We start from the raw sequence: 69,883 nt of genomic DNA, 5'->3' as shown, positions 1-69,883 counted from the left end.
AGAAAAGATGTGGACCAGAGTACTAAAGACATTAATCGGTATATTTGTGCAGTGCTCTGCTCGGAAAAAATATGTACGGCATATATTTTAAGTTAAATCAAGTAATGCTGCAATAATGAAGCAAACGGACAATACAGTCCAAAAAATGGACACTAGAATTCGAAATGGGACACTACCGTGGGAAATTGGACACTAGTGTCTAAAATTTGACACGTTTTCCTTAAATCGGATACTGTTGTCTAAAATCGGACGGTAATGTCCAAAATCGTACACCAGTGGCTAAAATAGGACACCAGTTGTAAAATGTTACACTGGCATTGTTGGGCACTAGTGTCTAAAATCGGACACCAGTGTCCTAAGTAAAACGCTGCCGTCTAAAATTATACACTTGTGTCTAAAATGGGAAACTAGTGTCTAAAATAGGACACCAGTGTCCGATTTTACTCCCTATTGTCCGATCTTAGACACTAGTGTCCAACTCAGGGGCGGATCAAGGGGGAGGGTGCAGGGGGTACGCACCCCCCCTCCTGAGATGACCTGCGGCTTTCTAATACAAGTGGTATTCTGCAAAAAAAAAAAAAACAAAACTATGTGGTTTATTGGTTTTGAAGACCAAGAGACGAGGTTGAAGAATTTATGTTAAACGTCGTAAATATTCTCAGCAGTTCATATTTAACAAATGGTAAACACCACAGCGTACACTATTGAGTTATGGTTGCACGCGGGAGGTTGCTAAGCACGAAAGAAGCGTAAGAGTCGCTCGAGGCGATAGCCGAGAGCGACTCTAGCTTCTTGAGTGCTTAGCAAACCTCCCAAGTGCATCCATAACTCAATAGTGTACGCTGTGGTGTTTACCATTTGTTTTATAACATAACATTGATACATTGTAGCTAAAGAGTTCCCTTTTATTTAAAAAATCTTACGTGACCAGAAAAAACAAGCAAGCGCGGAAAAATAGTCTTTGCATTTGCTCACGTCAGCAGCGTACACCCATGGGCAAATGGGGGACGCTAAATTGACCAATCAGAGCGCGCGCTTTACCTTGGTTATGTTATAATATGTTATTGCCTATTAGGCAAGAGCCTTCTTCGTATTCGCTATTACAATTTGTTTACGTCCGGTCACCAGTCAGTTACGCCATTCTTTTGTGGTGCACCCCCTCCTCAAAAAAATCCTGGATCCGCCTCTGCAACTGATAGACACGTGTATTCGATCTTGAACCCTAATGTTGGATTTTGAACAGGCACGTGACGGTGATGCATTGTTATTGATTATTTCCCTTAGCACCGACTTTACCTATTTGAATATTTGGGTCATGAATCAACAGAAGTGGTACGATCTTTTATCGCTTGGTTTGTTTTAGAGCTTTTTCCTGGTCTTAAATTAAAGAATTGTTATCTGAGTTCTTTCTAAAAAAAAAAAGGGCCCAAATCAAAATTGAATTTTTTTTAAGACTGAGAAATAAAAATGTCCAAATTAAAAGTCTGAATTTTTATTTCTTTCTCGTCCTCTCAAAAGATAAATGTTGGTTGCTCAAGTTGGACGTTGAGGCCTTAAGCTGATCGTAAAGGAAACTAAAACAAAGTTTGAGAGCTAAAATTAAAGAACGTTGCGTGCTCATAATTATTTTAGGCATGGATTGAACGCAATAGAAACGTGTCGAGCGCGATTCATTATTTCATGAGCGACTGTCGGAAGTCAAGCTAGAAGGGCAAGGGGAACGAATCTGTGAACTTCTAATAGAGAAACCATTAGTTTCTCTCGAAGTTTAATGTCATATTGATTGTTGTTTTGAAGCGTTCAACATTTTAGTGTTGTTGAAAGCGTTTTGTATATTTTCTGAACGTTCTCATCTTTAATGAATAGGTAAAATGGAGTTGAAAACAAGTAATTAGCAATTATTCCACGAACGTGCGTTGGATATGAGATGATAGATAGCCAACTCGGCGCTACGCGCCTCGTTGGCTATAATCACCTCATATCCAACAAGCGCGAGTAGAATAATTGTTTTATTAAAAACGTTAAATTAAATTATTAAATTTTATTAAATTTTTAGCTCTCTTTTAATTTCAAGCTGACACGTAGCTTACCATATTTGTAGATTATGGTATATTGGCTGATATACCATAATGGCTAAGCCAATAAAAAGTCTTGAATTGCATTATCCAATGATCTAGTTTTTAATAATATAGATTATTTCTGCGAATCATGTCAACCTATGGCATTAATGGGTCTGAAACTTCAAAAATTTGTCATTATTCAAAATTGCACAGCTCTGACCAATCAAGAATCTAATTCCCCTCAAACAGTGGCTCGAAAGTGAAAAACTGACCGTCAAAAATGTGTTTGAACTGTGTTATTTGTAACACAATTTCCTGCTCGAATCTTTGTTGTCTGGAGAGGAAGTTTAAATTTATCTCCAGTGGCAGGACAAGGCCAAAACAGATTAGCACGATACCTTATCTAACATCTTTTATTGTCCTTTATATTCTACGATTGGCGATGTAAATATCAACTATGACATCACACTGTCTTGCGTTAATGAACGCGTGGGCTGATATAATGTAAGGTTCGATATTGTATTGAATTTCAGAGGCATCGATCATTCGTATTTAGCATATCAGAGAAGGTGTATTCTACAGACTTTGACCTTAATTGGTAAGTTCTAAGGTTTTCTTCTTCGTTCACTTGTAACTTTTCCTTAAAATTGTTCAGGCAGCTACGACTCGAGGACAGCTTTCTAGGTCAGAGGGTTTTATTTTGTTAGGTCTTTCAACTACTTCCGCTGCTACAGACTCTAGATCTACTCATGCCGAGTTCGAAACGACTTCAAAAAGTGTACGTCGGCGTGGGTGTAATTAGCTAGTGGAATTTTCTGAAAATGGAAAAAACGTAAGCCGGTAGCGATGTTCATTTTCAAAAAAAAAAAATTCTGAATTCAATCATATTCAGCTTAAGCTGGTAGCAGTGTTCATTTAAAAAAAAAATATTATGATTTCAATCATATTTTAGCTAGTAGCGATGTTTATTTTCAAGCATATTCCTCCAAGCTGTCTACTTAAGCTCTTGTATAAAACAAATTATATTGCTTTTCTACTCGAAAGGGAGTCGGTAAGTCTCGTTCAATTTCCTTAGAAAGCCATTTAAAAAATGTTGCTCATTCGTTTCAATATATATCTTGCTATTTTCGCTTTATTTTAGAGTCGAAGAAATGTACTCTGTATACTGTTTACTTTTCTTTTCATCTTTTTATTATTTTCATTTCCTATTCCAGAATCCTCTATTTTTCCATCTAATAGAAGTTAAGTCCGTTCTAACTTTAAAAAGATTTCGTATTTGTGCGTAATGCTTTACACAAGCTCTAAAGAACACATTAAATCTACCCACTAATGGATACGATCTTTTATCTAATCTTTTTTAGTATTTACCATCCTTTCCTCAGGAAGGAAACAGGAAGTGGGAAAAAAGACCAGGCTTGCTCAAATTCCTTATAATTAGTACTGCTGAAAAACCTGGTATGTCTCGTACAGCGTCATTAGTTCTTGAAGCCACAGATCTCCCGGTTTCCTGAAATCTGTGACGAATCTTCCTATATTTAAAAATATAAATTTGTTCTTAGAAAAATTAAGCCATATTGGCTCCTTCTTTCTCGTTTTCTTTGAACGATACTTCGGTAATTGATGATGGATAAGATAAATTTCACCGACAGGACACTTAAACTGGTTTATAAACAACAACAATAAAGCGAGAAAAAAACCCGTTTATTGAGGCGCACGCGAGAGGAAAACTTCGATGGTATTGTAAAGTCAATATTGTCAAATCTGGGGGTAATTTATACGCGATGGTAAATGGCTTTGAGTTTTTTGTTTGCAATTGTTCAATTATAGACAGCTTGACGAAACTTTTCAATTTTTTTCTTCTCGGCGAATGACATTTACCTACCTTCGAAAAACAATAAGTTCAATTTCCCTCCGATAAAAGACAAGTTTCAAAGAATCCGAAACAAAACAGAGGAAAAAAAAAAAAAAAAGAATTCGACCATTGCGACGAAGCTTGTTCTCTCTAATTGAAAGTACGACCTTTTTCCAAGGAAACAGGGACATTATGTCTAATACACCTGTATTTTTTTTCCTCGTTCTTTTGTTTACTTCGTTTTAAGAACCTGCCGTCATTCTAGTATACCTTGAACGTCATGGCTTTGAAGCTGTATAAATCCCCCTCAGTTCTAAAACAAGACTGTTTCTAACCATCAAAAACGTAGAACATAGATTATCTTAATCGACGATTAAGTGATCACCCAAGAGATTGGCATGTCGTTATAACGAATACGTTCGTGACCTGAATACAAAAAAGTTCATTATTGCTACCGCTTCATAACTTAAGCGACGATTGTTTGAAGGCCGTCAAAAACCATAAGTTGTTAAGTGAAAATATATTTCTCTGTCAAACAGATAAAAACAGCGAACTATGAATATTTGATTTTTTTTTTGGGCGGTCTTGAATTCATCCTCAGCTACGGAAATGAAAGGGTTTACATTTTTGAGAAACAGTTAATAGTGTCTTGTCACTGTTATTTCTCATATTGATAATAGTTCGGTTTATATCACTGGATTCTCTTCAAAGAGTTCAGCTTCTATTCGATTTCTGCATATCAGCCTGACATTTTACAACATTTTCTTTTTCTGAGAAAGATCTTACATGTAATCAGAGACAGGAAAAGGCAATTTTGGAGAAACGATTATATCGAGAAGGTGAAACAATTCCAATTAAAAAGCCTTGGTCGGCTGATTATTATAGTAAATTGTTTGCCGGCTTGGACAACAGTCGCACTGATCATTAATTATACCTCACTATTTGAATGCAAATGAATCATGCATCCTTGGGTGTTTTAAAGATCAAAACATTTACATTTACATATATCACCTTGCAACATCTATAGCAGACATATTTGCAAGCTATGTATATGAAAAAAAAAAAATCGACTATAAGCAGGTTTTGGTGACAAGATATTTACAAAAGCAAAGCCCATCCCACGCAGTTTACCCATTTTGCAGCGGATCATTTCTCGTAACCTAGGTTTTTTGTTTAACAACGATGCATCTGTACCATTAATCACTTTCAATTGTGGCTGACGACAACAAATCGATTTCACGGTTCCAGAAAATCTGTGGATGGGCTTTAAACCTGCCAGGAGTCAGGAAATATTTAAAGGTATTTATTGCAAGTTATGTATTAGCTAATAAAGGCTTGCAAGATAGTTGGATATCATGATAAAGCGAGGATTTTGTTTCAACGTTCATGTAGCATAACATTTTCACTAGCTCGACAAGCAAGAAAGTGGAGAAAAAAAAAACCGAAAAAACGGTCGAATCTGCTCAAAATCTTCATTTTCTGGTGCGCAAATTTAACCTGGGAGAAATGGTTTTTTCTTCTGTGATACTGGATATTCGGTTTTATTGCATGAGTTGGAGTGAACAGGCACAGCCCTTTCAGCAAAATTGATAGTTTTAGATGGTTTAGCTCTAGATCTTAATGACAGTCTTACAGCCCCAAAAGCGGGAAAAAGGCAACTTCAAATCGAATTTTCTCGTAAAAAACAAAAAGTGAACAAAATTAAAATGAATATCGACACTTTAGCTTACTCCTCTAAAGCTGACTAGAAATGAATGCAAACATTATGCCAATTTTAGGCTTCAGTTCCCCTTTAAATACAGCTCATAAAATCACACATTTTAGATAAGTTGCTGACTGACATAGGTTTACCTCTCAACGTTCTGTTCAAAATCTAAACTATTCAAACTGAATCGTTTTCGAATGACAGTTCTGTTAATGTTTTTTTGGTTATTCCCTTTTCACGTCAGGGAAGGCTCATATTTTATTTACATTTGCTAAGGGAGAAATGTTTTTTTTGTTTTTCGTGATATTAGATATTCGGTTTTATTGCATGAGTTGGAGTGAACAGGCATAGCCCTTTTAGCAAAATTGATAGTTTAGATAGTTTTGCTAAAGATCCTAAAGACAGCTTATAAAATCACACATTCTAGATAAGTTCCTGGACTGACATAGGTTTACCTCTTAACGTTCTGTTCAAAATCTAAATTATTCAAACTGGATCGTTTTCGAATGACAGTTCCGTTAATTTGTTTGGTTATTCCCTTTTCACCTCAGGAAAGGCTCAAATTTTGTTTACATACGCTAAGGAGCTAAGGGAGGGCTTTTCGAGTTCCATCCCTACATATTCTTTAAAAAAGGCGAATCGAAAATTGAACTTCACACCGATAAAGTTTTCTAATGTAGACAGTTTTTGCGGTAGGAGCAACATGATATCACTGAACAAGGCTGAGGTCGGGGTTGGTTTTCACCACAACGGATTAATTACATCGACTCCCTAAAAAAGAAAAGAAAATTCAGTGAAAATTATCCTCTGGTGAATACAACAACAGACGGCTGTGTACTTGCATCGAACTGAAACAAGGTTTGCAGCTTTATTTCACATGTGTTCCGCTCTTTTTACATATAAATTGTAAAATTGTTTTCACAGCGATGACTGCTTGACGCCATTTAAGAGAGCGAGATGTAAATTCGTGTTTCAAAAGGTCCATAGATCGCCATGGCGTCGCTGTTGATATCGAGTAAAATTGTCATAATTCGTTCAGTCTGACTGACTAGGAAAGCTGTAATTGAGAATAGAGCGTAAGGAACATCCTCATCCCTAGACTCTGGACTAATTCTCTGTTTTCTTCGGTTAGTTACTAAAATGAGCTCGAGGGATTAACAATGCAATGCGTGTACCTTAGTGCCAACCGATTTCTAATTGCCTAGAAAAATGAAAATCAAATTTCATTTTCGTTTTTGGTTTTCGTATGGAATTTGGAAAACGGATTGCAAGTCAAGTCAAGTCACGTATGATGCATGATCCTCGCAGTAGAGAGCGCTATTTATGCAATAGCGAAAATAAGACCTGAAAAAAATCAGGCCTGTACGGGATTCGAACCACTGACCTCTGCGATACTAGTGCAGCGCTCTACCAATTGAGCTAGCAAGCCAACTGGGAGCAGGCCATTAAGTTGACTCGTAATAAACCCGTGATGATAAATCAGATACAATGTATATATGAAGTTCATATATTTTGAACTGCGGTATTAGATACGTATGATGCATGATCCTTGCAGTAAAGAGCGCTATTTATGCGATAGCGAAAATCAGACCTGAAAAAAATTAGGCCTGTACGGGATTCGAACCACTGACCTCTGCGATACTGGTGTAGCGCTCTACCAATTGAGCTAACAAGCCAACTGGGAGCAGGCCGTTAAGTTGATTCGTAAGAAACCCGTGTGATACCGCAGCTCAAAATATATGAAGTTCATATATACATTGTATCTGATTATCATCACGGGTTTATTACGAATCAACTTAACGGCCTGTTCCCAGTTGGCTTGTTAGCTCAATTGGTAGAGCGCTGCACTAGTATCGCAGAGGTCAGTGGTTCGAATCCCATACATACATACCTGATTTTTTTCAGGTCTGATTTTCGCTATTGCATAAATAGCGCTCTCTACTGCGAGGATCGTGCATCATACGTATATAAAACCGCAGTTCAAAATATATGAACTTCATATATACATTGTAACTACGAACTTTGTTACCCGAATAGATAACGGATTTTTCTTAATTCATCAGACTCGTGGTGTTATAAATGTCTTCTCGTGCATTATAATCATCGATAAATTCATCTACACACAGTTGTAACGTGCTGAAATATAGGGAATGAGAATGGAATTCAGAGAAGGGGGGAACGTAAAAATGGAGAACGAAAATTGCGCGACGGAATGTGAAGAACTAAAATTAGGGAACGGAAGATAGGAAACGAGAAATGAGGAACGGAAAATTAGCAACGGAGGATGAGGAACGGTGGTGAATTTATTTTTAAGGTTAATTAGCTCAAAATTTCAAATCTTTTGCTACGATAGTTGCATTCCAAATCAGATACCACGACGAATTTAAATTTCACCGTGGATTTAATACGTCGCGGTACATAATGCACTTCCAAGGAAATAAGTCTAGTCAGTCGATATTTTATTTATATTAATATAAAAAGAAAATGGGGCACAACCTATTGCGCGAGCACAAATAGGAATGTTAATCAGCGCGGGCTCGTAGCATCTTTGTTTTTTTGGACAGCGGCATAAACTCAATCTTTATGTTATGTTACAGTTTCAGTGAGTCATTTAGACAAATTCCAGTTTGTGCCTCTCTCATTACTGTAAGTATGGCGTGGATAGAAACGTTAATTACCTAAGTAATTTAGAAAAGAAAAATTTAAAGGGATCTTTTTCCGTTATGAGTTAAATGTCGTAACAATGTTATTAAGGATGAAACATGACTTGGGTATAAAATGGGAAGTGGTTAAAAATAGGAATGCCGGTCGTTTCGCCAACACGTGTCAGTTCGCCAACAAACAATTCGCCAGTTAGCGAACTGACACTAGACGCTGGCGAACTGTTTGTTGGCGAGCTGACATGTTGGCGAGACGACCGGTTAGCAAAAATAGAAGGCAGCACTTATTTCCCGCGTTAAGTATATTTCATATGACAGCGGAATGGAGTGAGAAATTGAAATTTTTAATTACCGGCGTTTTTCAAGTACCAGATACTTGATATCAGCTGGGAGCAACAAGTCAAACTCCACGAAGCTGTACCATCTGTATGAAGATGCAAAATTAAGTGTAGTTAATGACTCTGTAGCTATTATCAGGAATGCGCGCTCGATAAGATAGCAAGGAGCAATACTTTTTAGTTAATATTGGTAATTTCACATTTTTCCGCATGTCAAGAGTTTGACGTCGACGTCTAGTCATTAATACCAAATTGAAAATTATGTGGGTTTCTGTATTAACTTGCCTTCAAAAAACAAACAAGTATGTAAGAATTTTATTAGACTTACCAATAACAGGGAGCAATTAGCGATCGAAGTAAAGCATTGTTCAAATAGTCTAATTCTCGTCAATCCAAAATAATATTGCACTTCGTTTTAATAAAATTGTCAGTCCTACAGGTGTTTGCTTTAATTATTGGAAATGTCACCCAGTTCGTTTGACATCCATCATTACAAAGACAGTGCAATAAATATAATGGCTTGATGTTTTAAAACGCTTTCATTTCAAACCCTATTTCAAAATACAACTATCAGTTTTTGAGCAACAAAGATATACTGTTAAATCTTACCGGATAACCAGGATGTCTTCTTATCTGAATGTAACCGACCAGCCGACCAACTTGACAAACCTAAAGTAAGAATTGTTTTGCAAGCATGGTCCCATTCTCGTTATTTTTCATCTTTTTAGTATAATTTTCGAATCAGCGCAACCAGACTGAAAAAGTGGTTTACTGCTTTTGTTTTCCGTTTGTCTAGCTTAAAGGCTTCATCATCTCTCACTCCCGTCTAACGAAACCTTAGTCTCGGCGATTTTTCGAACCAAAGCATTTTTTTCAGTAATTATCTGATGAAAATTTGAGGCTGATTTGATGAGACGCTAAAATATTTTATTACTGGCGACTTTCTTCGATCAACTGAGCTTCATGCTAATTCAGTTTCCTTTTTGTTTGCCATGCGGTTGAATAATGAGTTTTTAATTCAGTTTCTTACACATATCAAATTCTTCAATTTACGGAAAGCAGAGAACTCACCAAATTTTCCTTTCTTCCCAAGTGGGTTCAGGATGACAGACTACTCGGCGAGGCCTCAATGGTATACTGTCCTGGGCTGGCTTCTGTCCGCCATCGCTTTCACAGGCAACATCTTCATCATCGTTTTGATTGCCTCGAAAACACGGCTTCAGTGTAATACCAACTGGTTTCTTTTGTCTCTGTCCGTGGCAGATCTTGGGGTCAGCTTGAGTTTATACCCTGGCATATACTTCTGTTTTCCTAACATTGAGAACGGTTGCCAATACATTTTGCTTGCCATCTTTCAGTGGGTATTCCTGTACGCCTCTGTAACCAATCTATGCGTGTTGGTATTGGACCGCTACATAGCTATAGTCAAACCATTTGTTTATGGCAGGATCATGTCTAAAAACTGGGTTTTGGCATTCATAAGCATGGCATGGATAGTACCGTCTGCAGCTGGTTTTGCGCCGTTAACTTTTACACATTTAAAACACGGCATCCGGTACTTCACTTATGTAGTAGCGATCGTTTTTGAGTTAATTCCTTGGGTAAGCTTGTTGCTAGCCACGTCACATTTGCTTTTTATCGCCAGAAAACATGTTCGCGAGCGCGTCACAGTCGCGGAACAGTTACGCTACAATGAGTCCATTACAACAGCATCTGAAAACACGCCGCCCTCGCGTCAGGGAAATAGGGTTCGAAACTCCATTGCTTTCATCATTTTTGTGGTAACGTTTTACATTCTTTGTTATTCCTTAACTGCTGTAAAGAGCGTGTGCCATGTTGTGACGTTTTGTCCAGAACCTAAGCCTAAAGTGGAACTGGCGCAGCAATTACTGCTGATTGCAAACTCTGCGTTCAACCCACTTGTCTATGGCTTACTCAAAAAGGACATAAAGCGGGAAATAAGGAAGATTGTAGGTTGTTGCTGCTTTACGAGACAGCTCCCTTCCTTTCAAATGGAACAGAGATGCTGATATCTTCAGAAATACACTGCAGAGGCCAGATAATAACTGAAATTTTCCATGATACAGATCGGAGAGCTTTCTTACTCATTACAACATTGCCCGTACATTTCAAACCCTTACGGAGAAAAAAAATTGCAATAAAAGGTAGATCAGTCTAAAAAAAGTTAAAATTTATTCATTTTTCTCTTAGTTTCCTTGATATTTATGTCAGTAATTGTTCTGTGATAAAAGTTTCACCAATCTTTGATAATGCCGAAAAATTTATAAATGAGTAAGATCCATCTTCCCGTCCTTGTTGTAAATATTGCAATATTTCGGCAGTATATTATGGACTATGTAAATCAGTGATAATTGAACACTTATCCTTGTTTTGAAACGGGTGTAGACTCAGAGTTCTTACCAGATCTCTCGCTCTAGGAGCTTTACTTATTTCATTGTTGGAAATATTTTGAGAAGACTGTGAAATTAAATGAACTAGAAACATATGTGAATTCTTTTATTTTCCCCTCTGGCGTTTTCCATTCAATTCCCCTGCTAATGATTCACGCCTATAAGAGGAATAAAGGCGGCGTTCAGAAGTTGTTTTTGATTTTTCTAAACCTAAAAGCATTCTGACACTCCAGGAAACAAACTTCTACTTTGACAGAGGAGGAAATTGGAAAATTACACCAAGTCAGAGGTAACCGCTTAAGATATAAAAATTCTTTCTTTTTCACCCATTTCAATTCAAAATTGGCATTGCCGTCCAAGAACACTCGCAGCCGAGTGCCTTCTCATACACTTAGTGATACACTTAGTGATGTTGTTCAACTCGGATTCACCCAACGACTTCTAAGTCTCCCTTTGTAGTCACGGCGCCTCACCTTCGTTTTGCATTCACGTCCTTTGTACATTGTTTTCCGTTTTCAGTGTATATTTGTTATTTTATTAGGTTTGCCAGTCATTTTGGTTACGTCACATTTCATATTTTCGTGTTCATTTTTTATGTATTGTTTCTATTGTTTGGTATAGCTTCTTCTGCCGTAGTTTTCTTGTCGCCGTTGTCATTATGTTTTAGTCGTCGTAGTCGCCACATAATCTTCGAATCGCTAGTAAAAGTGCGAATCTCGTTTGGTTGTGGATTTCGACTACACCCTTTCCTAAGTTATTCAACGAAAGTTATTTTGCAGAACTAAGTAAATCTCCGCCTGATCCCAGCCGAAAGATATTTACTCTAAGAGAATTGGTTACTGATATTTCCCGGGCGTTTAAACAAAATCGAAAGAAGTGGAATGATAAAACGGATGCTTTTCTAGTGTCAACTAAACTGGAATTTTTTTTTTAATGTTTTCTCTAGCCTCGTAAATGTCACCCACAAATAAAATTAAACTTCTGACCGATGACAAACATTTTCACGTGAAACATCTCAACCAGTCCTTTACGCGGAAATATTTTAAAAGTAAAGGCATCAACGTTAAAGTTTTTTTGTTTTTGTTTTTTTGCAAGATCAACTGAAATTTCCAATTAAGGTCCCAGAAATATTAAAGTGCTACTGAAGCGAAATTTTCGTATCTGAAATATTTGCTCTAACCTGTAGTTTTGAATATGCTGATCATCATGAGATAATTTGCTTTGGCTAAAAAGAAGCGAAAGATATCTTTTTTAACCGTTCAAATCAAAAATTTTACACAAGACCATGTCCGGGCCCTGGTACCGAGCGAAATGGATTGATGACGTAACTGGTTGTGTTCACTCCGATAACGTGGTTTATTTCACTCACTGTTTGTCTGTATTCGTGGGCGAAGGAGATGGCAGATATTGAAGTTTTGTCAAGTGAATCTTCTTCTGAACGAAGCGAAGTTGTCTCCAGTAGCGTAGAGGAAGATGGTGACGTAAAATGGGGTTGACAGGCCTACACGACTCCCAAGCGTGTGTTTAGAGTAGCCTATTCAAAGTTTAGCCCTCACGAGTATGTCTTTGAGCGACCGCCCTCTTTTGTAAGATACGAGCGGCGGATTTTTGTATAGTTCGCTCAGTAGTGGTTGTGTTTCTATTAAATGCCAGTTTTTCATGAGAATTTGCTTCATGTGTGGCACTGAGTACGCACATCAGGGATTGCGTCTTTTTCGAATCGTTCGCCTTTGTAGATGTACAGCTATTTTTTTGACTGTCTCGATCGTTAAGTTGTCTTGATTGCTTTCAGCTTGCGTCACGCGCGCTGATTCGATCGTACTACAGTTCTTAGTGTTCAGCGTTCCAGCCGTATTGGCTCGTTTTCTTTTCTTTATTTCGGTATTAAAACGACCGATTTCACGTTCATAGAAGCACATGATCGCCTTTACTGTTTCTTGCTCCGCGTTGTTAAGGATTTGCTTTATCTCATTTTTGAAATCCTCGTCTGCTCTTATTTTGGCCCTCACCCTATATTGTAGGGATTCTGGGCATGTTCTGCGAGGCATTTGGTACAGAGGGATTTGTTCGTTATCCTTAGACTTGCCGAGTAGATCATCTTAAGTGGCGGTGTCGTATGAGGCTTCCATGTTTTCTTCATTCTCTGAATGGCATTGCTTTGGCCCGGGGCCTTTAGTAGCCCATCTACCGTTATAATGTCTTTCTACATTTTCTGTAGATGGTCAAGCAAGACCGCGGTTTCGATCCTAATCTTGTGGATCTCGTCAATTTCCGATTAACTAAATAGACTGGTAGAGATTCGTTCTCGGTATCAGTCGGGAATTTTGCTCCCTATCCAGGCGAACCTCTCGCAGATAGCCAGGATGCCGATGTGGCCGCCGATGAATAAGACGAGGATGGCATTTTGCCCGAAATCCTGTTTTTCGGCCTCCTAACATGCAAGCCACATACCATGCCTTTACCCTTCTTTCACAGAAGTACACAACCAGTGACGTCACAGGGCTGTTTTGGCCGCGCCAAGATGGCCGCCAATTTTGATCTCAGCCGGTCAACTTCGAATGGTTAAAAATGTACTTTCCGCTATGCTTTGGCCCAAAAAAAGTACACAGCGTTTGCAAAGAACATTTAACCTCTATAATATTGCAAAAAATCTCGGATATGAAAATTACGTTTCAGTAGCACTTTTTAAAAATTAAAATCAGTTGTCCTCGTTTAGAAGAAGGAAAAAGGAAATCGGAACTGATCAAAATTTCCAGTCGAGAACATTTGCTTCGAAGGTCCCACTGGTGAGGGTGTGTTGTTCGACCCTCAGCCTTTCGGCTACAGGTAAACGCCTGCATTTTTGTTAAAATAAATAAATCAATCAAATTAGTGACGGAATTCCTAGTTATATCACCGACAAAAATGTTAATTACGTAAGCAGTAAGAGTGAAGGTAACAAATCGTCTGATTTGTTTCCCTACATAACCGAAGTTTCGCCTCAAAAGAACTTTTTCTTACATCGTGAAAAGATTTCTTTGTATTTTACTCCATTGCCGGGCATTTTCCCCGTTTCATACACCGGCAGATACAGTATGACCCCATTCTGTCTTTTTTTAGGCGAAATACGCCAGGAATTCGTCGGGTGCGTTACAATGACACGTACAAACCCACACGTAATCTGAGCAAGGTCAAGAGAGGCCTTTATAGATATATATATATATATATATACGCACTGATAATTATCTTTCCAGAGGAGAATATAGCGTGTATCATTTTCGTGAACATTTCATCGCGGATCGATTTCCGGTTCACGGACATGACATGTCCTGTTTGAGTCACTTGCGTGAACACAGCGGCCTTAAAGCTTCCCCAAAGCCAAAACCTAAAAGGAAATTCAGAACTAAGACAGCCGTACAAGTAAAGAAAAGTAACCAGATAAAGAAATAAATTTGGTGCAAAATCGCTTTTAGCGACATCCACGTTGATAGACTTGATGCGTGACGTAAACTTGGTGATAATTCAATTATGCGGCCTGTCCAAAACTGGCTGCTAGCCTCCCCTGCTACGACGTCTGTAGACTAATCTTTTAGTATTACTGAGTATTATACTTTATCCAGATTGCACAATCACACAACGTTTCGAAAGCAAGTCAAGGTTGGACCAGTTTCTAGGCTCACTTCAACTGACCAAAAGCCTTCCTAATTGTGGATAGGTTAGCAACTTGTGTTAGTGACGTTGATTCCAAAATAGCGATTTTGTTTTTTTTTTTGATGGCACATTCATTTCAACATTTTTATCTTAATGATAAAAGCATTTTTGTTATTTTTTTTTTATCTCCGCGGAAACTGAAAATTACCGGTGGATGTCAATGGAAACAAAAATGTTTGTTTGAGAGGAGTTGCAACATCGCTTTCCGGAAAGCTCAGTGTAGAGTTTTTGTGAAGTTAATGCATTTGTACCGTCATTCAAAAAATTTTTCTTATGCTGGATTTTTAAGATTTAATTCATTCCTCTGTTCTTGACTTCTGCCTCAATGCCAAATGTTCTTATGAGCTTCTCTGGCTACGAAAACAGAGAACAAAGCACCTTTAAAAACACATTAAAGACCGGCCATGGACACGGCTTTTCAAATTAGTTCAAAGATGCTTTGGTACCTCAATAAACAATCACTCCCTTAAATTATCTTTTTTTCCTACAAAAACAGAGATAGAAATCAGAAACAATCTCATTTAAAACGCTTCAGAAAGCATCCTGTGGTAGCAAATTCCTTTACTAAAGGAAATAACTCAACTTAAAAAATTTCAAGAGTTAAGGATCTGCATTACATCGGTTGGTCTATCTTATTTAAGTCCACCGGCTGGTCAAAAAGAAATATGCGTTTCTAAAATTTTTCCACGTAAGGCCATCTCTTAAAATAAGAACGAGACAAAATTCCACAACAGGTAATTACATCTGAAGAAATTTTGCCTCACGAAGTAGAAAAAAACGTCCAAAATTTTGCTTCTAAAACAGTTACGGGTCGTGGTGATTAAGGCCACTCGTGGCATCGTTTCAAGAAAGGAAAAATTATTTTGCACCTTTTTGAGTAGCAGTGGGTTACGCATTTTTGTGGTGTTACTAAGGACATGTTTGTTTTCTTTGTTTGTTTTAATGTTTTCATCATTGCGAAATGTTTTCAGTAATTATTATGATGACGTTTCCTGACCTGGTAGATTCACACGCCCTCGAGATATCATCCACAATATTTTGATAAGGCGTTATTTACCGCTCTCGGTTAACAACCCTGTCATTGTTACCTACGTGGAAATGGTATAAAAATGCGCTCGCGAAGCAATATAAGGTCACAGTTTCCAGTTGGTTTGAAAAAGCTGTGAGCAAGTGGAAAGCAAGCTAAACTGAACCTAAAGAAGAAGATGGCCGTTTTATTGTTCCTGTTGATATCCGTCTGTTCGGTGACTTCTTCCTTCGCTTGTTTCTGTATGCCGGAACATCCTCAAAAACAATTCTGTAACGCTGGTGGATTCGGTAAGTTCGTCATGTTACAACTTGGGCCTCCGCTCTTTTTCGCTTTTTAGTTTGTTCAAAAATGCCACATTTCAAGTAATTTGGGTTTATTTGGCCTGGCCATCTACTCGCTTCGTTTCTTCTCGCAAATTCCGTGGCTCTGATAGTTGATAGAGGGACACGATTCGAATACTCGAAATTTATATCCTTGATAACATACAAGTAATCCATCGAAAATTATTTGAAAACGTTTTAGCTGTAAACTCTTTATAAACATGACAACAGCAACGGTTTTAAATCTATGTCTGCCTTTGTTTAATCAGGCAAGATCTAAAACATTCCATTCCAACATTTGTTCAAAGTTCACGCACAGGGATTCGTCAGAACATTCTGTTTTTAGATTAAATGAAAAAAAAGTATTTGTTTTCTTACAAGAGGATCTGATGAAAATGTACCCCATTGTATATTTGACACCCTCTGTGTTACATGAATGGGTATTTCTTTTCTCTGTTTTCCCGCAAATGTCGAAAGATTGGAATATGGACCCGCATCTATGTGATATCCATGGATGACCTATGTTTCGAGATGTTCATATGAGCGGTTCTAATTACAAGTGTTTTTAAATCTAGTTCTAAAACTTCCGACCGTATATGCCAGAAATGGCTCCTATTACCGCAATCCTATAACAGTTTCTTTTCTTGAGTAGGGCAGAGCAAAGAAAAGATTTTGCCTTAAACAGGGTCTCGGTTTGCATGCATCAGCATAATGCCCCCTCCCACACTTCCGCTGAGAGCCACTCCGGAACTTTACGCTTTAGTGACAATGACAAGAATTGCAGTCAGGCTCCTTTATAATATTTTACCGTAACGTGAAAGTGTATCTCTCACCGTCGTATATCTAAAAAAAAAAATTTATTCCAGCCAGAGGAGTTTAAATATTCCTGGTCACTTTATGCTTCAGCAATCAGGATAAGCTTCGGCTGAATTTCCACATTGGTCGGAATGCAAAGTTTACTTACTTTCTTACCATCTCTCACAAGTGTTGTTTTTTAATCCCTCAGTTTTACGCGCCAAGGTCGTGGGTCCACCCATAAGAGCTGCCATGCCAAATAGAGGCGGAAATTATCAAGTCTACTGGTTAAGAATTACCTCTATCTTTAAAGGCCATGCAAACGTGCAAAGCAAGTCATTGACCAAGCTCTACACACCTTCTCAAATCTCGTCGTGTAGGGTACGGCTGCAGCCTTCTACCGAATACCTCCTCTTCGGAAAGATTTTGGGCGGGAATCTGTACACCAGCTTCTGCAACTTCCATCAGAAGTGGACCGCGGTAACTCCTGAACAGAGAACCGGTGTGGAAATGCAGTATAGCCAAGGATGTAAGTGTAAGATCGGATTTTGCTTCGCCAACTGCGGCGGCCTTTTATCTGGCTGTGATGGGTATGATCCCCACTGGAGGTGTAGAGCCAAATACCATCGGTGCGACAGTTATCGTGATCGAAACGGAGTAGAAAAATGTGGCTGGCGAGGAAGAGGACAAGGACTTTTCCAACAGTGTGCCCGCCAGGGATACGGTTTTCCATGAGTAACTAAACAGTTTTCAAAAACCTTTTTTTTTTTTTTTTTACCTTCCAACTCAAACACGTTCTGCGATCAGACAAGAATGTACCACGTGCTATGGATCCAAAATCACTAACTCATTCGGGAAACAAAAACTTGAACTTTCGACCCACACGTGATCAAGTCATGCACCCTGAAATCGCGCCAAATCTGTGTGCCTGCCCGACTCAAGAGACTGAATACAGCAAAAGAAAAATAATGTAAAAGTTATTTTATGCTCGTATTTGTAAGCCCTTTTCTCTATTTTGTTAGGTAACTGTGACGAATTAGGTCATCTTACATGCAATGTTTCTCGTTTAAATGTATATGTACCCGGATTCGAGCAGATGATCATTTAATTAAAATATCTTTAACTTCGAGTTGAACTTAGCAAGCTAAGTGGATCCTTGGAATCGTTTAAGCAAACGAGGAAAGAAAAATCCGACTCGCACACAATTTAAAGTAGCACGAAACATCTATTGTTCAAAAGTCGTTGTCCCCTTAACGAGGCAATGAAATACCCTCTAGATGAATCATTCGTTGAGAGAGGATCGACCTAAATTTATTGGAGAAGGTTTATAGCGCTTTTAATTTTATCGGTAATCACTGCATATTGTTCAACCGATATTTACATTGGTAAGAACGCTTTTTATGTCTCGGACATTTTTTTGGGGGGGGGGGGTGGGGAGGGGGTACAAATAGTCTTTTTTAGCTGACTTGTTTGGCTTGACCAGATCTGCATGACCGCGGTTTTATTTGGTTTGGCAAAGAGATTATGGGTTAATGTTCTTTTGTTTGAAACAACTAAGACGTTCCAACCGGTAAGTCTAACATTGCACTGCGAAATGTAAAAATTAACTAGATTGGGGTTTTTTTCGTGGTTCTCTCCCAGTAGGAGGAAGAAAATGCTTTATTGGAACTGGCTAATTGTGAACGCTAAATAAATGTCTAATGAAGAACAGCTGGCATGGGAAAACTGCGCGTGTTTCAGCATGCCGAATCTAATTTCCTTTAATTTGGGACTGGAAGAGACCGCAAAATAAAAAAAAATCCATCTTACTATCTTCATTAGTTAAATACTCCTTAGTTCCGATGGAGCGTGCTCCTTTCCAATCCCACGATCTAAATGTCAACTCTCGGGTCGGAGAATTTGGTGTCCTATCGAAGAATTTCAAACAGTTGATATATTTTTTTCTACACCGCCTTTCTGACAGAAATTTTATCAATGCTGTAAGGAGAAATTCATTTTTGGTCCTTTTTGGGAATGAGAGGGCTAATCTTCTCAGCAGCAGTTGTTAGTGACGAAAACCACCACCAGGGACTACACGAAGTTATAGTTAACAAAGAGTTCGAATTTGCCTCGGCAATCCCGAGAAATACTATAAACATATAAATATAATGGCTACAAATCAGTGGCAGGAAGTCGATGAAGCTCATCTAATGCCCGCTTGACTTCCTCGATATCTGTCACAGAAGGAAAGGAAAGAAATCTGGTTAAACTCGCACATAGAAGAATCACCAAGCAGAATATCTAGGTGTGCATTCTCAAAGTTACGCAGTACCACTTTGAAAGTATATAGAGGAAATTTAGAGAAGAATCAAAGGGTCTAGAGAGAAAGGAAAGGGGCAGAAGGGGGTGGGGTGGGGTTTTAATGACAGTTTTATACTCTAAGGGGGAGACAGCGTTCCCTAGATTTTCCAATAAAGGTAAGAAATAAAGTTCGTTTATGAGAAATGTTCAGCAAGCAACCGTGGACGATAATCCTACTCTTGTACGTTGGATCAGCAGTGATCTAATCGGCCCAAAATAACGAATATAAATATAAAGGCAAAACTGATACAACGTAGATAAGTTTTAAAACGGAGTACTATATTTCGGCTGGCCAAACCAGCCTTCTTCAGGTGCAGTGGGAATTGACATAGAATTAAGGTGGTACTCAGATAGCTGTATGATGTAATAGCGGAAATACTTAAAACTAATTTGATTGACAATGAGATAATAATTAAAAATAGAAATAGTAAATAAAAATAGAAGTAAAGTGGGGTAAATTGAATAAATTAAATAACTAGAAGAAAGAATAGTCGAGTTTTTTCATGAAGTTTTTCTGGTACCCATTTACACTCCTGGTGGAGATGGGTGATTTGACCGGATTATTTTTTCCTCAAGAAGACTACAAAAATGACCTTAAAGTGCGACACATCATTTCTACAAAGTACAAACCTCGGTCCCGCTGTTCAGGAGACCTTGTTTCTTCAGGTTCGACGTCTGACGGGAGAGCTGTTGATAAGGAACCTAACAGACAGGAAAATTTTTTCCTTGTAAATAGTTTGTAAGCCGGAACAGATGCCCGTAATCAAGCAGCTAACCTTGTATCTCCACGCTGTTTCGCCTCCGTTCGTTATGTTCAATGTCTACAGGTGGAGTTGATGTTTCTGAACATACTGAAAATGAATACAGCAGTATATTTCCTTTTAACTTTTAATTTGTAAGACAGCATTTTTAGGTTGATGCAGGCTCTAGCCGCGGTCAAATGAGCACTGTCTGTTCGTTTTCGTCTGAGTGAAAAACGCCTGCTGCAGGCAGTACTTGATATGCGCGAGATTCAGCGAGGCGAATATATTCGGCCGCCATATTGGACGGGCGGAAGATCTGGGGGCGAGTGACAAGGCGAGGGAGAGGGGGGATGGGGAGGAAGCCAATGTCACTCTTCCCGGATCTTTCGCCCGTCCAAATTGGTGACCGAATATGTTCGCTGCGCTGAATCTCGCGCATACCAACTACCACCTTAAGCAGGCTAGAGCCAAAACTAAGCCAGTCATATGCCACCAAATTATTTTTTATTTACGCGCCTTTAACAGTGCGTTCACATTCGAAAACGTCTACTCCCTGATTCGTTTTCTCCAATTGTCCACAGTTAAGGCCCGAAACCACTGATAGAGTATTTTGCCACCGTGTTTCCAAGTCTTCCTTGGCTAAGCAGTGGAATGATTTCACTATTCACCTCATTAGGAATATCTGGTAACGAAATTACCCCGATATGTCAAAATAACATACCCGGACGTTCAACACAGTTTTCAAACCGCTGACTGGTACGTATTGGTTTAATCTCCTCTCGTGGAGTTGCTGCTGTTACAGTTAGCAGTGGACCTTGAAGATCAAAAGTATCGTTGAACATCAAACTTCCATTGTAAAATAAGACGAACATATAAGTAATCGTTTCTAGTACTGCTACATTGACTGTCCGTGGAACTCTCTTCATAATTAGGAAGACAAATTTTTCTCCCATTGCAAGCAGAATGTCTGAATTCTTTGATTTCGCTTGTTCGTGGCCGTTTGACAGCCATTTTGTTGTCCAAAGCTGTGTATTTATCCCCAAACAAATTAACTAAGGGTCACGTTTAGTTCACGCAATTTCGTTGCGTTTTGCATCATACCTTCATTGGAGTCTTTTGAACTCATAGACGCTGTAGCCACCAGCAGAGGAACCAAAATACAGGAACCAAAGGTTGCTGGGAAGGAAACGCGCAGATATTCACCAACTGATCTGGTTTACGAGAAATAATAGTAAACATGTTAATGATGAAACTACCGTACCTAATTTTACATTTCCATCTGGGAACTTGCTCACCTGTCTCTATTTCCAGGATAACATATCTGGACCGCAAGCACAATCCCTCCAAGAAGAATTCTTTCCGTGCATTCAAAAACGAGAGAAACCAAAGTAACCGCTCCCTGAAAAGAAATGGATCAGGTAGAAGTTCAGCCTGCAGTTTCTAAAGTTCGCCGTTTAAACTGCTTTAAACCAAATTTGTTTTAATCTTTGCTTTTGAAACGTCTCTGTTTTATATCTCCCCCCTCTCAGTTACTTTGCCGAATAATTTCAACACTGCATCTTTTCTTGATAGGTGCACCAACGTCCCTTTTCTGATTGGCTCCCTTACCTTACTATTCCCAGCAATGCTTTGTTGAAGTGTCGGCGTAACCATAGTGATAACCGAAGACATTCCTGCAAAAATGATCGTGGGCACATAAACAGGAGAGATTCTTGATGCTGACTGTATGAAAAACCACATGCAGGTACCAAATATAGCAAACGTTGTGCACAAGATTACAACCTGTAAAAAAATGAAAGTAATTCGAAGAAAACTAAGAGGCCGTTGATAAAGAAAAGGTCTTGCTCTATGCAAATTACTGATTTAAAAAAAAGTGTATGTTGTGTCACTGATTTCTTTTAAACATACTCGCCTCCACGTAAATTAATGATATTTTATGCCTTGATTCTGACTCATGATTCTATTGCACGCACAAGCTTCTTCAGCCATAAGAAGTTCATGCTACTGATCCATAAGTTACTAAAAGTCCTATTCTTGATCGCACACCATAGTGTGAGGTGCGACAAAACCTGAGAGCTTGTGGTGCGAAATTGCGCTCTTAGCAAAAAGCACTGACTCGTCCGATAATTATGGTATGCTTACGCCGTAATAAGAAATTGTTAATTAACATTTACCCTCGGTTTTGTGGTCAGTCTATCTGCGAAGCTTCTACAAGTTAGTTCGGTGGCAATACGACTAATCACAATGATCAGGGGAAAAAATGCCACAGATTCCTACAACAAAGAAACGTAGCCGGAAACAAATGTATGAGTAAAAGAGATTTTCATTGACATCAGCGAACCTAGTGCGAGATTCTTAATTTGAGGCCTTGATTCAATCTTTCATTTACGAACAGAGGAAACTGTTGGCTGTCATTAAAGGCTGATACTGGCTTGTATCCGTAATTATTTATCAGCTAATGAAGTTGAATCCTTTTCCTCTTGCCTCCAAAGCAAACATAACATCACAATTATGTCACACGGTGTGCACGTGTTAGAATCTAACGTCACATGTTTCGTCCTGAGTACCTTTATCTTGTAGAATATTGCAGCAAATGACAATGTAATGTGCGTTTAAATTAGAGCGCTTTACGATGTAAAAACGAAACTAACGACCAATCAGAAAAAAGGGGGAAAAACCCTGAAGAACCAATGAGTATTCAAAGTAAAAACCACCAAACCGCCTGAAGCGCGGGAAAACGCGGCCGACCAATGCAAGTTGTGATTGGACGGAGTTAGTTTTGCATCTGATTGGTTTCGAGAGTGGCGCGAGTTCTCTGGACCAATCACAGAACAAAATAACGCAAAAACAATGAAATCCAGGATTACTTTCGACGCACAATCGAGAATTACTCTACAGCGTTTAAAACTTAATTGTTACAACACGTTTTGCTTACTTTTCGTAAGTTTAGCGTTTCGAGGACATACAACGGAAGGTATGATTGTACGATCCGAAATGTGATGTTTGAAAAAACCACGATACACCCAACCTAAAATGAAGGAAAAGAGAAAAAGCGATAATCAAATAGTTAACGAAATGAAGGAAATCTAATGAAAAGACTGAAACCTCCTGATGATTTTATTGACGCGTTTCATAAATATTAATAAGTAAGCAGGCAAGGTAACTAATACCTTAATTTAGACACGATAAATAAAGACTTCATCGCAAAGCTTGTGCGGTCGTGTGAGTAAGGATACAGGTTGAAGTAAAACAAATAAATTAGGATAAATCTTGTGTAAAAATTTCATGTAAAGTTGAGTACAATGTAGTTAAAACTAAGATGAATATAGAATTTGGACATCATTATTCGAGTCCCCTTAAATGAGACATTTTCAAGGTGCTGAGTCGCTTTAGCAGAGTAATTTCAACCACAGAATAAATGGATCCAGATAATTAGGAAATTCATTCTTTGGATTGAAAAATCATTTTATGTGGGAATATGTCATAACCAATGAGAACACTGAATTGTGAAGGGATATTCCAGATTTTAACTTACCTTATGTAATGAAGGTTCTTTCAGCCATTCGAACCATTTTAATTTTGGTCTCTCTGCTATTCCTGTTAGTTCGTGGTTCACCATCGTTGCTGGAGAAGTTACGTCTGCAGTTGATCTCCCACAGTTTTTCTCTACATTGAAAAGACAACAACGAATCAATAAACAAACAAACAAAAAACAGATAAATTAACAAACTGACGAGTTTAGGGCGTTACAATAGGGTAAAAAAAAAAACAGTTATTATACACCTTTGCCATAATGGCGGAAAATCCGATGGAGGTCTGAGACTGGTTATGAATAATTTCACGAAAGCGAGGCCACCCGGGCAACACATTGCGACGCGAATACAAACTCTCACAATTCCTCGAGCTTTTTAACCGAAAATGATATTCCTGGAGCTTCCTTAGGAGATAGAAATCTCTCACAATTCAAGACTGAGGACTTGAGACTATGGCTGAAGGGCAGAGGTGACCCAGCGAAAGGTTTAAAGACAAAAGCAGAGCTTATGAAAAGGCTAGTTTCAAGATGCGTACTTCGAGGTGTTTTCATTGCTTGAGAAAATTGTCAATTGTGATTACTTACACTTAAATTGACCTAATTTCTTATACTTTAATACATCAAGAGCGGAAAGGATAAAAACATCACTGATCCTGATCCCAATAATCTTTATTCTAAACGAAAACAACTGCGCTCGGCAAACAACACAAGTTCACACTCCGCCGCTAAACGACATGTTCCCGTCAAATTCTCTGAATCTAGTATGTGGAGCTACTCACTTCAGAAGATGCCTCTGTTTACCAGAGCGGAATAAAACAATCATATAACACGTTCTGGGGTCTAGATAATTGTAGATTTCTATTAAACCAGCGTTGTTAGGAAACGAAGTGTAGCAGGACACAGCAGAATTGTCGGCGCGAAATCTTTCAATAGAAAAAAGTCTACTATTTAAACATTCATTCTTCTTTGAAATGCTTTCGATTTCTCTTTAGAGCTCTTCTATTCTCATTTCATACTGTTTCACAAGCGCGACAACACTCTGATCACTCTGAATGCATGCATACTTCGACTCGACCAAATCGGTCTGAGTTTCGACATCTTTTCTCTTTGCCTAATTTTCGACATTCTTTTCATTAGATTCTACAGTTGTAATCTGACTCTTTAGCTGTTCATTCGATTTATCATTTACGCTGCTTTCCAAGTGTGCACACCATGAATAAAGCCCTGGATGATTGATGAGTAGTTGCTTTACTAGTGAATCTTTGAGGTGGAGGCTTCTTTTGCGCGGCGAAGTACGCCACTGAAATACCGAAGGACAGCATTGGTTTGAAGGCATATTTTGCCCGCAATACTTTTCTTCAAGTCTTCCATTTTAAAATGGTGCGAGCAGTTGAGTCCAAGACTTTGAAGCTTTTTCCTTCCTCTCGATGGATTGCATGAAGCCATTGCTTTCTCGCGAGTTTTTCTTTGGGAAACTTGAAGTAGGATATTTATTAACCGTTTACGTCGCGATATCCCCTAGTAGTCCATGAAGGAACACAGCAGTGGCATGGCATTGTACATATTAACTTGAGCCTTAGCTATATTAGTAGTCGATTCTTTGAGAAATAAAGCTTTTTGGATTAATAAATTGTGCCAGAAACTTTTTGACAAGCGCTCACAAGTGCACAAATCCATGCCCGGGTGGCCTCGTCCCCATGCACTAGTTTTAGTCTTCACTCGGCCACCGCCATTATGGCAAAGGTGTATTAACCAGTGTTAGTTGTGCGTATAAAAAATCCGTAAAAAGCTCACAAGGAATTTAAGTTCACAAAAAATCTCGAAGTTTCAAACTCATTCGTGCACTCATGATTGCAATCATGTTTGCAATCACGTTTGCAATCATGTTTGCAGTAGTAATGGTCAGTAGAATTGACAGCCGTTTTTCTGCCATAAATGGACTGTTCTTCATTGGTAATGAGATTTGCACAGAGCCTTTTGTAAAGTTCGAATATTGAAGGGGGTTAGAAAAGATTAGCCTCCTAGTCAAAGGGAATAACAATATAGTTGTTATGCCCGGACGTGCGCGTTGAGGGCCTGCCAACCGATGCATTCCGTGTTCCAGACCGCCCAGTAAGAGTTCTGTAGCTTATTATTTAGTAGATAATGTGCAAGTACCTTCGTCAGGCTTTCCTTCGTCTGCTCGAGGCCTTGGCTCAAGAACTGTTAAATGGAAGGCGAAGACGAATACAAAGCCAACCGGAAGTAGAATAATTGCAAAAAGCTAAAGAATTAAATGAATTCATATCATATAGATTTTGCTTAAGATACTGAGGGAACCAACCTCTTATCATTATCGAAATCTTATAAGTGTCTCGCTGAAAAAGCCTGAAATCAAGTTTTCGCTTAGTTATCAGAGTAATACTTACCGTAAATTGTTCGCTAACGTTTGAATTCATTTTACTTTCCGTGCTCTCTTGAAGCAGGACCCACAGCAAGATATAGAGACACACCTTGCAAACGCGGACGATGGATCTGTGAAAATGCAATTTGAAATTATTACAGTTTAAATAAACTGGGTTCAAAGAAATTTGAAACGTTACAGCCCCTTCAATGCTACGCCGGATAACTTTGAAAAGGAGTCTTCACTTTGAAAATGCAAACAAAGTACTCCGTCCTGTGATATATGGAAATCCAGACACGAGATCAGTTACAAACCTCTAGTTCTTTGTAGTTCTTTATTATCCTCGATTCAGCGCTTCACAAGCGGAATACTCAGCCTATACTTACGCGACTCAAACAACCGTGCCACCGCAACAGTTAAGCTCGAAAAACCTTAAATCAACTCCACAAAAGGACGAGAAAACGAAAGGCAAAGTAAAGCAAAGCAAAGCAAAGCTAAACTTAAAATTTCGTGACTGACTGCGAAAACTAAAAAACCACGTGACCAAAGAAAACGATGAAATACATTAAAATAATTACTGCAGTAAATGGTTTGAACCCGGGGGTAACATGTGAAGGTGTAGTATGATCGTCCGGGTGAGTGTAGTCCTGAGAAGGACTGTTGTCGGTGGCAGTGACTGACGTTTCGACAACCTGTGCGGAAGTCATCATCAGAGTCAAGTGAATGATTGTTGTCAGTAGAATGTTCTTATTCCAGTTCGTGTGAAATGATCGGTTGGTTTTGCCGTGATGTTATTGGCTGTAAGACTCAAGTGACGTAAGTCGGTCGTGATTGGTCTGTTTCGGTCTGTCGGTAAAGCTAGGTTGTTCTTTTTCGGTCGTTTGTGATGTTTATGTCGTGAATGAGTCGTTTGTATGGGGCGGGTAGTTGTTGACATCTGTTTAGGGGAGTCTGTTCTAAGTTAGTAAACCAGCTTTCCAGAGTCAGTCGTTGAAAATAGTCAGAGCTGTAGGTTAGGCATTGCGCAGAGTCTCAGTCAATGTTGTGGTTGGTAAGTCGATGGTGTTCAGCAATGTGATTGCTGACATCACCTTTCCTCGTCGCCCGTCTGTGTTCAGTCAGTCTTGTTGTGAGGTTTCTGCCAGTCTCACCGATGTAGGAGGCTTGGCAGTCGGAACAATTGATCTTATAAATCGTTCCCTGTCTGTTCCTCGGTTCGTCTTTGTCTTTAACGTTGGTTAGTAACTGACGTAGTGTGACATCACTGCCACCGACAACAGTCCTTCTCAGGACTACACTCACCCGGACGATCATACTACACCTTCACAAAAATAATTACTATTGGCGGGAAAAGACACGACACGTCCGCTGGCCACACTCGAAAGTATTTGTCCACACTACACCGATTATTTGATGCAGAAACGTTTAGATGAATCTCTGAGTAGGCACCATATTTTCCCCGTCAAAAGATTCACCAGTTAAGTGATCGTTTCAAAAAGCTCCGGTTTCCGTGGACAACTCATTGTGTTTAGCATGGACGGGAATGGTCGGGCGGCTTGAATAGAACATGCGCAGACAAGATGTATTTTGTTTTACGAGTGATACAAAAGAATCATATTAGTCCTGTAGATGTTTCTGGATAACATAAATGAGTTTACAATTGTTTATTGTAATCATGTGTTGATAATGGGATTTAACTGATGAGGAAAAAACTTAAGGAAAATCGAACGAGGATGTTTTGACATGCTGCCTTAGCAATTAGATCACTGCGTTTTATTCACCAGGCTGAAGTCAGTGAAATTTGAATTTCAAGCTACAGCCGAGCGATTCAGTCAACAATTAAAACATTACGATAAACTGATACATAGTGATGTTTAATTTCAACAGCGTGAGTTATTTTAGACGCCTGCGTCGGAAGTATATTTGAAAGAAAATTTTCTGAAAAATAATATTCATTAACCCGATAATTTGTCACCAACATACCTTGAAGCTTCGGTATCTTTGCCGTTTTCTTCGCGTATTTCTGTCATAAGTGAATAGTAACTGTCTTCAGCTAGTGGCCAAGAGATCGAAAACAAAGCCACAGAAAGGAGATAGTAAGCCCCCAAAGTAACATTCGAGCTATGATCTTCACAAAACAAGCAAGGTATAAAGATGAAAGGCCACGAGAATAACACGCCGGCTGATCCAATAATATGCCATGCTTTTCGCCTTCCGTAAGGGGAAAATGGCTTCCATAAGCGCTTGTCGTGGCCCAAAGTAATCACCAGCGAACTTCCCGCCATTAAAGTTTGAGAAATAAAGAAAATGATGCCAGCGCTGACAGCGGACATACCAACAACGTGTTGAAAATAGAGCAGTGCATAGCTGTACCATAGGCTCGACGTAAGGTTGTTCAGTATATGACCTGTCTTACAGGCTATACGGTTTCTTATCGACGCTAAATCGGCATCAGCCGATGGATAAGTTTCCTCAATGATGTCACCTGCGCCATTGTTGCTCGACGCGGCTGTAAGATCACGAGAACTTTCCATATTTCATAGTGCTGGGTTTCTTCGGCTTTATGACGGCAAAATTATCAGATTTATAACTCTCGTTTTACCAAGCAAAATCGGTTATGTGTTCAACCGTTCAACAGAAAAGCAAAATCATTTTATCTTTGTGGCTCGGCCGCGCAGTCGAAAAACTGTTCATAATATCTTGGTAGGATCACAACAGTTCGCAACAACTATCAGCTCTCCACTGACGGATTTACTGACGTAAGTTGCAGTCGCCAAGGGAAGTTCAAAGATAGTTTCTCGAATTTCGTCGCGGAATTTCAAGATTATGACCACTACACTGGGTTAGCTATGACCAGAACTTGTTACGATTTTCTTGTTGGACAAAAACAAGTCTGTGAGAAAGTGCCATGTTTTTGAAATTGAAAACCGCACTAGACAGAAAAAATATCAAATAAACTCCTTCATCTTTTTGCAAGTGGTTAAAGAACCACTCAATCAATTTGTTCCGAGAGCTCTGCGGTTTGTAAAATATTTATTTCGCCAACGTTAATTAAGTTATTTTCGATAAGTTGTTTTGGTAAGCTGTATATTTTTTTTTTCGCAATATTATTCGAGCTTGGCCAGTTTCATTACAGTTTTAATTTTCTCTCTGTTATGGGCATTTTTCATATTATGTTCAAGCAAAATTTTGTAGAATGTTATAATTTTAGCATATTTATTCACCCCATCATGAAAACTAAAGCAAATATATCGTATAGTCGGGTGACCATATCTAACGGAACGAAACGAAGCCATTCAGTTGGAGGACTTGATCGTGTCGAAGCAAAATAAAAAGCAAAAATGAGAGAGAGGGGAAGAGAGAGGGAGAAAGAGAGAGAAAGAAAAAATCAAATTAATTGGAATGTAACCGTAGCCTACCACGACATCTTTTGAGTGTTTTTCTGTTCAATAATCCCGTTATTTGAAAAAATTTATTTCTTAATTTGGCATCATAATTCTCTTTATATTTACTAACAAACTTTAATCTGGTTAACATTTCAGTTCCAGAAAGTTCGATGCAATCGTTAGTTTAAATCATCGGTATTTCAGTCTCTCGGAACTAGCAAAAAAAATTTTCTTAAAGCATTTTCCTATTATAACGTTTTTTTTTTCTTTCAATACTCGCTCCGTGACTGAATTATTGCCCTTGTTTTGCATTAATTAAAAAGTATTTTAAAATGCATACAGCGGACTTTGAAAATAAATGATTAATTCTGATTTAAAAGGTTTAAAGGAAGTTCTTAATTTGCCCTAGAGCATTCTAACATCAAACTTTCATAAATAGCGAGTTAAGATGGTGCCTCACATCAACTCTACCTGCAAGAGTGCTTTTTATCACTTAAGGAACATTGCACGAATTAGGAGATTTATCTCTCTGAAGACTACTGAAACTCTGGTTCATGCTTTTGTTAATTCAAAGCTGGACTACTGCAACTCCCTAGCGTATGGCTTTCCTAAATATCTTCTACAAAAGCTTCAGTATGTTCAAAACGCCGCTGCGCGCCTTATTACTGGAATACGGAAACACGACCACATAACCCCTATCCTGATGGATCTGCCGGCTGGCTCCCTGTTGAAGAACGCATTCAATTCAAGATTCTTCTTTTGACATTTACATCTCTAAACGCCTTGCCCCTGTCTACATTGATGAAATGATCCAACGTTATGTACCAAATAGAAAGCTTCGTTCGTCTTCTGCATTTCTTTTAAAACAAAACAAATGGAACCTTAACCCTTATCGTGCGGCTCCCGGAATATTCCGGGCGCACGTGTTCGTCCATGTGGACGGGTCCCGGAATATTCCGGGTTTCCGAACATCATCTTTTTATTGGCGGAGAAGTTCGGAATATGTTGGGCTTATATTGGTTTATGGTCATGGGCCAACCCAAGGGACATAAATTAAGCATCCGACAGAGTTCCGAAGACCCGAGTAGAATAAAAGAGTTAATTAGCATGAAATACATTTTGTTGCGCGGTAACACTGAGAAACAAAGATGGCGGCCAATATTGTATTTGTTGATGAAGGAACTATTGATGAAGTTGTCGGCGGAGAGGATAGCGATTTAGATGAAAATACGGATAATTCTGAAAGCAGTGAAGAAGAAGATGACAGAAGAGAAGAAGACAGTGATGGCGAGGCGGACAGCGAAGAAGAAACCGAAGAAGACAACTGGGTCCTTGGCGATCGCATCCCGCGAAGGCTTGACTTCACAGCTGATCGAGGGTTGAATGTGGAGCTTCCTAACAATCCATCATTCTCTGACTACTTTCATCTCCTCTTCCCCGAAAACCTATTCAACGAGATTGCATCCCAAACAAATAAATATGCTACGGAAACAATCGCATCTTTACAGCGAAGAGGTCGTTTACCTCAGCACTCGAGATTTAGAAATTGGCCTGAGGATGGTGTGACAGCTGGTGAGATAAAAGCTTTTCTTGCCATGATTATTGCAATGGGCCTGGTGAATCAAGAGAATATCCAGGATTACTGGTCCATCGACGAGGTTTTATCAACTCCCTTTTTCCCTCAAATTATGTCAAGAGACAAATTTATGAACATTTTAACATTTTTTCACTTGTGTGATAATGATGATTATGTTCCTCGAGGACAGGAAGGGTATGACCCAATAAAAAAGCTTGGCACTATATACAGCGTTGTCACTGGGAAATTTTCAGATGTCTGGAAGCCAGGCAAAAATATTTGCATTGATGAGGGAATGATTCCATTCAGAGGAAAGGTGCATTTCAAAGTGTATAATCCTGACAAGCCAGATAAGTATGGTGTTAAGTCATACCAGTTGTGTGACTCAAGTAATGGATATTGCTGTAGGTTTGAAATTTACACTGGTGTAAACCCAGAACCACCCAGTGCTAAAGGGAAGACATATGACTTAGTCATGAGGCTCATGCAACCTTATTTGAATGCGGGTAGGTGTTTGTATGTTGACAACTACTACACATCACCTACTTTATTTGCTGAGCTCTATAGGCAGAACACTGGGGCCTGTGGAACAGCCAGATACAGGAAAGGTATCCCCCAGCAATTTAAAAGGGCACAAGTGAAAAAAAAAGGTGACAAGTATGTTATGAACAATGGAACTTTGCTGGCAGTTAAATTTAAGGACCGCAGAGTTTTCCAGATGCTGTCATCAGTTCATTCTGTTGTGGATGTAGAAGTTGGCCGAAATCACCCTGGAACTGGCCAGCCAATAACTAAACCTGAGATTATCCATGACTACAACAAGTTCATGGGAGCAGTTGACAGATGTGATCAGATGGTGGCCTATTCTTGCTTCAGGCGACGCACCATGAAATGGTGGAAGAAAGTGTTCTTCCACCTGTTTTCCTTAAGCATCCTAAATGCTTACATCCTGTACAAGCAAAGAACCCGGTCACCTGTGCTGCAAAGGACTTTTAGAAGGGAGCTTGTGAAGGAGCTTGTTAGGAATTCTGGCATCTCCCATTCTCTCACTCCGAGAGGCCGCCCAAGGAGGTCAGCTGAAGGCTTAACCCGTCTTCAAGTTGGAGGTCACTTCCCAGAGAAAATATTGGGCACTGGGAAGAAGTCCAACATCACCCGGGCATGTGCGGTTTGCTTTCCTGCCCAAAAGAAGATCCTAAAAAGGGCAGGAGAGAAAAGGAAGAGGCCAGGAAAAGAGTCTAGCTTTCAGTGCAGTGTCTGTAAAGTAGCCCTCTGTATACAGGACTGCTTCCAGTTGTTCCACACTGTTCAGGACTATGTTGCTGCCTACATTCGAAGACACGATGCCAATAATGACAATGAGGATGCTGAAACTAACTGATACTAACCATTATTCATCTTTTGTTTGGTTTTGTTAGGTTTTGAAGTCAATTCAAACACAGAAATAGATAAATTTACAACATAGACCCCAACAACTGAGCTGACTGTTTTGAACTAATTCAAAACCAAGCAATGTACATAAATTCCTAATTTTGATTATGTGTTGACTTGACAAGTATGCAGTCTTGCTACTGTATTGAGAAAAACAAATGTTGTCACAGACACAGGAATTGTTTTATTAAGCTGGTGGACTAGGGCTTAACTCTGATTGCCATTTTAGGCTTGTACAGATAATTTTTGGAAGAAATTAATATCATTTGTTTTTTATTAATGTATAATTTTTGTCAAGTTTTTCCAAAAGCATGATTTCATAGCTAAAATTTTAAAAGCAAAATAGGTTAAAAGTTTATTGTAATAGAATAATCAGAAAGGCAATTTCCTAAGCTTTAATTTGATATATAGGTTGTTGGGATTTGATGAAATGTAAAGCTTGCACTGCTGATGAAAGGATCAACTGTCATGTATAAGTGTGTTACTAAAAATAAAGTCAGTTTAGGGGATTGTAACCTGAACTCGAACTCAGCATGATAAGGGTTAAGTCTTATGGTTTTAGATCTTTTACAGTAGCTGCTCCCTTTTTATGGAACTCCTTACCTTTAGAAATCAAGTCTTCGCCCAGTTTAGATATTTTTAAATCTAAACTGAAAACACACGTTTTTAAATGCGTTTTTATATTTCTAAGTCATACTGTAATACAATGGATGTAAAGCGCTTAGAACGCGTGCGAATAAGCGCTATATTGTTATTATTAAGATTAAAGCTCTTTTTCCTCAAAGCGAAAAGCATGCAAATAATAATTATCAATGGAACTTTTTTATTGCCGAAGTCTCTTCCCAAAGCTCTGAAAACATACTTCAGTGGAAGAGTTTGAAACTGTTTACCTCTCTTGGGTCAAAATGTAACTGAGAGAGAGCTTAATGATTAAGTTCTTCCAAATAATCATTGTGCAACTGAGTTCGAATATCTACCCAATAGGATTCCAGTGAACATGTTACAACGTCACTCACAGAAAAGCAGAAAACTCAAGATGTTTGTGTGGAAAAAAATTTTCAAGCAAATTCCACTGTCGTAATGACAGCGCTATCGCTCCATTCCCACTCAGGAAGCCCAAGTGAAGGCCGCTGTATGGCCTCTTGTATATAAGTTATAACTGGACAAGCCCCTGGCTTTATATCTTTCAAGGGGACATAACCGAGCCAAAACAGAAAGGAAATAGAGAAGCGAATTTTTGTAATAATTGCTATGTTGGGCCTAAATACATGTGAAAAATATCTGCAAGAAAATACGTACACAAATTTAAAATGCGCGTACAGAGAAATTGTTCCGTAAATTTATTCTCTTCCTGAACAACAATCGTTGCTTTCGCTGTCGAGCTTTGCTTGACTCCCTTCGTATCACTTTCGAAGGAGGTATTATGCCAGTTGACCGTACAATTAATTGAATTTGCTCTAAAGTCGTTACTCTCTTAGTGGCAAAAATACTTGAGAGAAATTTCGATACGCTACTTTGCCCAAAACAGGTCAAAACAAATCAAACGAGCCTCTTTTTCTCCCTGCACCGAGGTTATTACACAAGTCAGCTGGTTTTCATTTGTTTTCCGTCACACCCAAGGTTTTTCTTTCAAAAATTAGCCAAAATTAAAGGAATCCGTGAGCGGGCCATACTATAATATGCTTTTGTGTACTTTTAAGTGGGCAAAAAAAATCGATATTTTTTTTGAAACGTGTAAGCGTGTATGGTGCCTGCTGAGTAACGAATAACTTGCCCTCTAATCAACCAATTAAATGATGTGATCGCTAATCGTGATGACGTCACGGTATCGTCACGAAAAGAAACACGGTAGTTTTCGAGAGAACTTCAAATGATTGTTGATTTTTCAAAGGTTTTGAACGAAAATTTAAGTCGTTTGTTTTGCTCTTTTTACCTCTTCTTGATGTATATAATCAATCTAACCCATCAAAAGATTGTTGCCTTGACAACAACTGCCCATACGGGAGTTATAATGGTTGATTTAATTATTCAAATAAGGTTTTGTCTTAAAAGGTTTCATTGCATCTACTTTAATAAGTTTTATTCACAGGCCTAGCGATGATGTGGCATGCGATTTGTATCACGTTCAAATTATATTAAGGCTTTTTACTGATATTAACCAATTTGAAAATGGTTGCGTGAGCAGGCAATAAATTAATCTAGTTCCGTGCTGTTTTTTTTGAAACGAAAATGAATTCTTTTGAAAATGAACGCATTAGCGTAGGTGGAAACTGGAGAATAACGTGTAGTTTGTGCACGTTCCAAATCTACTCTCTAACCACTCAAATTAACATGATTTAATGGTTATTTTTCATGACGCCGCGGTCTCGTAGCAAAAAAATTATCACCGAATTTTTTTGGAGAAGGCTGCAGTGGATTTGTGATGTTCCTCTGACTGAAAAATGGAGTAAAGTCGTATGTATAGTCTTCACTGAGTTAATCATTTCTTAGTCAGAAACAGATCGTTGTCTTGACAACGAAGACCGTTGTTAGAACTGGAGCTATAGCCGAGACGACTCATGTGATTCAAAATTAGTTTTCCTTTCCGTGATTTGTTTTGAAGTACAAATGTAATAATTTTTGTTAAAAAATAGGTATATTGTTTCAGATGTATAACTTTCATAGATGAAAAGTGTAGATCGAGTTCCATATTTTATTATACACGAAAAGGAGATTTTTGTAAGTTAAAAAAAATTGTTGAGATACTTGTGGTCAGCTCTACTTAAACAGACCTAGCCGAATAAATGGGGAGAAAATGATAATAAATAAAATGCAAAACTGGGGTAAAGAATATGGAATCGGTACAGTCTACTTCCTCTGTGCAAAATAAAAGAAATAAAAAAAACAAAAAAAAAAATATTTGAAAATAATTACCTTCGTTATCTTTATTCAAAGAACGTAATATAAGTAAGTGAACATTAAAAACATCCAATAGAGATAAGTATCTTCTATCAAATTTCATGTTTTAAATTTTGTCTATAACTAATACTGCCATCCTGATTCATCAGTTAAGACGTGTTACAGTCAAGTTCTCTAGAACAAGTCAGGTAAATTAACAAGCTCAAGTGAACAAGCTCGGCTTTCAAGTCTCACTAAGCAGATATTATGAGAAACAGCCTTTCGCACAACTAACTCCGTCAAACAGTGAAAGTTTGTGCTCTTTTTCCATAGAACAAGACAGCGGAAATGGCTTCAATTCTGTCTTTTATGACAGTGATTTTGTGCGCCGTGGCCCTAAGCGAGGGGTGCAGTTGCGTTACCACAGACCATTGGGAGATTTTATGCAGAGATGAATTCGGTGAGGAGCTACCCCGATGATTCAAAAGTTTTGATTTCATTTTCACTCAGTCATTAATTTCTGTTTTTATTCTTGTTTACCTGCTCTTGAACCCCTAAACTCGCAAAAGTGATTAACCTGTATCTTCTAGCTATGATATAACATCCACTATCCAGCAAACAGGTGATGAGAATACTCAAACTGATCACATTTAAACTGTTATCTTGACCCAACACGTGCACCAAATTCTCGTATTTAATTTACAATGAAACGTGTAGCAGCGAAAGGGGGAGCCCAATTCTCTGTTAATTCCCACTGCACCTGAAGAAGGCTGGTTTGGCCAGCCGAAATATAGTGCTCCGTCTTAAAATTTACTTATCTACGTTGTATCGGTCTTGCCTCTATATTTATATTTTATATTCGTTATTTTGGGCCGATCAGATCATTGCTGATCCAACGTACAAGAGTAGGAGTATCATCCACGGTTGCCTGCTGAACATTTCACAGTTACTTGGGAATAACCCATTTCCGAATTGCCTTTAGCCTCATTTTCAAAGCGAGTCCTGGTGTTCATCTTTTCGTATTGTAATAAGTTTTCATTCATATGCAAATTAAACTCATTTTCATACGTATGGTTGAGCACCAGGCCTCGTTTTAAAAAAGAGGCCAAACGTAATTCGGAAATGGCCTATTTATGAATAAAGGGTCCAGGTCAACCACGCTTCTGTTTATACATCCGGGAAACCACACGAAACTCTGCGCGACTGAATTGACATAAGTAAACTAGACTAGGTTCGATATGTTTGAATCCCTGGCCAGAAAATACAGTAGAACCACATCGCTTAAAATGAAAGAGAAATGAGGAAGTAAGTCTCCTTTTGTGGTTTGACTTTAATTTTCTATAACCCTCCCTATTCTTTGTATAATTTCCTACCTGAAGCATTTTAAATTTTTATGACTTTATTTGTAATGAAGGACTTCGTAGAAAGAGAAGTTTAAAAGTATGAGTCTGTCGTTACACAAAGTTTCCTCTGGCATGGCAACGGCAATTTTCTTGTAAGCCTCGACTTCGTGAACCATTAAATCGAGGAGCTGATCATGTTAAGAGGTAATCACGACACTTGAAGTCCGAAGATAAGTAGAAATTTGAAGGATCACGCAGAAGTCTTTTTACCGCTCTTAAAGAAAAAGGTAATACAAATGGAGAACTCCTTGGTATATCACTCAATGGATTATTAGGCAAAATGTTTTTGTACACTAAAGGAAATCGGTCTTCATAATTCAGCTGTCATTTTCGGAATGTTTAGGAAATTGCCATCGAGATAATTTTTTCCCAACATTTTAACACGGCACTTTTCTCTTTATTCAACAGCCGTCCAAGCTGAGGTTCGTAAGAGAATAGGTGAAAAAGGTAATACAAATGGAGAACTCCTTGGTATATCACTCAATGGATTATTCTGCAAAATATTTTTGGACACCAAATGAAATCGGTCATCATAATTCAGCTGTTATTTTGCGGAATGTTTAGAAAATTGCCATCGAGACAGTTTCTTTTCCAACAGTTTAACACCGCGCTTTTCTCTGTATTTCACAGCCATCAAAGCTGAGGCTCGTGGTCTTACAGATCCGGACAGCGAGAAAGAATACGAAGTTACCATTTGGAAAAAATTCAAAGGAAGCGACCGAATAGTGACGAGGCCGTTTCGGAGCGGTCGAAACCCAGATGTTCATATTGAAGATCGAACTAATGTCTTGACAAGGATAGGTGGTTGTGGAATAGACCTTCAAAAAGGTGAATATTACCTCTTGACCGGTAAAATAGACGGTGAAAGCCTCTACATCAACCGGTGTGGCTGGAATGTGCCATGGGCATCTTTGTCCGCCGAGGACCTCATTGCACTTGCCGGATTTTCCACCGCGAACAACTGCTCGTCATCATAGATCCCATGTATTCCACGTAAGAAAAAATGAAAGATGCTTCGTTCGAGAAAGAACGGCGATATGAATAAAGAATGATTATAAAATACTTTGATATTGTCTTCAGTTGTTTTCTTTCTGGAGGAGATTATACGTCACACCGCACATAAAATTACAAATGATATAGATAATTTTGGATCCTTCCTACCAATAAACGAATTCCGATAACTAATTGGCTCCTCCACAGCCCCGCGCTAAGTATTCAAAAATAGTGCCTGATTTTGACTAGAATCGCATAATTGAATAAAATCGCATTCTGATTGGTTAACGAAGCCAGGTATTAAGCAGGGTATTGCAAAGTGAAAACGAGGCCAAGTGATACTGCTTCGCATCTCTTGTTTCGCGAACAGGATAAACACTGCTTTTCCCCTTTTCCCTTATTTTTATTCAATTATGTGATTCAAGGAAAATCCATTACCTGACTCGTGAATTCCGCGTTAAATTGCACTTGAAACCGATATCGCACTAATCACTTCGCGATTTGTGCGATATCGGTTTTTGCGTGCAATTTAACACAAAATTCCCTCCTCAGGTTATGAAAGATTCTATAAAATTATGAATTCATGGATCAAACACAAATGCTTCGTTCTTATCTCATTAAAAGAGTTTCCTTATTTTAATTTCCAAGCAAATTATTCAGATTTATTTGGTCACAAAGAATCTTTATTACACCGGCCAAAATATTTGTAGGAGAAGATTGGAACCTCATACGCTTCGACCACTTCTCATGGTACCTCGCACCAACCAGAGCGGTAATCTGAGTCAGAATACCATTCAGGCTTGTGGTCCCACCCGTAGCAATGGCACGTACCCCCTCCGGACTCTACCCGAGACGAGAAAGCAGTACAGTTAGGCCACCTTTCGAAGTTTGGCCCACCCTCTTTTGCGTCCTCGCACGCCTGATGGCACTTGTGTCTACAATCTCTTTTCCTTTGTTCCTCATACCCAATAGGCACAGAGCCTGTTCACTTCCATTTGTGGCCGCTAGCCGTTTTACCGGGTGCGAGTTGCACTTGGGTATTGCCTGAACTACATGGTGCTGGGTTACCACTCTGTTCTGGAAGAGGCAAATTCGAACACAAGAATTGTATCCTTTTTGTTTGCAACCACCACTCTGTGAGCTGTGTATTGGTGGTTGGAATAAGTCTCCTTTATATATCTCCCTCCAAAATTAATGCAAAAGAGACTTGATGAGAATCAGATGGCTAAGCTTTCCGCGCTAGGACCTAACCCCTCCCCATCGCCACTAGAACCTAGTCCTCTCGCGGTCTCCAAATGAGGTTTAGGATAAGTGAAAGATTTGAGACAAATTAGGGTTCTTGACTGTTTGCAGACAACTTCACAAGTCATTGAAGATCGTTTTTCAAAAGAGACGAGCAGCAGAAAGGCAAATGCAGGTAGGAAAAGAATAGAATAAAACGTTTGAAACAGGAGCTCATGGTTCATAGGTTCTTTCAAAAAGTTCTACTGCGGCAAAAACAGGCAATTGTCTCAACTTGCCAGTTTATTTCAAATGACACGATTTCCCTTTTTGCGGTTGCATTAACAAAAAAACACGATTAACTTACAAGTTAGTTGTAATTGAAATTGACTCTCAGAACTCAAACGCAAATGAAAAAAGATGAACTACTCAAACTTATACAAGCGATCGCAAAATTATATGGACAAAAAGTAGCAGAATGTAAATCACGATAAAGGAAAAAAATTTAGAACAAGAGGAAAAATGTCCATACATAACAGAAATGAGATAAGTAAATGATAAATCTTAAAGTGATTTTTTTGGGGGCAACCAGCTATGATAAGTCTGGTTTCAAGGACAATTGAAGAAGTATGAGGGTTATAACGTAAACGCGCCCCCCCCCACCCACCCCCCTCCCCGGTGAAATAAACTTGTACTGATGCCTACTCATTTTTACGTACATAGAAACAAACAATGGATGGGCTAAGGGTTACACATCGAAATATGAAGCAAAGAACTGTAAATAATAATAAAAAATAATGATAATGATAAAAAAGACAACGATACAACAAGAGCACAATTCTAAATGCTTTTATAGTATTGTTTTTGATTCTGCCTCTTAAGTTTTTGATTCCAAGGAATTCAGTTCGAAGTGATAAAACATGTAACTCGAAAAGAAGACCTCAGTGCCCTTACCTTTAAATCTCTGAAGAGTTCTTTAGCTCTGAACTGAAGCTGCTAAAGCTGTGATTAAATGCTCTGTTGATAAGACCAAACTTTTATAAAGAAGTTATAAATTATTTAACCAACAAGTGAACGCCTGACAAAGTTTTAACCTTACCTGTAAAGGAGCAATAGTTGTCAAAGGTTCAATAAGTGTCCTAACTGGTGTTTGTACTAACTGGTGTAACCAATTTATAATGATTAAAATATTTCCACAATCTCCAACTTGGGAAGAGATGAAATTGCTGGTGTAAGGAGCTAATCGTTTTAAAAGGGTAACAATCAATCGTTACATGGCCAGAAAGTTTAAAATGGTCAACTCTTAAACCAGAAGATTAAATGAATATTAGATCAAAGAATTGAGTAATGTCAATTTCGATTCTTGATCGATTTCTGCATTTTGATATGTTAACATAATCTAACAACATTGTCGAAAACGTGCAAAATCTGTACTCACGAAATATTCGCTTGATTCAATTTTGCTATTACACTTCAGTTAAATCCCACTCACGACTCTCACGAAAACACACACCACGTCTCATTGTAAGCACGTGGAACAGCGCCATATATGGGGCGATAAAACACGTGCTGCATACATGCTGTTTGGTTAAGTAATAAACAAACGAAATCACTTATGATGTCACCAATTTTAAGACTAATAAATGTAACGTACAGTTTTTAACAACATGAAGTATTCTATCAATATTGGTTTTTCAATGTTAACCTGAAGATTGTCAGGGTTACACATCCAAATATGAAGCACAGAACTGTCACAGAAAAAAATAATGCTAATGAGAAAACCATCGATACAACAGGAGCAAAATAACTCTTTTTTGTTTGTCCTTGATTCCGCCTCTTAACTTTTAGATTCCAAGGAAGTGACAAAACATGTAACTCAAGGAGACTTCAAGGCCCTTACCTTGAAATTTCTGAGGAGTTCTTTAGCTGTGAACTGAAGCTGCTAAACCACAGATCAAATACTCTGTTAGTTAGATCATTCTGATTATGAAGGAATTCTACTTTATCAAACCGGCAGGTGCACGCCTGACATAGTTTTAACAGCACCTGTAAAGGGCAAAAGGTGTACTAACTGGTGTTCACAATTTATACGTTGAAACATTTCAGTCTACAATTTCCACCATGAGGAGAGAGGAAATTGGCAATTGTAATGAGCTAGTCGTTTTCGGAAGATAGCCGTCAATCGTCAAATGGCTCATGGCCAACCCTTACCAACCCTTAATCGAGTTAAGCAGATTAAAAAAACTCATTGAGCTAACAGACCTGTCATCAGTTTGATTAGATCCAGATACTGCCGCCCCCTCCCCCCCCCCCCCCTTTGTTAACTGATTCCTAGTGTTATGCAACAGAGATATGAAAAACAGCTTTCCCCGTTTCGTAACATTTTCTCCTTTGGGCGTCATGTAGTTTTCAACATTGCCAACAGGTTAATATCGTCAAAGCCATCAAAAATGCATTTCCTACGTTTTTACATCCAAGTTAAGCATGAATTTCGCGCTCAATCGATAAACCGCCGATGAGCCTCAAGGATTTTTATTGAATTAAGGGATTAACACCTCAATGTTTAACGGCCGTATTTGGATCGGGCCTATTGTTTTATACCTACTTCTTATACGGACCATTACTTAAAGAATTGTTTGATAATTTAGAATCAATTGGAATGAAAACACATTCAAGGAACGGGTGATGTATTTTTGAGATAGTTTCTACGTTTTGGGAACAAAATGCAAAAAAATGATTCCTTTTTCGAAAAGAAGAAAGTGATCAATCAGTATTTGTAATTCATTGATTAATCTTAGATCTTCGAGGGTACACAACGAAATCTAAAGCACGGAACAGTAAAAAAATTCAGAGATGTTCATGAAAATCAAAACAATAAAAAATAAAGCGACCCAACTCTCAAAGGTTTAAGTTTTTAGTTTTTTTCCTGACCCGCCTCCCAAAATTTAGATTCCAAGGAAATAATAAATAATATAATTGTGGAAAACCTAAAGGCACTTACCTTAAAATTTCTGAAGAGTTCTTTAGCTCTGAACTGAAGCTACTAAGCCTGAGATTAAATGCTTTGTTAATGAGGCCAAACTGTTTATAATGAAGTTTTAAATTATTGAATCCAGTAGTGTACACCTGACATAGTTTTAAGCGCACCTGTAAAGGCTAATGGGTGCACTAACCACATAATCGTACCGAGCCTGCGAGGTGACTCTCAGCGGCAAACTGTAGTGATGACAGGGACAGGTGGCTGTGCAGTGGATCTCCGTACGTAAACCTTCCCCTAAACCCCTCACGGTTTACGTATGGTGGACTATTGTGAGAAACTCATGAGGTCTCGTATGACTTGGCTCGACTCGTGTAATCTGGTTCAGCTTCGACTCTGGCCATCGTTGAACGAATCTGTTCGGTTTCATTTTAGTTTTGTTCGGGTTTAGTTCGATGTTTGTTCAGGATCTCACCTCTGCATTTCGACTTGTTATCGATTTGAACTTAAGAGCTACGTCATCAAACGTTGTCAATGTGCGTTTTATTCTGAACATTTCTAACATATCCCTAAGAGGATAACGTAAATTGAAAGGAAAGAAATGAATAGAGAAAAGGGAAGAAAAAGAAAGGCAAAAAAATATATATATCACGAAATAGGTCACCCATTTGACAAACATCTTCAGACTTAAAAATAAATATTTTAACCAATACAATGAAGTCACAGGCAAACAAAAGTGCTGCATTCTTATTCCTTTTAATGAGTTTATCTCGTAGGCCAGGCAAATAAAATAGGTTTGATATCATATCGCATCATAAAATATTTATTACACTGGCCGAAAGCCTTGTAGGGGGGAATCGGATACTCGTACGTTTTGACAGTTATTATTGTTCCTCGCACCGACCAGAGCGATACCTTGATCTGATACACCATTCGGGCTTGTGGTCCCATCCATAGCAATCGCACGTACCCCCTCCAGAGTATAGACAGGAAAAGAAAGCTACGTAACTGGGCCAGCTGTTGAAGCTCGGTCTACCCTCACTCTCTTACACCCAGATTTGTTCGCATCTATTTCTGCAATCTTGTTTTCTTACTTCCTCGTTCAGATTATTTGACACAGAGCCCACGTATTCCCATTTGTTACCGTCGGCCGTTCTGTCGTTCTCAGAGGGGAGGACTCGGGCATTGTGTGCACTACGTGGTGCTGAGGAACCACTCTGCCCTGGAAGAAAGGAATTTTAACACCAGAAATATATGCTGTTTTTTTATATATGCTTTTTATATGCTTTTTTTTCGTGATTCGTGCGACATCGGTTTTCGCGTGCAATTTAACGCGGAATTCCCTCGTCAGGTAAGGAATTTTCCTATAGAAATTTAAAAAATCATCTATTTATTAAAAGCAACACAACTCTATCTCTCAGTTTGCATCTGATTCTGCCTTTTAATGTTTAGATTCCAAGGAAGTAATAAAACTTGTAACTTGAGTAGTTCAAGGCCATTACCTTAAATTCTCTGTAAATTCTTAGGCTCTGAACTGAAGCTGCTAAACCTTCGATCGAATGTTCTGTTACAAGGCCCGAACTGTTTGTAGAGTAGTTATAAATTATGTTGGTGATAGTTACACGCTTGATATACCTTTAACACCTGTAACAGGAAGTTGGTGCACTGCTTGGTGAACATAATTTATACAATATGAACTTTCTACAACGACCACCTTGAGGAGAAAGAAAAGTGTCTGTTGTATAGAGGGCTGGTAGTTTTAGAGAGGTAACAGTTCATATCATTGAATGCTCTGGAATTAACCAAGAAAAATATAACAATAAAGAGTAAAATGCAGATACTTTTGAATATTTTATCATCATAAAAAAAAATCTCCAAAAAATTATTATTTGAGACTTTGGAGGCCCCATTTGGGGGGGTCTTAATATCCCGTATCCCTGTAATTATTTGACCAAATATCCCGTACCCCATAAATTCCGGTTACAAATATCCCGGAAATTAAAGTATCGCGATTTTTCATATGTTACTTGCTACGATATATTTTATAATATTCGTTCACTGGCATTAAAACGTAAACTGGAAAAGTATCGTTTTCAAGTAGCTTGGAGAAGAGGTCTGACAACTTCGAACTGATCTTGACTATCAATTGCAAATATTCGTCCCTTCGGAAACTCAGCCTCGGGCACATTTCGCTTGTACTGAATGAAGTTTTACTTTGAAGTCAAAAATTCCGAGCTCCTTCGTTCGCTTCACCAGGCCGGATGACACTTTTAAACGTTCAACAAGTTTACCCTTTTGCTGCTCTTCAAGTTTTGTCTGAAAGGACCATTTGGAGACTGGTTTGTCGCAGTTGATTTTATAAATACACGCCGTAACGTCATGAATGACTTTGACCTGCGCGATTACAGAGGTCTTGCCTCGATCAGGTGGCGCTGCCTCGATCGAGTGCTGGCGCGGTATTTTTAGTACTTCACGTTACCCTTACATAGTGTCCATGATGAGCCGATGACTGGTCAAGAAAATGAAAAACGGTTTGTTTTACACTTATATATTTTTCATTTATATCTAATCATCAACAAAAGTACAGAAAAAGGGATGTATTTTTAGTAATCCAAGAACGTTTCTCATCAAACATCTGATAAGATAGAATAAATATATGAAAATCATATATTTTGAACTGCGGTATTTGATACGTATGATGGACGATCCTCGCAGTAGATAGCGCTATTTGAGCAATAGCGAAATTCAGACCTGAAAAAAATCAGGCCTGTACGGGACTCGAACCACTGACCTCTGCGATACCACTGACCTCTGCGATACCATCATACGTATCAAATACCGCAGTTCAAAATATATGATTTTCATATATTTATTCTATCTCATTCATCACTTTCACGGGTTCATTACGAATCAACTTAACGGCCTGCTCTCAGTTGGCTTGTTAGCTCAATTGGTTAGAGCGCTGCACTAGTATCGCAGAGGTCAGTGGTTCGAGTCCCGTACAGGCCTGATTTTTTCAGGTCTGAATTTCGCTATTGCTCAAATAGCGCTATCTACTGCGAGGATCGTCCATCATACGTAAACATCTGATAGTTACAATTTTTTGCGAATATCCCGTTTCCCTGAAACTACTTCTCAATATCCTGTATCCGAATAACTTTTTCCTCAAATATCCCTTATCCCGGTAACTTTTTTCCGCGAATATCCCGTATCCCGAAAACCCCTAACAGGGCCTCACTTTGCTTAACATCGCTGCTCAACAACTTTTTCTGAAAATTCAAAACTTTAATTGTTACATCGATTGGCTGTTTCCTGGAACTAGCATTAATGATAGTAAATACATTTGCAAGTGTGTTGATCACTTTATCGTCTTGGTTATTCCAGGTTAACAGTCGTCTTTCTTAATGTTTTTCAAGATTAAATATTTCATAAATGGCGGTTAGATTAGACAGTCGCCGGGAAGAAATAAAGCTGTTTGTTGTTGTTGTTGTTGTTGTTGTTCTTGTTGTTGTGTACTGAAGTTGTTCACTTAAAGCTGCCTGGTCTGGTTACTGGATTGACCATTTTAAACTAGACTCACGCTTTGTTGATTCCTGCCAATGGCTAGCGACCAGCTCTCGCTTGAAACACATGTTGAAAACTTCACTAAAGTACAATGACGTTGTTGATTTGGCAGCTGCCAGGAAACTATGTCATTGGGGACCTTAAGAAACCACGACGGCGACGGCAACGAGGACGTGGAAAAACAAGAGATCTAATTGGCAGAACAATAGCTCAGCACGTGCGTTTTGAAACTTTGTACATTTCTTAGCCGTCCTATGCAAAACAACAACGTGAAATCGCCAAAATTTGCGTCATCTGCGAACCGAAACCGTGACGACAAATTATTTTAATTTCCATTTGGAACTCAACGGCTATTTTATGCGTCACGCTGAAGTTGAGCTGTGGCGCTGTATGAAACAGTAAGCTCCTGCAGCCATTTTTGAAATTCTAACTAAGAGTAGAAATTCATTTTTAATCGAAGTCTTCCTTGGCGTCGCCGTCGGGGTTTCTTACGGTCCCTAAAAAAAAAATTGTTGGTTAATACGGCACCTTGATTTTTAAACGCGATTAAGTGAATCATCGGTCCTGATACACAAGGTGTTTGTCACTTAATATGGATTAGGATACCCTGCTTTTACCGCTTATCAAGTAGGTTGGGATTTCCTCGTTATATAGCCTTAATTATATAAATTTATCTTTCCATTGGATGGTTTAGGTAGACATCTGCAATACTCAATTCCTACAGAAGCCTCTTTATCAATTGCCGTAATGATTTGATTTAGGGCCCAAGGCACTTGTAAACTTTTTTGTATCGATTTGGTACCTCAAGCGAGAGGGCTTATTAGGGACAAGGGCGCTTTTTTTTTCCTATCCCATTTTTGAGAAACAGCAGAATGAGCGAAACAAAGCTGTGGTGTTTAATTTTAAAAAAGAACAAGAAGACTGGAGAATAGACTAATTTTCTCTGGATCCTTTCGGTCTGGAAAGACCAGCCATACAAACACCGCAAAATTTTAAAGACTACATAATTCGTTTGAAGGAACTATGCACGCACAGGGACCACTGTTTTGGTAATGAGGCTCTAAGTGAGCAATTAAAGGAAGATGAACTACCTAATGGTTGATTTCAATGCACATGTAACCTCACAGTGCTATCATGTAAACGGAGTAGGGGCGCTTATTGTTATTCACAATAACAAATTTGAGGGAGTGCTTATCACAAAGAAAGGGTGCTTAGCGGAACGAGTTATTACGTTAATCAGAGTTATGTAGTGTAGCCATCACTATTGATATTTCTTTCGCAAAACATTGGTCCGAGGAGATCTAAGATAGGAGTTGGTTCATTAACTGTTAATGGCAACAGACGGCTTTAAAACATCACCACCAGATGTGTTGACGAGAGAATAAATTGCCCAATGAAGACTGAGCATGCAACTCGTTAACACGCTCCTTGGCGGACTTCAATTTTCACATGAGGTACTTCCAGTCCCATTCCCCCCCAGCTACATGTCAAGAAACGATAAAGAGCTCTTACGCGTTATACACTCTTTATTTCCAACACCTGACATATAAATGGGATTACAAGCCGCTTCAAAGGGCCAATAAACCATTCTATGATACTCTCCCATTATTCGCTTATAACCGATCTCGCGAACTTGACCAACAGTAACAATGATCAACATTTCTTCTTGGCCTTGCGGATATTTTTTGTCGTCTCATCTCCCCACAGCTCATGCCAGCTGCACAGGTAGATTTCCAACTGACGGTTGCTGCTCAGTCTATTAGTCAGGAGGTAAGTTTCTTTGAGGTAAAGGTCCACCCCACAGATACCCTCACTGGCTGGGGTTTTTAGCTCAACAATTTCTTTTTTATGAAACGATCCTTTAAAGGTTTTCAAAACTTTGATTTTGTAAGTAATCATCGCCGACCAAAAGTCATCTTCATCAGAATTATCTGGTTCGGATCGTTTCAAACCTTGGCTTTGATAGCTGTTGTAAGAAAATTAAAAGTACCCGGTTATAAAAAATTTAGATCACAGGGCCGACCGACCAAAAGTCATCCTCACCAGAAATCTCTGGTCTAGACCTCTTCAAAACCTTAGCTTTGATAGCTGTTGTAAGTAAATTAGAGGTAAATACACCGCCTAGAAAAGGGAACGAAGCATTAGAAAATAATCCGCAATAACGCTGGCGATGGAAACTTGTGAACAACCCAAACATCGAGATTGTCTACTGAGTAAGTTTAAAACTGGTAGCGTCCGCGAATGTTAGGTTTCCCCTCGGAATCTGTGAAAAGCTTTTTTAATGGCTGCTGCAAACACATTTATGGTTTTTGGAGCATGCTTCTTCCCTATGAAATGTAGGCCGGCTAAATTACTGCCAAGCCGACCAACTCAATGAGGTAGATTTGAAACTTAACAATTTCAAAGAAGAATCTCACCAAAGTCTGCGGCGCAAAACCGTTTCTTGTTCCAGTATGCAAAATGATTTCCTTTCCAGTTTTCCGATGGTGGTGGTGTCGGCACAAAGCACGAGCATCCCTCACTTGAGGCCACAGCACACAAAAACAGCGCCATATAACAGAGTATGGAAGCCATGATAACTGTTTTAAATTACAGAAAAATGTCGGAGAGTTTTTCTTTTTTCCCATAAATAATGATTATAACGACAATGATAAGGATAAAAATGACATTATTACTTGTTATGATCGTGAAAATCAATTTTGCTGTTTGACTGAGCTTCTTATCAAATAACGACTGGTCAAAATACTACCGGCGTCTTACCTCAAATAAATTATTTTACTCCCGCGAAGAAACTAATTGTTAGTCTTTTTGTGTGTTTTTGTTTGTGTTTTGTTATTTTTTTAAGCAAGAAAAGGGATCTCGTCTCTTGGATATCACTTCGTTTAACACGTTTTGCTTCATTCGAGACAAACAGGAGAGAGAAACTGACGAAACAGTTCAGGAAGAACTAAACGTTTCTTCAATCGCAAAGGCGTTAAAATGAATAACCCACGAAATGTTAGAGTCACTGTATGACAGCGCACACTTTGAAGGAAAGCCTTTTCAATTATGGCAGCTATGACAACGGTCGTCTACATCTGTGGAAGGCCAAATTAGCTTTACATAATGTGTTTATTCGACTGAGAGTACATGTACAATCTAATAAACATTCCAGTACCTGAATTTTCGGAGGAAAAACTAAAGACCAGCCCGGTCTCAAATAGGATAAGAACTGAAGATGCAATGAAGAATGATGTTTCTTCATCTTGTCACGAATGTCCGATTTGTGCTGGAATCTCGATGTTACATTATTTAGGTTAAAAATCTCGAGAATACCGTTGAACGTTAGCTATTTGCAACATTCTGACTAATGTAAAGATTATCAGTTGCGGTCGTATTTTACAAAGAAGCACTTCTGAGTTGAACGCTTACGACATGATCAATACTTAGAGACAACACTTTAAGGTGTTGACGTTTCCTTAAATACTTTTACCAACTCAAGGTTGAGTGGTCTAGAATCGACGGTTCTTGTTCTTTTCTCTCCACTGACCCTAATATCAAATTCAACATCTTGGTGCTGAACGAACTTGAAGTTATTTTGGACAAACCTAATTCTTTTCAAGCGCCTTCTTATCTTTTTTAACCGTCTGTGATTTTATTTTAGAAAACTTCGTACGTATGCTTACCATTCTGAGGAAGATGGCATTGCGTTTTTCAGTTTTGGTCCTGAGTTTTGAGATCAGTCATTGCCGTTGAGAATCTACGTTTTTTTGTCTGTTAGTAGTTATTTTTTATCACTTATTTCTTTGATAGAACCTCGAGCTCACTCTTTCCCTCCGATTCGATTGTTATCTTTGGAAATTTAAGAGTAAGTTATAACTGAAAATTTAATCCTTTGTTGGAAGAAGACTATGAGCTAATAATTTTCCCCTGGTTTAAGCGAGTGGAAACTTTAGCCCCCTTCCCAGTTTGTAATGGCCCCCTTTACTCCTCCTTTAGTTTCATTTGATGTTACACTGGAGTTAAGAAAAAGAAAGGTTACATTTAATTGTACAAACTGAATAGTGCTGAACGAAGAGAGCCAAGCTACGAACCTGCCTTCCTCCGAAAAGTGTTCTTCCTCTAGGTAGCCACTTCACACTGACGACCAATCAAACCCCCGGAACAGAAGAGAATAAACAAGCTGGTTATCTCAATTTTCTGTTTGAGATCAAATGAGATTATCAAAAGTCAAAGCTAAGCCTGTTCCAAGGGCAACTTACCTGATCTGTTGTGGTGAATCTGGCGGCCTGACTCAACAAGGATGCCGGGATACGATATCAGGTCCAGTAATAAGACTAAGTCACAGGAGGCCTTATTAAATGAGCTGGAATATGCGGCTCCCTATTGGCTGTCAATGATACCTTTACTTTTTCATTACCGTCTTTTAAAGAAAATTAATATATTTTTAGGTATTTAATTATATTTCATGAGACTAATTCATTATGATCAGATTTTTCCAATAACAACTTCTCATTCCTCCCATGCCCACTTCAGGCAAATATAGTAAAATTTGTAATACCAGTGTTTCATCGTTCGCACTCCCGACCTGGCGAGAAGATCCATGCCCTTTAACAGATTAGGATTAAGTTTAAAATTGTCGTTTTGAAATTTAAGGCCCATTTATCGTTACATCTCTCTGTTTCTTCTATCAGTGGAACCCCATTTTTTTTCTTTTGGGGTGGATTTTACTGTTAACTGGCTTTGCATGGGTTTTTACTCACCGACTGATTAAATTTGACCAGTTTAACCGTAAAGCTATCATCCTAATGACTATTGAGACCCTACATATTTTGTTTGGCTGCGTCCTCGTTACCGATGCCCTCATGGTTTGCTTAAGGTCTCCTTTACTTAAAACTGATTAAATGTGATTAATCAGTGAAGACAAACCCATGCAAAGACAATTAAGGGTAGAATATACCTCAGCAGATAAACGAGGTAAGGAAAATGGTGAGAGAAGCCGACTGAGAAGTCATGCAAGAAAAATGAGGTAAGACAAATGATAACAGAAACCGAGAAGTCAAGCAAGAAAAAATGATGATCTCATTGGGCGTCGATCTCGATGGGGTAGGAAATATGAAACAACAATTTTACTATGTTTGTCTTCAAGTGAGAGTAATGGGCACCGGCAACTGGACAAATATAATCATAGATAGGTCTCCTAACAGGAAAATAAATAAATAAATACTTAAAGGAATATTATTTTCTTTAAAAAAACGGTAAATAAAAAGTAAACGTATCATCGACAGCCAAAAGGAAGCCGAATATTCCAGTTCATTCCCGTGAGGCGTGAGTAGTCCAGTGGTCAGTGCGCTGGACTCTAGGTCAGATGGCCCGGGTTCAAGTCCTGGCTGGGGCTTGACGTTGTGTCCTTAAGCAAGACACTTCACTCACATTGCTTCGTCTTCCCGGATAGGACGTAAAGCCGGAGGTCCCGTCTCCTGCACCTATCAATTAGTTAATTTCGGCAAGGGACGTTAAAGAACCCACATCACAAGATTACTGTGATGTTTACTGTGATTGTAAACTGCCGCCGGCAGTCTGGAAAAGTCCCCCGCACATTGTTGCAAAGCGCATTAGAGCATTTACATGGAAATGCGCTATAGAAATGGATCTATATTATTATTATTATTACATTTCTTCCGGCCTACAACTATCCACCATCGTTGATTAGTTGAGTCACATCGCCAAATTTACCTTACCAGATCAGGTAAGTCCACCTTGAAACATGGTCAGCTTCGAGTCTAGATAATCTTACTTGATCTAGAAGAGAAAATTTGATAGTTTGCATATTTATTTCCTTCTGAAGGTCTCCATGGGGTCAAGCGTTAACCGCTAGGCGTAAAATTTGACAACGTTTTGATCGATAGTCGAAAGAAAGTTAACTGTTAGCCTTGAAATGGCTAAAATTTTAACCTTTAGCCGTAAAAACCATTGCCCCTCTGAGACCCTTTCTTCACCGCCGGAGAATACTTTTGGGAGGAAATGTACCATAGGAGAGGCCAGAGGAGGAGTGGTGTATGTCCCACACTACCTTGCGGTGTCAATTTGCAAAATGGCGGCCGCGTTTTCACACACTGATCTCGGTCTAGTGAGCTAAATCTATGCTTACGAGGTCTAAACACATCAGACTAGTCAGACGAATTATATAGTCATCTTTAGAAAGGCAGTGAATATTCAAAACGTGACGTGAATTTTGCAAACTCTCCGCCAAATTCTTAGATACGCTTTGAAACGACGCCATGTTTACATGTTCGGCATGTTTACAACACACCAGCTACAAGCGAATGATGACGTCAGGAAAAACGATAATATATTAGGTTTCGCAAAGGATTGTGGGCCGATGGCCACCCCTCCTCTGAATAGGGCCTATCACAAACGTGAGATGCGGCTAAAGTATCCTCTTGCATTGACCAGAGCACAATGATCAGCTCATGGCCTACTAGGTTAGAGTTTGGGGTTGCAATTGGTCCAAATACCGGATTAAATATCGCTGCTACCTTACTCTTAAATTTCTGAGGATAATATAATCCAAAGAAATAAATAATGAAAAACAAAAGAACCTTTTGCCCCCCACACACAAAAAAGCGTGGATTTTGGACGGCAATTACTGATCTCAAAAATCAGGACCAAAACTGAAAACTTGCACTGCAATCTTCCTCATAATGTTGAGCATTTGTGTGAAGCATTCCAAAGCTTGCTAATATTTTTTTCTGTAATACAAGAGAGTTATCATGACTTCCATACTCTGTTAATGATGCTGTTGCTATATGCTGTGGCCTTAAGTGAGAAGTGCCCGTGCCTATTGCCACCGCTATCGGAAGGCTGGGAAGATCCTCAGAAGCACTTAGACAAGCTACTTTTCTGCGCTGCAGACTATGGCGAGATCATCTACTTTGAAATTTTTTAGTTTCAAATCTAATTCATTTACTCGGTCGGCTTAGCATGTGCAGTAACCTACTTTACGTTTCACAGAGGAAGAGCTTGCTCCAGAAACCATACAATCTTTACCGCAGCAATTAAAGAGCTTTTGAGGATTTTAAAGAGCAACCTTACATACGCAGACAACACAATTTCGATACCCTGGCAACTTTTGCGTTTTAAAAAAGCCTCAGTACTCTTTTTTTGTGGAACAAAAGTTCCTCAGATGGCTTAAAAATGTACAAAATCATTCAAGGTTGACACGAATCTGATTTCAGATGATACGCGGCAAGTTCTCAAATTTTCCGGCACCGCCAAAATTATGCAGGGATCATTGTTTTCCATTGTTCCTTTTGCCAAGCACCTCCCGAGATGCATTTATTCATAGAATCATTTTCTGTGTCACTTTCACTCTTCTTTTCAAGTTTTCAATTAATCATTTTTGACGGTTTATGTCTATCGGTTGATTTTCGTTATAGTTACGTTATCTCACCTGCACAGTACAATTGAATTTTGCCAAGTTTTCCTGGGTCAGTTGCAACACGTTACGTCATCTATCAATTAGTGGGGCTGCGATTTTAGAAAGTCACATTCTCTGCTACATTTTCATTAAAGTATTTTTAATTTCTTTACAACAGCTATCAAAGCCAAGGTTTCGAAGAAGTCCGAACCAGCGACGTTTGATGCGGATGACCTTCAGATGGTTGGCCCAGTGAACTACAAAATCAAAGTTTTGAAAACCTTTAAAGGATCGTTTGATGATAAAGAAACTATTGAGCTAAGAACCCCAGCCAATGAAGGAAGGTATCTGTGGGGTGCACCTTAACCTCGAAAAAACTTACCTCCTGGCCGGTAGAAGCAGCAGCGGTTAGTTGGAAATCGAGAAGTGCGACTGGTATGAGCTGTAGAAGATGAAACGAGGGAAAAAATCCGCAAGGCCAAGAAGAAATGTTGATTATTCAATATGTTATTGTTAGTTAAGTTTGCTAGATCGGTTGTAAGCGAACGATGGGATATTATTTTCTTTGATGGTTCAATAGCCCTTGATACGGTTTGTAAAACCTTTTCATGATTTTGTCAAATGTTAGGAATAAAGCGTGTATAACAGCCTGACCTAAAGGCTGTTTAAATGAAGCTTTCAATAACTTGCCGTCGGGGCTTCTGTTATGTGATTCTACATTGTTGTTTTGCAGGGGACGGTTAAGAAATGTATAAAGTCTTACAACACACTTGTTAGGTACTGTTCTACCCATTAGATCTTTTGTTTTGCCGCGTCCTCGTTGCTGTCGCCGTTGTGGTTTGCTTAAGGTCCCTATTGTCTGTTTTACTTGAAACTGATGAAACTAAAGATAGGGCGCACTTCAGTAGAAAAATCAGGTTCCACTGGAAAGAGAAACAGAGAGATGTCATGCGAGAAAAAAGGGGCATTGAATCGCAAAATGAAAGGAAATTGATCTTTTAACGACATGGGGCCTTTATGTCGGAGGAATGGAAACTGGAAATATGAACAGGTCTCATGCCGAATAAATAAATAATTACTTAAAATTCAAAAGTGTAAAAAATAGTTTAAAAAATAACGCAAATTGAAAAGGTAAACGTATCATCGACAGCCAATGGGAAACTGCATATTCCAGCATATTATCAGGCCTAATGTGTGGCGACTTGGTTTCATAACAGTACCTGATATCCATCTTCGTTTATCAGTTGGGTCAAAGCCCCAAAGACCAAGTAAGGACGGTAAGTTCACCTTGAAATAATTTTCGACTTTGCTCTGATTGGCCGTCGTAAAAGCAAACAAGTGCTAAAACCCTTCTTGTCCTCATAGTAACTACAAAGGGCAGCTTGTTGTTTGTTTGCTTGTATATTTGTTTATTTCATATCTGCGCGGCGGTCCAACGCACAGTAACATAACACAACATAAACTTTATTCATACTCGAATTTTAGAGTAGCTAACGAGCTAATATCTTCGAGCTGAGACTGCAAGTGCTTGAAAATCATTACTGGTAGGAGGGAGACCGCTGGCCTATTTACTAAACAGAGCAGCCGAGGAGTTGAACTCGGGGCAACCGAGAACAAATCCAGTGAGTGGCAGAGTGGAGGACTTGAACCAGATGTACACCAGACTACAATTCCAGGACCCCAACCATCTCGGCCACGCCTCCTGTACTCTTGGTCAATCCATTTTTCCGACCAATGTTTCATTTGGATTTGAAAATAAGAAGGCAACTACCAAATGAACTCATACTTGGAAATGCTCTCGCACTCTGAGCGAAAGAAAAACAGATTTTCCACTGCTGAAAGATTTGACTAAAAACCGTTATCTTACTAAGAATTTAATTTACTAAAATTGCTACCATGCATTAAGTTCAGCTCTGTGTCTAATATCTCGGCGCGAAATCTTGTCCCTACGTAATGAACTCTGACACACTTTGAGGCAGACTTGATTTTTCACTTGAAATACACCGATCCTCCCCTTTATATTTTTCACCACAAGAGACGATAAAGAGCCTTTTAGGTGAATACACACTTTATTCCCAACACCTGAAATTAAAGAGGGTTACAATATTTCCCATCATTGGTTTACAACTGACCGAGCGAACTTAACTGACAATAACAACAATTAATCACATTTCTTTTGAGCGTCCTGGATTTGTTTCTCCATATCATGTTTCCATGGTTTATGCCAGTCGCACAAGCCGATTTGCAAATGTTTTCTACCGACCAGGACGTAAGTTTCATTGGGTTCAAGTTTCACCCCACAGAGGTTGTCAGTGGCTGGAGTTGTGACATTAACAAACCCGTTCACTTTAGCCGATCCTTTGAAGGTTTTCAAAACTTTGACTCTGTAAGTCACTAGGCCAGACGGGTAAGCAGTATCAGTTATCTGTGGTTGGTGCTTCAACAAAACCTTGCCTTTGATACCTGTTGAAAGAATCAAGTACCATAATAATGACGTGTACGTAGCACAACTTTGTACGAGTAAAACACACTCAGAAAGTACTTAGCAAGGCGACAGAAGTGACGGCAGCAGGGCCGGACGGCTTCTTCTGGACCGTCTTACGTCCACCTGTCCCGCCCTGCACACGTCAGCTTTCATTATGGTTTTCCATGTGATTGCGCGAACGGGGCCGAACGGGTCATATGATGATACGCGTTATTGATTTTAGCAACATAACGTTCGAAAATTTTGAATCTCAACTGAGGCTTTCGCTTAGGTTATACGCTATTCTATAATCTGTACGATCTTACTCGAGGTCCTTGAGACGGTTGAGCGCGCGAGGTTCGCGAAGAAGATAAGGTTTCTTGGACCTACTTATTCAGCGAGGTTCGCAAAGACTCTCAGAAAATTTCTAAGTTGAATTCGTATTGTTGTAGTGTGCGAGGAGGTCTGAGGATTAAATAGGAAGTCTTTACAGACTAAGGGAATAAAGTCTACTTGAAACACAACAGTTCCAAAGAATTATCTCACCGAAGTCTGCAATGCAGATTTCTTGTGCTGGTGGGGATGTCGGCCTGCACGAACATCCTTCACTTAGGGCCACAGCGCACAACAACAGTGTCATATAATGGAGTATGGAAGCCATGATAACTGTCCTGTATTACAGAATAAATTATTAGCAATTTTCCTCCCTTCTCCCATAATAATATAATGATATAAAACAACCATTATGATGATGGTGATAATACTAATAATAATGATAATAATCATTTCAATGATAGGACCGAAAGGAGACTTCTGCAAAGATAAGTAAGCAAACGAAATCAACCGAACAACAACATTTCAATTTTTATTTACATGCTAAAAAATCAAACGCGAAATTGATCTCATTTCTTTTTTTATCGTCTAGAAAAGGACGGTTTGAGGGCCAAGATCTTTCACAAGTTTCTAGAGATAAACAGAGGCACTACTTTCTATTTATAAATAGGGCACAAAGTTGAAAAAATTATGGCATAATGAAATCACCTCCTTCGCAGCCTCTCTTTGAGGTGACTCTTGCATAGAGTATACAATAGGATAAAGACTCAAAGAACAGCAGAAAAGGTCTATGTTCGACACGGTATTCAGTTTTAATTTTTCTCAGAAGTCTTCCGTTCATTCTTATCTGGCCAAACACTGCCTTGATCAAGAAAGCAGGTCATTGTTAAGCAATGTTTAACTATGTTTAGAAATGTTTAGCACGCCAACAAAATCTCTTCAATCTATCAATTTGCTTTGAAGCTTTATTCTCGGAAGTTTAGACAACTGAGAAAACTGAGCCGTACTTTCTAATCGCTCTGAGAAGTAGAAATCTTGTTTCTTCAACTTGCTAAACCGAGTTGGAGTGAAAACGGGCAATTACAGCCATTGAACTATTGATGTTACAACGGGTAATTAAGTTAAACGTTATTTAAAAAACGACATTCCTTACCTAGAGAAGTTGTCTTGTTCTGTTTGTGTAGTTGTCTGCTTTCAGATATGCAAGTGCTATGATTTGAATTACCTTATATAGATCAACTAAGTAGTTCTGCGCAAACTCGTTGATAAAACCTACGTGACTCATTTTCACTATGGATTGGCAACACGTATCTTATTATTGATATCAGTTTAAGATATCAGTTCAATTAATCAATAACTGTTCCAACAGCTGGTTTACAGGCCCCGATACATAACTTAACCTTGACGCTGTACGAAGCTGAAATTATTCTACGAACAATTGACAAAAAAAAAACAAAAACAAAAAACAAAAAAAAACAGGAGTACCTAGGGATGAAACTGGTCAACATTACTTCCTTAAATCCATAGCAAGGAAAAGGGTAAACATTTCTATTGTTATCAAATAAGAACGATAACGAGAATTCTGAATACATGTAGTCGATGAATTACACGGTTTCTGTTTACTCGCAAATGCAGTTGCCTTACCTCCCTCTTCCATTACACCTCCCTCTTCCATTCCACTCCCTCACTCATTGTATGTTCGTGCATCCTTGCCTGACGTGCATTGGCGACACCAGTCTTATCATTCATATCGTTTAACGTTGCTAACGATGCTAACCGATTTTTGATGATAGGATACTTGCATGTACGTGACTCTTTACACGCCGTAGTTTCGCAACATGTATCTTATCAATATCGATCCAAGATATCAGTTCAATTAATCAATGATTGTCCTAATTAGCTGATTTACAGGTACTGATACTAAGTTATCTTTGTCACTAAACGAAGCTGAACTTATGCTTCGGATGATTGACGGAAAATAACAGGAATACTTGGGGTGTAAATTGGTGAACGTTCTGTTAACACCAGGTAACATTGTATGGAGAGAAAAGGGGGAAATAAATGAAAGTTATAAAAAATTCAAAAAGTACTAGAGTGAGCCAAGATTTTTACCACTCATTGTACCTTTGCATACAAGACAGTGAAAGAGGGATCAAATCTCATATTTCTGTGTCTTTCCTTCTACATAGTCAAGTTTTTACTTGATGGGTGGGTGAATGTCTGGCGTTAAGAGGTGTTTAATGGCTTCGAAAACTGGGTCCCGAAAGACAAACCTGGGAAAATCAACGTGTAGATCATTTTATCCAAGAAGGAAACCAAAACATTGAGCTAAAGTTCGAACTAGTCTTCCTTGTAGCGTGTTGTTCAGGCATTTTTTTTTTCTTCGTCTGAAACCTTAAGTTGTCATAGTAACGATTTCCGATACTCTGGTTGGAGACCAAATTCGCAAGTTTGCGCTAACTTTTTAGTTGATCTATATAAGGTAATCAAGGACTAGGAGTTGCGGATTTTAAGACTGATCACTTCACAAATTGAACGAGGAATGTCTTAAAAAAGAAAAAAAAGCGTTGCTTATTGCAACACTAATAGTACTGTGACCTTTAGCGAGTCAAAAAGAGATACTAGATTTCAGCTTTTTGGAGAGTTTATGGCTTAGCTCGCTATTGTGCAAAGCGGTCGTACAAAAAAGGTACAGAACTGGTCGATAGAAGAGCCTGATTTTGATGGCGCGATAAACGTTTCGTGCAAGTTATGCCGTTACATGAAATTGATTACAGTATTGGTTTTCGAGATAGGGCAAGGTAATACCAAATGAAAATGGGTGGAAAGTTGTGAGAAAACAATGTAGAACACTGATATAAAACCTTGGCCGTTATCCGTTCTTTAAATCTTAATCCTATTGGAAATTCCATATTCTATACTGTAAAACTAAACAAAAATTTTAATATATCGTCAACTACTATGCTGGATAATTTGGTTTTATCAAAAAAAAAAAAGTGCCAAAAAAATTATAAAATTGAAATTATAAATTGGCCAACGTAAAGAGTTAAAATCTGACGTTTCGAGCGATAGCCACTTGTCATTCGCTCTGACGTTTACGCGAACTGATGATGGCCGACTACACTCCTAAGTATTCCTGTTATTTTTGTCAATTGTTCCTAGCATAAGTTCAGCTTCGTACAGTGCTAAGGATAAATTATTAGGGACCTTAAGCAGTCAGGACGGCAACGCTAAGGAAGACGTTGATTAAAAAATGAGTTTCTTCTTTTAATTAGAATTTGGAAAATGGTCGCATGTGTTTACCGTCTCCTATGGCGCCACACCTCAATCTCGACAAAACACATAAAAGGAGCGTTGAGTTCCAAATGGAAATTAAAATAATTTGCCGTCGCGGTTTCGGTTCGTAGATGACGCAAATTTTGGTGATTTCACGTTGTTGTTTTGCAGAGGACGGCTAAGAAATGTACAAAGTTTTAAAACGCACATGCTGAGCTATTGTTCTGCCAATTAGATCTTTTGTTTTTCCATGTCCTCATTGCCGTCGCCGTCGTGGTTTGCTTAAGGTGCCTATTATGAGTCGGAACCTGCAACTGGTTTGGACAGTTATTGATTAATTGAACTGATATCTTTGACCGATATCAATGATAAGATGCGTGTCGCCAATCCACAGTGGGTAAAGGTCCACGTATGTTGATCTCAGTATGTAAGGTAATTCAAGTCATAGGACTTGCAGAGCAAGACAACTTCTTTAGGTTAAGAATGACTTCAGTTTTCACTTAACTTTTATCGAGTCCAAACGAGACACAAACTTCCTGCTTCTCAGGGCGTTTGGAAAGTGCGGCTAAGCTCTCGGCCAAGAGAAAAGCCTCAAAGCAAACTAATTGATCAAAGATATTTTGTTGGCGTGCTAAACATTGCTCGAGTCGCACGGTGCGACTTGAGCCGTTATATAAGTGTGATTGACAAGTTACTGAAACCTTTTTTATGCATAAAAAGTGTTATGTATTTTTTTTTAAAGCTCCTATAAGAATAATCCCTTTGAGAAAAGTAATTGTTTGATCAAGGCAGTGTTTGGCCAGATAAGAATGGATGGTAAAGTTTGACCATGACCTATGCCTTTTACTGTTCTTTGAATTCTGTTGTGTACTCTATGCAAGAGTCACTTCAAAGAGTGGCTCCGAAGGGGTTGAGAGTATAACCGACTCTTCGTCTCTTTTCGAGATTGAATGGGAGAGAAGGCCTACACGACACGTTAACATTGAAGTTCCACCAAAAGTTTTGTGTGTTACATCGAAAAAAGGCTATCATATCGACAAGAAATTAAACACTCTGATAGTAGAACCCGCTCCAGTTTATTAACAGACGTGTTCTAAAAAGTGTTTTCAAAATAAAAAGATAGTTTAAATGGCATGAAAACAAACCGAAGAAATAACATCGTTATGACCGAATGCCCCGTGAGATAATGGTTTGGATTAAAAAATAATTATATTATTTTGTATTTGATTGATGTAGGCATTTATTAAGCTAAAACCCTTTAGAGTTTAAAATTTCCTAACCACGTCGAGTATGATTTCAATTCCCATGGTATAAATATTTTCAGGGATTAATGGAATCTAAAAAATTACTTTCTTTCAGAAAGTGGATGTCACTATTTTGCTATAAGTTCTCTGCATTGTATAAATAAACTTCATAATAATTTTTTTAAAACGATCTTGTTTATGAATTTTAAAAATAACTATGATTATGGTTCTTCTACAACGAAAAACCAACAAAGTCACCATTGACAGTTCAATTGTTTTCCCGAAACTAGTTCTCAGTTCTCTCGCTGGTCAGTAAAGAGGGCTCTGCTTGGGTCCTGGGCTAAGCTACTCACAATCACTTCCCGCTTTGCTAGTCGCACGAGTTTATCATATTCTAACAAACACTTATCACGTGAACCGGAAGTAAAGTCGATAGTCGCAGCGTTATACTTCAGTGGCTTTTAGATAAGGCAATTGTTCTAGGTCGATATCATCCGTGTAGAAGTCTTTAGCTAAGACTGAAAAAAAAAAAAAAAAAAAAAAAAAAGATTAGAAACCTATAAAACGAAATTTTGAAATATAGCTCTATGAAGGGGAATTGTGTATTCTTAACTCTTTGACTCCTTAGAGTGATTAACATCTAATTTCTCCTTACAATATCACCCGTGAATCACACATTAAGGTCAGGTGAATAAAGGGAACGATCACCAACTGTGGAAGCTCTTGATTGTTAAACAAATTCTCCTTGTCGGCACCTTAGGAAATGTATAGAGAACAGTATGGAGAATATGCATACTGATGTTAGGTTTTGAAGGGTTAAATCCAAACAATCAGTTGGTATGCCGTGGAACCTTAAAGGTGAAGGTGTAGTCTGATCGTCCGGGTGAGTGTAGTCCTGAGAAGGACTGTTGTCGGTGGCAGTGACTGACGTTTCGACAACCTGTGCGGAAGTCATCATCAGAGTCAAGTCACTTGACTCTGATGATGACTTCCGCACAGGTTGTCGAAACGTCAGTCACTGCCACCGACAACAGTCCTTCTCAGGACTACACTCACCCGGACGATCAGACTACACCTTCACATGTTACCCCCGGGTTCAAACCATTTACTGCAGAACCTTAAAGGTGCTGACTGTGGTCAAGGGTGTGGCCTACGAGAGAACTAAAATGTTACACCCCTTATGGTTACACTAACCATAACTCGTGATTATAATACACTATGACACCCCTAAATGACAGAAAATGTCCCAAAAACTGCTCCTTGACGATCTATCTTACGTTATATGAGAGCCTCTCTCCTCATCTCATTCATCGAACACCCTTTAAGATGCGCAGCAGCTAACTGTTAAAAGGACCTTTATTCCCTATACTTACTTGTCATTCGTCGTTTAGTGTCTGTGGCAGGTTTACGGTACAAAAGAGCCACAATCAGGAAAGCAAGCAGCGCTTCAATCCCAGGGAATACCGAGAAGGCGCCTCTGAGGTACTGGGCACAAGGCTCGCCACATGCCCTGGATAATATCAGAAACTGTGTTAAAATATGCACCATGAATAAAAATGTAACGAGTCAAGTGTTTCTTACAGGAGGTTATCTTGATAACACACCAAATTCTCTTCAACAGTTTTCGAGGGAATATATAGCTGCTCGAAGGAAGTTTAAGGAATCAGATCTATAAGGGTCACCAAATCAACTCACCCTTCTGTCTCGGGATAATTTTCTTGCAGGGCGAGAACTATAAAACCAAGCGATGCTTTATCCATTAGAGCACACACACCATACACAAAACCACTAGATTTCTGTAGACGAAAGAAAGGGTATGTCAGAAAAACACGTACCACAGCACACCATGGAAGAACTATGTGTGCTCCTCTTAAGTTGGAATGAATACGAAGGCTCACACCCAGTCCCCTTCTGAACACAGCAGTGAAGGTTTATGTACCTTTCTCTCCATACTAAATCGAACCAAAGACGCTCCTCCGATTAAATACAACAGCATTGTGGGCGATTTGGTCAGGGTGGAAGCGAAATTGTAAACTTTGATAGGGCACCTAGTTACGGTAAAACATCCCGATATCAAGAGGAAAATTCACCAGATTGGCTTTAAAAGAATTTTTTCTTATCCCAGAATGCGATAACACATAAAGCATGCGCAGATGGAGTCAGGCATCCATAGGGTTTACTCCGTCGAGACCTGGCTACTCTGTGCAAAACCAACGGAAATTCCCACGGAAACTATTCCACGTTTCTGAAGCTGAGAGATCCGAGGGGAAGTGTAGTGCCATGTGTACAAACAGGGAAGTGAAAAGAAATGGCAGATCACACACTTACTTTATCGTCACCAATGATCTCTGCTACCATGGCTAATGAAGTCACAAGCATCATAGAGTTTCCACAGCCCATGATGATTGTGGGTGCGTAGATCATTTGTCTCTTTGACTGAGGTGTGAAGTAGAACCAAGTGGCACAGCCAATAACAATGACCGCACCAACACAAAACAAAACCTGAGGGGCAACCATGATTAAGCAGTGTTACTTGTCTGTACATACATGCGAGTGGATGTAAGATCCTACGTTCTGTACTAGTGACATTCATTCACTGGCGTCTAACAAGAACAAGGGAGGGGGGGGTGGGGTTGGTAAAGCGAGTTAGCAAGAAATAACTGAAAACTAAGGGCGTGGCTAGGAGTTTCCAGGGCTCCTATATTAACGTTCTACGGGGTGAAACAGGTTTCTTCTGTTGCTTCCTTTGAGAAGAGACGCACTTCCGCTGAGAGTTCACTAAATCTTTCCTGACGAGATTTCGTTGGCAGTCGGCTTGAATTCTCACCGAAGATATTTCGTCGAATGTTTACCTCGATGGTATGGAAGCAGAAACTCTTGTGACCCGAGCTCAAAGATCACAACAGGAGATGGATGATCGTATTCTCCCAAAAGTAATAACACCAACCAATAAAGATCAGCGAAGATAATCTCAATCGTCAACTTACCCTGTTTGAGAAGCTCCTGTTTAATCTCTTCATCACTGTGCTCATGAGAATTCCACTAATCAGGATCATTAATGGAAAATATGCAATGGCTTCCTGTTGAGAATAAAAGACAAAAAAGTTAACTTTGCCACTAAAGTTCAAGTCTTGCACTCGGGTTGAATGACCTATATCACTGGATCTTATACCGCGTTCTGTAGCGTGAAGCAAGCCGCGAAGAGTACTGCGGGAGTGTCGGTCGATTATTGACCCCCTCCCACATCCCTTCTCTTCTACCTGATTAGTTTGAGTATTCTCACTACCTTTATGCTGGATCATGTATTGATATTATAAGGAGAAGTTACATGTTAATCACTTCTAGGAATTAAAGGATTAAGGTAAATGGTTGGAAAATCCAACAGATTGCTTTAGTCTAACCGTACACAACGCTTAATAAGCTAGTATTACAATCATTTCGAACAGCCTGACAAGTGCTGACTGACTTTTTCCTTTTTTTCCAGTCACAGTTTCAGATCTCATGATTATTTTACCTTCCGGAAGTGAAGAGTTTCCGTTAGATACATGGGAAAGTACGACTGATTCAAATTAACCACATTCTGTGTCGTCATGTATATTATAACAATCTGCAAAGGATAAGAAAACTTATTACACGACTCGGGCAGTCAGAGGGCCAAAAACTAAAATCAACCAATCAAAATGCTGTATTGCCGGTCCAATATTCTCTCAGTATTGGACCGGGCACTGTCCCGAATGACACCGCTCTTGTGTCCCTTTGAACTTCAGTCGTATCATAAATCTCTTATTAACCAAGCTTGCTCGGGACCGTACGGGAAGAATATCGGCCCTCGGTCTTTTTTGTACGGACCTCGCTGCGCTCGGTCCGTACTGTCAAGACCTCGGGCCGATATTCTCCCAGTACGGCCCTCGCGCTTGGTTAATAAGATATATATACTTGATAAGTAAACCTTGGTGTCGGCGAGACTAAAACAAACAAGGGTCTTAGTCTCAGAAAACGAATGGCCTTCACCCCGGCCATGAATCTCACGTCACATATGCAGCTCCAAGTGTCGATAACCTAACAGCACAAACTCTCCTTGGGAACATCAACAAGGAAAACGCCCTGAGTGATGTTCCTTCCACCAACTTCTTCAATCAGAAAACAAGCTCCGAGTCCATTTTCTGTCAAAAGCGTTTTCATTACCCAACGCTTCGTCTTAACTTGTCTTCGGGTTTGTTAACCGCTGAAAATGCCCCGATTTCCATTCATGGATTCTATCTTTGCGTTGATTTTCAAAACCATAACTACATACAGGGTTAAGTAAAACGTTCATACCTTATAAAAGTCAGGATTTTTAAGCCATTTCATCCAGTTTTTCTTTTCGTCATTCTGCTTCTGTTCCTGTTCTTCCTGCTTATGAAGCTCGATCTCGAGGGCTTTTTTTTCCAAGTCCTCACATATTGGGACGTTGGCTGAAGATGTTTGCGAATGTTTTTCATTTTCTTTAGCTTCCACTGAAACGAGAGGTCACACTTAGGATAAATTTCCTTATTTGGAAGAACAACGAATAGTGCTCACCACATTAAGGTTACTTCCAACCTTCAGAGGCCGAAAAAAGTCGTTTTTTCTTTTATTGGACTAGATTAAAGTTAGACATTTTAACTAACGTTTACAAAAATAAAAATTTTAAAATCTCAGAAAGCGCCCGACTTAGTTAGGAAAACGCATTTTCAAATAAAAGTTAATAAATCAGGAAGGTGTCAAAATCACGTAAATGGGCAAATCCCTTAGGGGATATTTGCAGCAATTTCGTGTTATTTCTAATTTTTGTTTACATCGCGCAGTTAATAAAATTCACACGAAGAAGTTCTTTGCTAGCGTTAAGTCTTTTCCCATCGATAAAAAACAGAAATCAAAATCAGAGAGGAGACCCAGGGCAAAGAAAAAGAAAAAAACAGGCTCAAAGAAGAGAGAAATGGCACCATTTTGTCAGGAAAAAAAAACACAGTCTTGGAACTCCTCTCCACTCTGGCACCCAAACTGCGAACAAAGAAGTCGTCATCAAATCTACATTTGTCGTACATGAGGTTAAAAACGAAGATTCCTTTAATAAGCAAGTACCGGCCTTGCTACAAAACATAGGCAATCGCCTCGAATCGTATGAAATCATGAATAAACCTAACCGAGGGAAGTCATTTCAGCGATAAGGGTATTACTTAAGCTGTCTGTCGTTTCGCTGTTTTGCTTTTCAGCAGTTTCTCCAGCTTTACCTTTTTTGCCGCAGGTTCTTCCTTCGCCAATTTTTCCCATGAATCAACGTTCAACAGAGCGAGATAAAAAACATGAGTGCTATGCGATACTTTTCCCGGAAAAAACTCGATCCATCATTGTCATTGACACCAGTAGGTCCCGTCTTCCCATTGGTTCGCGGTTTCAGGAGGCGAGAGAATCTCTTGGTGTGGCGCTAGTTGTTTAAAAACCTTTAGGAGCCAAAACCTCGCATTTGATTTTGAGAGGAACACATCCACTTTAAGCGACTTTCTAGGGTATGTAGATTTGACCGATTTCCGTGAAATTTCGCCAAAACATTCCAGGGATAATGACAAACTAAAAAGTGTCAGGAAATTTTGATATTTGAAATATTTTTTTACTTGTGTTCATTTACCGAGTGTTCATTTACGTAGTGTTACATTTTACGCTACTCTAATTTTAGACGCGGATATTTAGAAGACCAATCAGAATATCGGAAATGTCTAACACACTTTTGTTGATTGATGCCTTGTGAATAAGACTGTGCAGCCATCTTACTCGTGCAGCGGGATCCGAAACCTGATAAATTCAATAGAAGGACCCTCGGTCGTTTCACGCCTTACCGGCTCCTGACATTCCCTTAATGAAAAAATCGCCTTACATTTTTATCGTAAATAGCATTTATTAAGCTTTCTTTCGATGTATAGTTTGTTAAGGTTTTCTTGAAACTAGCGCGCGTACGAATTTTTTCCCGAAGGGCACCATCGAAGGTGGGAAGTAACTTTAAGTTACAAACATGTCTAACAAACACAAACAGATTGCAGCCTTAAAACGTGGTAGTCCGAAAGAACAAAAAGAACTTTAAGTCGTAACATTTGATAGCTGGAGGTAAGGTTAACGGAAGTCGATGTGAAAGAGAACCGGAAGTACCTGTAGCGTTATCGACGTCCTCCACTCCCCAATGGAAAATAAAGGCGAAAAAGCTTCCGGTAATCATGACGATTATGGATTGATACTGAAAACGAAACAAAAGCGAGTAAAAAACAAGAAAACAAAAAAAAAAAACAAGAACATTTTCATTTTAAGGTTCTGTGTTTGTTCTGTGGAAGTGGAAACCACATTGGACATTTGATTTAATGAAATTCAATTTTGAATCTTACCGTAAACTGTCTCTTTGCAGATTCATTCACAGTTTCTTCACTATTTTGTCCAAGAAGGATCCAAGTAACTACAAATACAAAAACGCCGCACCCTAGCTTGAGTGCTGATCTGAAAAATAAAAACAAAGGAAAAATATTAACGTCAATCAAGCCGCTCCTGAAAGTCCACCGCAATTTCGTTCCCAGGCTCTTCCTTCATAATTTGAGAATGAGTTGACTTATAAACAACTAATTGTGCGAAATTCGTCCGTCTTAAGTGACATCATAAGTAAATAAAAGAGCAGCAATTGTAAAGATACGCCGTGATAACGAGATATTCACCTTGAGAGAGGGATAAGGGGAAGGGGGGAGGGAGGTGTGGGGAGGGGTGAGGCACTCCTTTGTTTCGTTTATGATTTGTGCCGCCAAACAGGGTATGGTTCTCCGAGCCTTGAGTGTATAACAGGGAACACAACCTGTTATCAGGGCTCTCGAACAGGTATCTTTCTTTAGACTGAAGGCCTTCAAAAGGTATTAGCGTTGGCGATGCGCAGTCTGCATGAGCAATAATAATCATCTTTTTAAAACCTATTCGAAATATTCAGTCAGTATGTGCTGAATAAGTCATACTCTATAATAGCGTTTTTTCTTTGACAGGTTTATAAGGCATTGGCGGCCCAACCCTAGTCTAAATTTCCCGGCAGCTTGCGCCTTCCCCCACCCCTCCATCTAGAGTATGACAATCGCCGTCCTTTCTTTCAAATTTACAATGCTTTTTTTATTTCTCAAGTCTGCCCGTTTCTCTAAAAAAAAAAAAAAACCTGCTACAAACGAAATGAAATGGAATGTTTTTATTTTAAAGAAGACTCAACACAAAGATGATCGAAGGGCTAATGACGCTATTTCAACTGATAAACCGCTCCCTAACGGATAAGTGCCGACAAAGGGTCCTGCATTATCAACTGGATGCAAATTAATTCGGTGGATATCGTTATACCATTCACCCTTCAAATTAACCAGGGCCTGAACTAATGTTGGTAAATGCCCGAAAGTATAGAATGTTGTTTTGATATTCAACTGGGAAGGTCTAACACTGAGATATCAAGGAAAAAACATGTTTTAGCCAGCAAGTACCTATAAAATAATAATAACTATTCCTAACCAGATATATTAATTTTCTCTCAGGTATGTAATTTTAGCCGGGACACAATTTGTTATGTTTGTGCCCAGCTGGAGTTAACACAAAGAGTGTTAGCCTATAATTAATTTCACTGGAATTTCCGAGATTTCCGAAAGCCAAAACCATATCCAATCTATTACAGCCAACGAAGCTCACTGTATGAATGACAAAGCGACCAACAGATCGCCACGAGCGAGCCGTCGGCTGTTTAAAATTGGTGAAAGAGTCTTTAAAAAGAACAGTGAACCCTTTCACTTCAAATATCTCATTAGTAATTCTCCTTGATTTCTGCCATACAATTGTTAAGAAATCAGTTCTGAGACTTTGGTGTTCGATCAATCTACTAATCGATTTTCTCGTTTATTTCTGTCACTGATCTGCTTGATATCATAAGCAGAAATTCTGTCTTGGTCACTCATGGGTTTAAATGGGTAAATGATGCAACGGAGATCGACTGAAACCATACCAACTAGATGTAATCTCCAACTGAGCTACGAAAACCAAAACTTGAGAATGAAGAAAATTTGAATGCATTTTTATCTTTTATTCAGTAACTGCACAATATCCTGTACGTTTAAAGATACCCGCCACTGAAAAAACGTATCAACAAATGAATGGAACAGTATTGAATTTAATTTGAAGAATTCAGTGTTTCGTGCATCACAAAACGTACAGAATGAACAGATAGCTTTCGGAAATATCACCTGACGAAAACTACTAGGGTGGTAGCTTACTGATGTTACGCAAATAAAAAAAATGGATTTCTGGTGTATTCTGCAAATGAGGACCTATGAAATGTGCATGACAAGGTAAACAAAGTGATTTTACTGAACCATGTTTCCAACACGCACACGTGTCTCCACTGCCGTGTGTCAGGTTTTTGTCACAAAGAGTATGCAGTCACCGGATTTCCTCAGAAATCATACCACATATTAAAAGCAATCTTTTAAATTCTATCACCACGTGTATTCATTGGTTTTTTTCTCTAGTGATTTTATCGCATTCAAACACCTTCGAGTGGCACTGATTTAATTACGCATTTTCATATCATCTGTTTTAAATTGTTAATCTCGCTTTATAATGTGCAGTAAGCGCAGGGGAAGCAAATACGCAATGCAGCTGTAGTCACGAATCGCACTGACTTTTGTGATCCTCCGATGGGTAAAAATGCTTTTAGGCTTATAGAGTTCAAAAGGTTACCGTGAAGTACTTCCGTCGAACTTCTTTCTCTCACGTTGGGAAAACAACCGCAATTCAATCCTTTATAGAACCTCTACGATCTCTCTCGTCATTTTCGTTTCCACAGGGCATATATGTTTCCTTGAAACTAAGTTAGAAGAATTTGGTGCTTCAGAACAGCAAAAATCCCTCTCTTGCAGATAAGTTTGTAATTTTTCATTGAGTGTAGTTGGAAAAAGGGTTCCTTATTTATCACGCCTGTGCATCAATGGATTAATCAGACACGGCCCAGAAGAAGAGGCAACTCTTAGCATACCCGAGAACATGTATACACAAAATAGACTGGAAAATTGACAAGTTTTCTTTGAAAGCCCCTCTTTATTACTTAAGATATTCATATACATAAAAAGGGTAAAAACCCTTGGAAAATGAACTGTCCGGAAATGGCGTCATACTGCAAATTCCGAAATACGTGTAGAACACCCCCAAGAAGGGTTTGCAACCCACGATTTTGAAGTAAATCGCATCAATGTATCTAAGGCTGATCAGCAAAAATAGAGAAATATTCTTATGTATTAGGATATTATGGATGATTCCTTTTTGAGGTTAAGACCGGGTTAAAGAAGCGCTCAATTGTTTTCTTTAAAAAGGCACAATTTAAAATATATGGCGATTATGCAATTCAATGAATTTTCTATTTCTGTTTGGACAAATATATTGTCTATGCCGTAAATGAAGTTACTTTTCATTATCCATGACACTGCAAAGGTGTAATCTAACAATTGAAACGAAATATTCCATATATATCACAAGGCGGCATGTAGCCGTGTTGATTGCTGGAAATTTCGGATATCGCGTCATGGCAAATTACACAAAGAGCCCCCCTGCGAAAAATTGTTTGCCTGAAACTATATTGGGGTGACATATTCATGCCGCTTGAAGGCTCACATGACTTAAAACAAAGGTTTCACTGAAAAAATGGGGGAAATCATGTTGATCGTTTCATTTTGAGGTGGATAATTCTAGACCGGCACAGCTAAGGATGGGTCTAAAGAGCCCCACTGCTGGTTGGATTAACACATTAACCTCTGAGCATCTAGCGATTCAATTAAATTAAACTATACTAGTCCTTAATTTTCGATTTTTTTTG

At 38.9% G+C, this 69,883-nt stretch overlaps 5 protein-coding genes and 1 long non-coding RNA gene across 14 annotated transcripts in view; 3 read left to right on the top strand and 3 right to left on the bottom strand.

Moving 5' to 3' along the window:
• Positions 1-2,556: 2,556 nt before the first annotated feature.
• LOC111327154 (beta-2 adrenergic receptor) lies at positions 2,557-11,214 on the top strand. Of its 6 annotated transcripts, none has more exons than XM_022931283.2 (3): positions 2,557-2,658; positions 3,422-3,515; positions 9,709-11,214. In XM_022931283.2, exon 3 carries the CDS (start codon positions 9,719-9,721, stop codon positions 10,643-10,645), a length of 927 nt encoding a protein of 308 aa, XP_022787018.2. In that variant the 5' UTR covers positions 2,557-2,658; positions 3,422-3,515; positions 9,709-9,718; the 3' UTR covers positions 10,646-11,214. The 6 variants fall into 6 exon arrangements, with proteins under 6 accessions (XP_022787018.2, XP_088589260.1, XP_088589259.1 ...); XM_088733133.1 differs by lacking the exon at positions 2,557-2,658 and adding an exon at positions 5,077-5,211 and having other exon boundaries at positions 3,328-3,515; XM_088733134.1 differs by lacking the exon at positions 3,422-3,515 and having other exon boundaries at positions 2,598-2,658.
• A 4,517-nt stretch (positions 11,215-15,731) lies between these two features.
• On the top strand, positions 15,732-17,990 carry LOC111327961 (metalloproteinase inhibitor 3). Its single transcript, XM_022932299.2, has 2 exons — positions 15,732-16,033; positions 17,073-17,990. The coding sequence occupies exons 1-2, from the start codon at positions 15,922-15,924 to the stop codon at positions 17,594-17,596; spliced, it is 636 nt and encodes a 211-aa protein (XP_022788034.2). The 5' UTR covers positions 15,732-15,921; the 3' UTR covers positions 17,597-17,990.
• Positions 17,991-18,341: 351 nt separating this feature from the next.
• On the bottom strand, positions 18,342-28,816 carry LOC111327937 (major facilitator superfamily domain-containing protein 12). The gene is made up of 13 exons (XM_022932261.2): positions 27,843-28,816; positions 25,885-25,990; positions 25,634-25,739; positions 23,480-23,610; positions 22,880-22,972; positions 22,119-22,217; positions 21,553-21,726; positions 21,240-21,343; positions 21,046-21,155; positions 20,666-20,758; positions 19,978-20,052; positions 19,832-19,903; positions 18,342-19,074 (listed from the first exon to the last, which is right to left on the bottom strand). Exons 1-13 carry the CDS (start codon positions 28,391-28,393, stop codon positions 19,013-19,015), a joined length of 1,776 nt encoding a protein of 591 aa, XP_022787996.2. The 5' UTR covers positions 28,394-28,816; the 3' UTR covers positions 18,342-19,012.
• A 5,777-nt stretch (positions 28,817-34,593) lies between these two features.
• Positions 34,594-37,600, top strand: LOC111327237 (metalloproteinase inhibitor 1). Of its 2 annotated transcripts, none has more exons than XM_088734003.1 (4): positions 34,594-34,706; positions 35,463-35,589; positions 36,941-36,979; positions 37,163-37,600. In XM_088734003.1, the coding sequence occupies exons 1-4, from the start codon at positions 34,605-34,607 to the stop codon at positions 37,507-37,509; spliced, it is 615 nt and encodes a 204-aa protein (XP_088590129.1). In that variant the 5' UTR covers positions 34,594-34,604; the 3' UTR covers positions 37,510-37,600. The 2 variants fall into 2 exon arrangements, with proteins under 2 accessions (XP_088590129.1, XP_022787105.2); XM_022931370.2 differs by lacking the exon at positions 34,594-34,706 and adding an exon at positions 35,184-35,338.
• Positions 37,601-38,353: 753 nt separating this feature from the next.
• On the bottom strand, positions 38,354-41,822 carry LOC111328123 (uncharacterized). Of its 2 annotated transcripts, none has more exons than XR_015991937.1 (4): positions 41,748-41,822; positions 40,647-40,688; positions 39,701-39,763; positions 38,354-38,708 (listed from the first exon to the last, which is right to left on the bottom strand). It is a non-coding gene; the product is annotated as an uncharacterized LOC111328123 (long non-coding RNA). The 2 variants fall into 2 exon arrangements; XR_002694589.2 differs by having other exon boundaries at positions 38,354-38,602.
• A 12,914-nt stretch (positions 41,823-54,736) lies between these two features.
• The window catches only part of LOC111327248 (major facilitator superfamily domain-containing protein 12), a 17,519-nt gene continuing 2,372 nt past the window's right edge, over positions 54,737-69,883 (bottom strand). The window contains exons 2-13 of one of the 2 annotated variants that reach the window (XM_088733917.1): positions 66,396-66,504; positions 66,166-66,250; positions 64,321-64,499; positions 63,518-63,610; positions 62,991-63,083; positions 62,332-62,505; positions 61,699-61,799; positions 61,377-61,513; positions 57,128-60,521; positions 56,637-56,692; positions 55,697-55,821; positions 54,737-55,149 (exon numbers count right to left, since the gene is read on the bottom strand). In XM_088733917.1, coding sequence (XP_088590043.1) covers positions 60,448-60,521; positions 61,377-61,513; positions 61,699-61,799; positions 62,332-62,505; positions 62,991-63,083; positions 63,518-63,610; positions 64,321-64,499; positions 66,166-66,250; positions 66,396-66,504 — 1,045 coding nt within the window. In that variant the 3' untranslated portion in view covers positions 54,737-55,149; positions 55,697-55,821; positions 56,637-56,692; positions 57,128-60,447. The remainder of the gene's footprint in view (positions 55,150-55,696; positions 55,822-56,636; positions 56,693-57,127; positions 60,522-61,376; positions 61,514-61,698; positions 61,800-62,331; positions 62,506-62,990; positions 63,084-63,517; positions 63,611-64,320; positions 64,500-66,165; positions 66,251-66,395; positions 66,505-69,883) is intronic. The other variant, XM_022931381.2, reaches the window with a different exon arrangement.

Source organism: Stylophora pistillata, chromosome 9 (assembly GCF_964205215.1).
Source record: "Stylophora pistillata chromosome 9, jaStyPist1.2, whole genome shotgun sequence".
NCBI lineage: Eukaryota > Metazoa > Cnidaria > Anthozoa > Scleractinia > Pocilloporidae > Stylophora > Stylophora pistillata.
This window is presented reverse-complemented; position numbering and strand designations above follow the sequence as displayed.

Bases quoted from the DNA above. Each gene is read 5' to 3' on its own strand.
- LOC111327154 (XM_088733132.1), top strand. From the start codon at position 9,237: ATGTCTTCTTATCTGAATGTAACCGACCAGCCGACCAACTTGACAAAC. The intron at 9,290-9,708 runs GTAAGAATTGTT...TTTCTTCCCAAG, and splicing joins ACCAACTTGACAAACCTAAA to TGGGTTCAGGATGACAGACT.
- LOC111327961 (XM_022932299.2), top strand. From the start codon at position 15,922: ATGGCCGTTTTATTGTTCCTGTTGATATCCGTCTGTTCGGTGACTTCT. The intron at 16,034-17,072 runs GTAAGTTCGTCA...TTAATCCCTCAG, and splicing joins CTGTAACGCTGGTGGATTCG to TTTTACGCGCCAAGGTCGTG.
- LOC111327237 (XM_088734003.1), top strand. From the start codon at position 34,605: ATGACGCCGCGGTCTCGTAGCAAAAAAATTATCACCGAATTTTTTTGG. The intron at 34,707-35,462 runs GTATGTATAGTC...CTTTTTCCATAG, and splicing joins CTGAAAAATGGAGTAAAGTC to AACAAGACAGCGGAAATGGC. The intron at 35,590-36,940 runs GTGAGGAGCTAC...TTTATTCAACAG, and splicing joins TTTATGCAGAGATGAATTCG to CCGTCCAAGCTGAGGTTCGT.
- LOC111327937 (XM_022932261.2), bottom strand. From the start codon at position 28,393: ATGGAAAGTTCTCGTGATCTTACAGCCGCGTCGAGCAACAATGGCGCA. The intron at 23,611-25,633 runs GTACTTGCACAT...TTTTCAATGTAG, and splicing joins CGAAGGAAAGCCTGACGAAG to AGAAAAACTGTGGGAGATCA. The intron at 21,156-21,239 runs GTGAGCAAGTTC...CTCGTAAACCAG, and splicing joins TATCCTGGAAATAGAGACAG to ATCAGTTGGTGAATATCTGC.